Source organism: Nerophis ophidion, linkage group LG06 (genome assembly GCF_033978795.1).
Source record: "Nerophis ophidion isolate RoL-2023_Sa linkage group LG06, RoL_Noph_v1.0, whole genome shotgun sequence".
In the NCBI taxonomy this organism is placed as follows: domain Eukaryota; kingdom Metazoa; phylum Chordata; class Actinopteri; order Syngnathiformes; family Syngnathidae; genus Nerophis; species Nerophis ophidion.
In genome coordinates this window covers 23777373-23849461 of record NC_084616.1, presented here as the reverse complement: position 1 = coordinate 23849461, position 72089 = coordinate 23777373, and the positions used below count along the sequence as shown (strand labels likewise).

At 39.3% G+C, this 72089-nt stretch overlaps 1 protein-coding gene across 1 annotated transcript; it reads left to right on the top strand.

The window, feature by feature from the left end:
• The first annotated feature begins 14534 nt into the window (after positions 1-14534).
• Positions 14535-69226, top strand: si:ch211-251b21.1 (uncharacterized protein LOC571720 homolog). The gene is made up of 10 exons (XM_061903121.1): positions 14535-14667; positions 14733-14801; positions 37646-37677; positions 39972-40157; positions 43496-43719; positions 47568-47665; positions 61335-61552; positions 64147-64366; positions 64423-64673; positions 68674-69226. The coding sequence occupies exons 2-10, from the start codon at positions 14738-14740 to the stop codon at positions 68770-68772; spliced, it is 1392 nt and encodes a 463-aa protein (XP_061759105.1). The 5' UTR covers positions 14535-14667; positions 14733-14737; the 3' UTR covers positions 68773-69226.
• The last annotated feature ends 2863 nt before the right edge of the window (positions 69227-72089 follow it).

Here is a 72089-nt window from a genome sequence, read left to right as displayed (position 1 = left end):
ACCATTCGGATTGTTATAGGCGCAAAGTTCAAAAGCCAGTATCTGTGATGGCATTAATGCCCAAGCCATGGGTTACTTTCACATCTGTGAAGGCACCATTAATGCTGAAAGTTCTATACAAGTTTTGAAGCAACATATGTTGTCATCCAAGCAATGTTATCATGGCAAGACAATGCCAAGCCACGTGTTACAACAGCGTGGCTTCGTAAAAAAAGAGTGCGGGTACTTTCAAGGCCCACCTGCAGTCCAGACCCGTCTCCCATAGAAAATGTGTGGCGCATAATAAATCATCAAATACGACAGCGGAGACCCCGGACTGTTGAACGACTGAAGCTCTACATAAAACAAGAATGGGAAAGAATTCCACTTTCAAAGCTTCAACAATTAGTTTCCTCAGTTCCCAAACGTTTATTGAATGTTGTTAAAAGAAAAGGTGATGTAACACAGTGGAGAACATGCCCTTTCCCAACTATTTTGGCACGTGTTGCAGCCATGAAATTCTAAGTTAATTAGTATTTGCAAAAATAAATAAAGTTTATGAGTTAGAACATCAAATATCTTGTCTTTGTAGTGCATTCAATTGGATATGGGTTGAAAAGGATTTGCAAATCATTGTATTCCGTTTATAATTACATCTAACACAATTTCCAAACTCATATGGAATCGGGGTTTGTAGTTTAATAACTAACGTTGACTATTGTTAAACGTTTGATCGACCATAAAGACAACATGGCTGCAAACTGTTATAGAGATCTATCGGGGTTGACATTCTCTGATTTTCACCCGGGCAACATTATTGAGTGCGTGCCGTGATGACGATGCCTTTGTCGTCCTCTAAGTCATTGGTTCTCAACCTTTTTTCAGTGATGTACCCGTTGTGAAATTTTTTTTAATTCAAGTACCCCCTAATCAGAGCAAAGCATTTTTGGTTGAAAAAAAGAAATAAAGAAGTAAAATACAGCACTATGTCATCAGTTTCTGATTTATTAAATTGTATAACAGTGCAAAATATTGCTCATTTGTAGTGGTCTTTCTTGAACTATTTGGAAAAAAAGATATAAAAATAACTCAAAACTTTTTGAAAAATAAACGAGTGATTCAATTATAAATAAAGATTTCATCAACTTAAAGTGCCCTCTTTGGGGATTGTAATAAGAGATCCATCTGGATTCATGAACTTGATTCTGAACATTTCTTCACAAAAAAAGACATATTGTCCAGGCATCGAGTAATTGTCTCTGGCCCCCTGCCTGGGAGAGGCAATGATGAGAGATATAGCAGATTAGTCTCTCTTAACAGGTGGCTGGATAGCTTCTGCAGACAACAGGGATTTACGTTTATTGATAATTGGCCCTCTTTCTGGGGCAAACCAGGCTTGCTGAGGAGAGACGGCCTTCACCCTAACCAGGAAGGCGCTATCCTCTTGTCTCGGAACATAGACTTCGCATTGAGCCACATTTGACTAACTGCACTAGAGCAAGCCCGGTCACAGGCAATTACAGAGCCTGCTAGCCTGGGTATGGAGTCAGTTAAGTTAGAACTAGCCAGCGCCAGGCTGGATGATCCCTGTACACATAGCAATTGTCGTAGAATAATACACAACTCACAAAATGTTTTTTCTACTGTGTCTATGACTACGTCAGAGTTAGACATGCGTTCTACTGAGGTGGCAAATTATGATGCGTTCAGTTTATCGCAGCGCCAAGTAGACAATCTGAAAATTCCCGTCATATCAATTCCTAGATATGGTCGTAATTATTTTAAGTACACTGCGCATAATAAACGCAACATTATTAATATTGCTACTACGGATAATTTTATCAACAACTCCTTAAAACAGCCCACTACCTATAATATGGGCTTTCTAAACATCAGATCTTTGTCTCTCAAAACGTTATTAGTCAATGAGGTCATTAGAGACAACAACCTTAACGTCATCGGTCTTAGCGAAACCTGGCTTAAACCAGACGACTTTTTTGCGATAAATGAGGCATCCCCTCCTAACTATACGAATGCGCATATTGCCCGTCACCTCAAAAGGGGAGGGGGTGTCGCACTAATATACAACGAAAACTTTAACTTTAGTCCTAACTTAAATAATAAATATAAATCGTTTGAGGTGCTTTCTATGAAGTCTGCCACACCTCTGCCTCTGTGCCTGGCCGTTATCTACCGCCCCCCAGGGCCCTATTCGGACTTTATTAGTGAATTCTCAGAGTTTGTTGCTGATCTAGTGACGCACGCCGATAATATAATTATAATGGGGGACTTTAATATCCATATGAATACCCCATTGGACCCACCGTGCGTGGCGCTCCAGACTATAATTGATAGCTGTGGTCTTACACAAATAATAAATGAACCGACGCATCGCAGCGGTAATACGATAGACCTAGTGCTTGTCAGAGGTATCACCGTCTCCAAAGTTATGATACTCCCGTATACTAAAGTAATGTCCGATCATTACCTTATAAAATTCGAAGTTCAGACTCATGTTCGGCAAGCTAATAATAATAATAACTGCTATAGCAGCCGCAACATTAATGCTGCCACAACGACGACTCTTGCGGACCTACTGCCCTCGGTAATGGCACCGTTCCCAAAGTATGTGGGCTCTATTGATAACCTCACTAACAACTTTAACAACGCCCTGCGCGAAACCATTGATAGTATAGCACCGCTGAAGTTAAAAAAGGCTCCAAAAAGGCGTACGCCATGGTTTACTGAAGAAACTAGAGCTCAGAAATTATTATGTAGAAAGCTGGAACGCAAATGGCGCACGACTAAACTTGAGGTGCACCATCAAGCATGGAGTGATAGTTTAATAACTTATAAACGCATGCTTACCTTAGCTAAAACAAATTATTACTCAAATCTCATCCGCATTAATAAAAACGATCCAAAATTTTTGTTAAGTACAGTAGCATCGCTAACCCAACAAGGGACTCCTTCCAGTAGCTCCACCCATTCGGCAGATGACTTTATGAAGTTCTTTAATAAGAAAATTGAACTTATTAGAAAGGAGATTAAAGACAATGCGTCCCAGTTACAACAGGGTTATAGTAACACAGATACGATTGTATATACGGCGGATACTGCAAATATCCAAAATAGTTTCTCTCGTTTTGATGAAATAACATTAGAAGGATTGTTACAACGTGTAAATGGAATAAAACAAACAACATGTTTACTTGACCCACTTCCTGGGAAACTTATCAAGGAGCTTTTTGTATTATTAGGTCCATCAGTGCTAAATATTATAAACTTATCACTTTCCTCGGGCACTGTTCCCGTTGCATTCAAAAAAGCGGTTATTCATCCTCTCCTTAAAAGACCTAACCTCGATCCTGACCTCATGGTAAACTACCGACCGGTGTCTCACCTTCCCTTTATTTCGAAAATCCTCGAAAAAATTGTTGCAGAGCAGCTAAATGAGCACTTAGCGTTTAACAATCTATGTGAAACCTTTCAATCCGGTTTCAGGGCAAATCACTCGACTGAGACAGCCCTCGCAAAATTGACTAATGATCTATTGCTAACGATGGACTCTGATGCGTCATCTATGTTGCTGCTCCTCGATCTTAGCGCTGCTTTCGATACCGTCGATCATAATATTTTATTAGAGCGTATCAAAATACGAATTGGTATGTCAGACTCAGCCCTGTCATGGTTTAACTCTTATCTTACTGATAGGATGCAGTGCGTCTCCTATAACAGTGTGACCTCGGACTATGTTAAGGTAACGTGTGGAGTTCCTCAGGGTTCGGTCCTTGGCCCTGTACTCTCCAGCATCTACATGCTGCCGCTAGGTGACGTCATACGCAAATACGGTATTAGCTTTCACTGTTATGCTGATGACACCCAACTTTACATGCCCCTAAAGCTGACCAACACGCCGGACTGTAGTCAGTTGGAAGCGTGTCTTAATGAAATTAAACAATGGATGTCCGCTAACTTTTTGCAACTTAATGCCAAAAAAACGGAAATGCTGATTATCGGTCCTGCTAGACACCAACCTCTATTTAATAATACAACTTTAACATTTGACAACCAAATCATAAAACAAGGTGACTCTGTAAAAAATCTGGGTATTATCTTCGACCCAACTCTCTCCTTTGAGTCACACATTAAAAGCGTTACTAAAACGGCCTTCTTTCATCTCCGTAATATCGCTAAAATTCGCTCCATTCTGTCCACTAAAGACGCTGAGATCATTATCCATGCGTTTGTTACGTCTCGTCTCGATTACTGTAACGTATTATTTTCGGGTCTCCCCATGTCTAGCATTAAAAGATTACAGTTGGTACAAAATGCGGCTGCTAGACTTTTGACAAGAACAAGAAAGTTTGATCATATTACGCCTGTACTGGCTCACCTGCACTGGCTTCCTGTGCACTTAAGATTTGACTTTAAGGTTTTACTACTTACATATAAAATACTACACGGTCTAGCTCCAGCCTATCTTGCCGATTGTATTGTACCGTATGTCCCGGCAAGAAATCTGCGTTCAAAAGACTCCGGCTTATTAGTGATTCCTAGAGCTCAAAAAAAGTCTGCGGGCTATAGAGCGTTTTTCGTTCGGGCTCCAGTACTCTGGAATGCCCTCCCGGTAACAGTTCGAGATGCTACCTCAGTAGAAGCATTTAAGTCTCATCTTAAAACTCATCTGTATACTCTAGCCTTTAAATAGACCTCCTTTTTAGACCAGTTGATCTGCCGCTTCTTTTCTTTCTCCTATGTCCCCCCCTCCCTTGTGGAGGGGGTCCGGTCCGATGACCATGGATGAAGTACTGACTGTCCAGAGTCGAGACCCAGGATGGACCGCTCGCCTGTATCGGTTGGGGACATCTCTACGCTGCTGATCCGCTTGAGATGGTTTCCTGTGGACGGGACTCTCACTGCTGTCTTGGAGCCACTATGGATTGAACTTTCACAGTATCATGTTAGACCCGCTCGACATCCATTGCTTTCGGTCCCCTAGAGGGGGGGGGTTGCCCACATCTGAGGTCCTCTCCAAGGTTTCTCATAGTCAGCATTGTCACTGGCGTCCCACTGAATGTGAATTCTCCCTGCCCACTGGGTGTGAGTTTTCCTTGCCCTTTTGTGGGTTCTTCCGAGGATGTTGTAGTCGTAATGATTTGTGCAGTCCTTTGAGACATTTGTGATTTGGGGCTATATAAATAAACATTGATTGATTGATATTTAACATCAATATTTATGGAACATGTTCACAAAAAATCTTGCTGTCAACACTGAATATTGCATTGTTGCATTTCTTTTCACAGTTTATGAACTTATATGAATGAATTTCTAAAGGATGTTTTAATTGTTGCTATTTTTAGAATATTTTGAAAAAATCTCACGTACCACTCGGCATTCCAACATTTGAGAACCACTGTTCTAAGACACGTCGTCACGCCCGCTTTTACACTATGCTATCTGCGCGCTGGACAATTAAATGTAGCATGCAACAAAAAAAAAGTGACTGCAAGGCATACTTGTTCAACCACAGGTTACACTGAGGGTTTTGATACAAACAACTTTAAAACTCTTACTAATATGCGCCACACTTTGAACACACACCAAACAAGGATGACAATCATATTTTGGGAAAACATCCGCACTGTAACACAACATAAACACAACAGAACAAATACCCAGAATCATGCATGCCTAACTCCCGCTACCACCAACCCTGCCCACCTCAACCGATGCACGGAGAGAGTGGGCGGGGGGTGTATGATGTAGCCCGGAAGAGTTTGGGATACATGGGATTCTGGGTATTTGTTCTGTTGTGTTACGGTGCGGATGTTCTCCCGAAATGTGTTTGTCATTCTTGTTTGGTGAGGGTTTACAGTGTGGCACATATTAGTAACAGTGTTAAAGTTGTTTAAACGGGCACTCTCAGTGTGACCTGTATAACTGTTGAACAACTATGTCTTGCAGTCAAGTACGTGTCTCCAAATGCTGTCAGTACATGGTGACGAGGTCGCAAAATGCACTACCTTCATGTTACACCCTTATTAAAATAGTTTGGGTGAAAATCAGCAGAAGTTCGACAGAATAGTTGCTCTGATGTTAAGGGTGCTCCCGGAAATATTGGGAGAGTTGACAAGTGTGATGCTGTCAAGTGGCATTCATATAAGAGTCGCGGGTAGTACCAACATTAAATTTCACATTAAGGTGCAGGCCGCATGTCTGAGACCCCTGGTTTATACATACATAGCACAAAGCAAAAAAAAAAAACTCTGTTTGCAGTGTTTTTTCATTATAAATTTCAAAAGAGTTTTGTGGCTCCCATTGTTTTCTTTATTTTGGGAAACGGGTCAAAATGGCTCTTTGAGTGGTAAAGGTTGCCGACCCCTGTCTTGGACTGAATCCTACAAAGTATTGGTACTGTAAGTATTGTACTTATTACGCAACAGCTGTTTGATTTTGATGTGCATCTTAGTTGTTGAAATCGCCATGTAAAATCGCCAATGCTAATACCGTACGCCTGTCTATGGCAAATCCAATGTGAATTAGCATCAAACTAGCGCATTTTAGGTTACGTTTCAGCATTTTCTACCTAGCATACTTGCTTTGTTATGTTACAACCTTATTACAAAATGGATTGAATTAATTTGTGTCCTCAAAATTCTACAAAAAAATTCCCATAATGACAATATGAACCTTTTTTGTTAAATACATTTTGCAAAATGTATTAAAAATAAAAAGTAAGTATAGCTCGGTTGGTAGAGTGGCCGTGCCAGCAACTAGAGGGTTGCAGGTTCGATTCCCGCTTCCGCCATCCTAGTCACTGCCGCTGTGTCCTTGGGCAAGACGCTTTACCCACCTGCTCCCAGTGCCACCCACACTGGTTTAAATGTAACTTAGATATTGGGTTTCACTATGTAAAGCGCTTTGAGTCACTAGAGAAAAGCGCTATATAAATATAATTCACTTCACTTCACTTCACTTCACATCCTTTTTCAGTACTATGTAAATTCACCTTTGGCAGAAATTGCAGCATCAAGTCATGAATTCAATGCCACAGGTTGGCACACCTATCTTTGGGCAGTTTCGCCTTAAACTCCATCAGGTTGGATGGGAACCATTGGTGTTTGTCCAGGATGTCTCTGTACATTCACCTTTCCCGCTATCCTGACTAGTCTCGCAGTTCCTGCCGCTGAAAAGCATCCCCACATCATGATGCTGCCACAGTCTCGTCAGACCAGATAATTTTGGTTCTTTTACAAAGAAATGGTTTCCGTCTTCTGCCAAATGTGCATCAAGAAAGTAATGGGTCATATTATATATTTTTTAATTTTTAATACATTTGCTATTGTTTTTTTTAGAATGACCTGTTCACATTGTCATCACGGGGAATTGTGTGTAGAATTTTTAGGACAGAAATTAATGTATTCCATTTTGGAATGAGGCTGTGTATCACAATGCATAATCAGGATGTATATTTTACTTTGTATGGCACAGCACGACACAACGTCAACAACTTCATCCAGGCTTCTTTCACACACAAATTGTTAAAGCGTCTCCCAAATTGCAGACGAGCCAAAAAGGCGTTGAGTGGCTTCATGCCTTCTCGTCACACGGGTCTCCAAAGCGTGTTATTGTCCGCTCTTTGCAAAGCTGCCACATTCTGCAGGACCTCTCCTTGGCCTCTCGGAGACTTTGCGAAGCGCGACGCGCTCATTTCGGCGCCACAGGCGCCATTCTGTCCCGCGCAGGAGTACAAAAGAGAACTTCATTAAAATTCCAAGGAAGTCCCACGGACTCTTTCAAGGAGGCGTTTGTTTTTTCCGCACAATTGGAACTTCACGCCTAGCTCAGTGTTTGTTTCAGAGCCTCAAAGCACTTTTCCTCCTTCATGAAGTCGCTTCTTTGTTTCAGGATCAAGACCACTTTTTATTGATCACTGGAAATTGTACTTTTCATTCATTGACAAGGGGTGTCCAAACTTTTTCACTGAGGGCCGCACACTGAAAAATGAAAACAATACTATGTTTTATTTTTTTTATTTTATTTTTATTTTTTATTTTTTTGTCCTGTCCAGCTTCTCAGCCAAATCATATAGTTTATGTAGATGCCCATATAGGCTGTTCAGATTTACTTTACAAAAGAGGATTACTTCTCTTGTTGCCTTAATTTAATTTGACTTCATTAAATGTATTTATATTATCATTTGGTGCAGGAGGGGATAGAAAGAGAAAAAAAGGAAGACAGAGGGGGAAATTGTGGGGATAAGAGGGGGATTAGACAGAGAGACAAAAACAACAACAGCAAACACAACAATAGAACAACACCAGAACATACAATATGTACAAATATGATCGTAAAAGTGGTAGCAAATAAGCAGTTAGTGAAATAAATAATAATATAGAAATGACAACGAGCATTTTTACACCAAAACTGGAGCAATGCAAATACCAATAGAAAAAGCACTATTGATCATGAACAATACCAATAGTTTACCTCTATTTTCAACAATACAGTTGTTCAAATGCAACAATACGTATACATAATAATAGCTAGAGAGCCAATAAAAAAAAATGAAATAATTAAAATAAAAAAAGGAATACCGAAAGATGGAGGGGAAGAGAGAGAGGCAACCAATCTTAATCGTGTAGATTGTTATAGTAACATAGAGTTAAGCTTTGTCAATTATGCCATGTGTTACCAAGTTTACCCTAGGGCAACAACGTTTATATATGTTTGATGAAACGTGATTACGTGCATAAGTGTATGTATGTATATGTACTTGTATATGAACAATACTATATTTTCAACCATCTCAGTCATGAAAATGTTAAAAATAAAACTTTTTTTTTTTTTTTCTTACGTCAAGTCGATTTGGCTATATACATTTTTGTTTTATTCTCTTTTTGTTAAAGAAACCCCTGTTTTGTTACTGGAAAATGACAAAATATGCAAGATATTCCCCCCCAAAATATTTTGAGGGAAATTCTTGATCTAAAGTAGTTGGAGCCTTATGTCAATAATTCATAACATTGATTAATGAAATTAAACAATGGATGTCCGCTAACTTTTTGCAACTCAACGCCAAAAAAACGGAAATGCTGATTATCGGTCCTGCTAGACACCGACCTCTATTTAATGATACAACTCTTAACATTTGACAACCAAACAATTAAACAAGGCGACACGGTAAAGAATCTGGGTGTTATCTTCGACCCAACTCTCTCCTTTGAGTCACACATTAAAAGCGTTACTAAAACGGCCTTCTTTCATCTCCGTAATATCGCTAAAATTCACTCCATTCTGTCCACTAAAGACGCTGAGATCATTATCCATGCGTTTGTTACGTCTCGTCTCGATTACTGTAACGTATTATTTTCGGGTCTCCTCATGTCTAGCATTAAAAGATTACAGTTGGTACAAAATGCGGCTGCTAGACTTTTGACAAGAACAAGAAAGTTTGATCACATTACGCCTGTACTGGCTCACCTGCACTGGCTTCCTGTGCACTTAAGATGTGACTTTAAGGTTTTACTACTTACGTATAAAATACTACACGGTCTAGCTCCATCCTATCTTGCCGATTGTATTGTACCATATGTCCCGGCAAGGAATCTGCGTTCAAAGGAAACCGGCTTATTAGTGATTCCCAAAACCCAAAAAAAGTGTGTGGGCTATAGGGCGTTTTCATTTCGGGCTCCAGTACTCTGGAATGCCCTCCCGGTAAAAGTTCGAGATGCCACCTCAGTAGAAGCATTTAAGTCTCACCTTAAAACTCATTTTTATTCTCTAGCCTTTAAATAGACTCCCTTTTTAGACCAGTTGATCTGCCGTTTCTTTTCTTTTTCTCCTATGTCCCACTCTCCCTTGTGGAGGGGGTCCGGTCCGATCCGGTGGCCATGTACTGCTCGCCTGAGTATCGGCTGGGGACATCTCTGCGCTGCTGATCCGCCTCCGCTTGGGATGTTTTCCTGCTGGCTCCGCTGTGAACGGGACTCTCGCTGCTGTGTTGGATCCGCTTTGGACTGGACTCTCGCGACTGTGTTGGATCCATTATGGATTGAACTTTCACAGTATCATGTTAGACCCGCTCGACATCCATTGCTTTCATCCTCTCCAAGGTTCTCATAGTCATCATTGTCACCGACGTCCCACTGGGTGTGAGTTTTCCTTGCCCTTATGTGGGCCTACCGAGGATGTAGTAGGGGTTTGTGTTGTGGTTTGAGACACTAGTGATTTTGGGCTATATAAGTAAACATTGATTGATTTTGATTCATTACTACTTTTAAAGGCCTACTGAAACCCACTACTACCGACCTCACAGACTGATAGTTTATATATCAATGATGAAATCTTAACATTGCAACACAAGCCAATACGGCCGGTTTAGTTTACTAAATTGCAATTTTAAATTTCCCGCGGAGTTTCTTGTTGAAAACGTCGCGGAATGATGACGCGTGCGTGTGACGTCTCGGGTTGTAGCGGACATATTAGCCCAGCACCACACACGGCTAAAAGTTGTCCATTTTCATCGCATAATTACACAGTAATTTGGACATCTGTGTTGCTGAATCTTTTGCAATTTGTTCAATTAATAATGGAGACTATAAATAAGAATGCTGTTGGTGGAAAGTGGTGAATTGCAGCTGCCTTTAGCACCGAGACACAAAATCTTTCATCCTCGCTCAAATTAATGGGGAAATTGTCGCTTTCTCGGTCCGAATAGCTCTTGCTGCTGGAAGCTATGATTATAAACAATGTGAGGATGTGAGGAGCCCTACAACCCGTGAAGTCACGCGCACATTGTCTGCTACTTCCGGTAAAGGCAAGGCTTTTTTTACTAGTGACCAAAAGTTGAGAACTTTATCGTGGATGTTCTCTACTAAATCCTTTCAGCAAAAATATGGCAATATCGCGAAATGATTGAGTATGACACATAGAATGGACCTGCTATCCCCGTTTGAATAAGAAAATCTCATTTCAGTAGGCCTTTAAGCAATGACAGTTAAAACAAATCCCACTAAAAGTGTTAAAAATAAGTCATACAATATTTTTTGTTTATTTTCAACGCTAAAATCAAATCAACTTCAGATCCGTTGATTACAAGTTTTTATATTTTTTCTATATTTATTTTTTGTTTAATGCCCTTTGTCATAAAAAATAAAAAAAAACTTTGTTTCTTTATTAAATTGTATTCGTTTCATGCCCTTTTTGTTAAAGAAACCTTGTTTTGTTTTTTATTCCAAACACACAAAAAAAGCAATATTTTGCCCAAAAAGATTTTCAAAATGGAACATTTTAGGTGACTATTTGCAGGTCAATAATTCATAACATTATTGATTGATTCATTATTATTTTTAGGGCAATGGCTGTCATCAGCAAACAACACACCTGTTGCTGATGAGAGGATCTGCCTTCATAAGCCAGTGTGAACATGCATCCTGTGCCAGAACGTAGCAACCTGTCTTGTACAGTAAGATGGACCTAGCAGGCGCTATGCAGTCTTTTTCTTTCATTTGTCTCGTGTCCTCCTTGTTGCCTTCCAGCAGCGTACCTCCATTCCCGCATCACAAGCCGTTTGTCTCGTCTCACTGTATCCCCCCTGCTTCCTTGGCTTTCTCTTGGATCTCGACCTTCCGCCTGGACATGGACTTTGACGTCTCTCTCCTCGACCCTCCCTTCAACCTCACATCTGCTCACAGACCTCCGAGCCAGCTTTGCCCCTCTGGGACTTCCGCCTCTCGCTCAACACTACCGGTAACACTCATCAGATAATTGCTACACATATTGTAGTCACACACATACGTACGTAGTGATGGGTTGATGAGGCGTCATGAAGGGTTACGACACATAGCAAAACTGTATTGATACTCTGTCAATACTATGTTACTAAATACTGACATCTGCTGGACATTAAAAATCCCTACAGGCAACCTATGGACCGACTCAACTGAGACTGATTTTATGACCTAGTACAGGGGTCGGGAACATTTTTGGCTGAGAGAGCCATACAAGCCAAATATTTGTAAAAATATTTCCGTGAGAGTGATATAATTTATTTATTTTTTAAACACTGAATACAACTATGTGCGTGCATTTTTAAGGAAGACCAACATTTTTAGAGGATTATTCTTTTTAAAAACATTGCTATTCTGAGGCTAACCAAAAATAAATGAAATACTTCTTGCCATTAATGCGACTTATTGAACAGGTGAGGTAGAAACCGGATGGATGGATGAAAATGCATGAGAATCTTTTATATTTTGAACGTTATTTTTGACACTGTGATTACCAGCGGAATTATTCATTACTTATCGTGTTAAGCAATGTCAGCTAAGATTTATCTGAGAGCCAGGTGCAGTCATCAAAAGAGCCACATCTTGCTCTAGAACCGTAGGTTCCCTACCACTGACCTAGTATATACACTAATATAAACCAAGTCATTGTATTTCATTTAGGATTATTTAATATCTTAATTTAAATAAAAATATATTTTTATCTTTTTTAGATACAGTCAATAAATGCTGTGAACATGTATCATAACATGGAAATCTAAGAGAACGTGTTGTGAATGAGGATACTTGTCGACTGGGAATTTGTTTTTTGTTTTGTACATGCGCTCTGAATACGCACTGTTGATTGGTTGATTGAAACTTTTATTAGTAGATTGCACAGTTCAGTACATATTCCGTACAATTGACCACTAAATGGTAACACCCAAATAAGTTTTTCAACCTGTTAAGCAATTCATGGTAAAAATGTAATAAGTGATTTATCGAGCTGGATTTGAACCAGTACCCAAAGGAACTCAGCATGAGCAACTATAGCCCTCCCCTCTGCCAACTGAGCTATCAAAGGGATTAGCTATTGCTGCTTTTGAATATAATCAGATGGTTGTGTGTGTGGGACAATACTGGGTGCTGAGGCAGAAGAAGCAAAGCAGCTTGTTAAGACTTTAGCTTAGAAAAACCCCCGTACTGAAACGGTTCAATACAAATACACGTACCGTTACAGCCCTAGTAGAAACTTTGAGGGAACAGGATGAAACGACAAGGAAATGAACACAAATACTTTTTTTTCCGATACATGATCAAAATATTCCCACACAGCGGAAATGATCTCCGACGACAAAAATTGCAAATGACCAACGACAGAAGTACGGCGATTCTGTTGGCAGCAGTATCTCGTTGACAGATGCGCTTCTTTATAAACAAAGTTTGGCTCGCAGGCGTCAGTAAGACACAGTTCGCGTATCGGTCACATGACCGAAACAGCTCATGATCGGTCACGTGACTTTCGAAAAGCGGTTTTGCTCTATGAGCTTGACGCATGCTCCGATGCATCGGTGTTGCCGGACCCATCACTACTTTTATGTATAAAATGTGTCTTGTCTGTCATCTTCTTCCCCTCTATAACTGTAACAATGGCAGTTAAAAAAAAAAAATGTCAGGAATCCGAAAGTGTTAAAAATAAGTCAAATATATATATATTTTTTAGAATGAACTTCAAGATCTATCGGCCAATTACCGCTATGTTTTTACTATTTCTAATGTGTTTTTTTTTGTGTGTGTCTTTTATGCCCTTTCTGTCACAGAAAATTATGATTTTATGGCAAACACACCAATTTTTTTCCCCAAAAAATATTCATAAAAATGTATAATTTGACATGAGCAGTTGGAACTTTAAACAGGTCAATTATTCCTAACAACATTTATTTTGATTCATTGTTGATTTAAATTTGAATTTAATCAAACATTTTTTTTAAATAAGTCATACTTTTTTATTTGGAACTTTCAATGCTTAAATCTCAAATATTATAATCTCGAGTTACAATCTGTCGATTATAACTTTTTATTATTTTTAATGCTCTTTTTGTGTTTTATGCCCCTTTTTTCATAGCAAACCTTTGTTTTATGGCATACGCCCAAAATATGTAATTTTGTCCAAACGCCCAAAATATGTAATTTCACCAATTTTTTATTTTTTTATTTTTTTTTAATGGATTATTTGATATGAGCAGTTGGAGCTTTAAATAGATCAATAACTCATAGCAACATTAATTTTGATTTATTATTTTTGAGCAATGACAATAAAACAAAAATATCTAATTTATTATTAGGGTTGATTTACATCGGAATCCTCATTTTATAAATGTATTTGTTTTTAATCAGAATATTTATTTTTTTAAATGCGTTTAATGCAAACATCTTGCAACCAAAATGAGATCTTCTCACATGTAGCCTGTTTTGACAAAGTGTCATTATAATCATTACACCAAATACCAATCAACATTGCAACTTTTTCTCATTACAATTAATCTATTTGCTCTTTTATTTCACTTTTCTTTTTTTAATCATATTTCTAAAATGTTCCACAAATGGACCCAAGGCTGCACTTTGGATACCCCTGACTTAAGCAATACTTCATCACATTATTCCTGGTAGTTCAAGTACTTTCCAGTATTTTTAAAGGGGAAAAAAAACATGTGTCCTACTTGACACATGTGCCCTGAGACTTTTTGTCAACATCCTGTTGTGGTTTAGCCCCTCCCCCTCCTCATCGGCCCACATTTAAACCGTCCCACTTACTGCCTCCTTGCACACAGCATCCTTGCACACAGCATCGTTTATTGACAATTCCTTTATCTTCTCCCAACTTTCGTCTCTGATCCCCGCAGCTCCGAGATCAGAGGTGAGGACTCCAAATATTATTCCACCAAAAGGATGCATTAAATCCGTATTTGACATTATTTTCAGGCAGGATGAAAGTCTGCACAGTCTTCGTCCTCACCATTGCGGCCCTTCAGAGATGGGCGTTTGCGGCAGGTAAAAGTCTCACCTTTTCATCTCTTATTTATAACTCTCTTCAAAATCATAGAATTGGCTCCAAAAACAAGATTTTGTTGACTGCAGTTCACATCAGGCATGAAAAATTGCCTATAAAACACCCAGAGAGATGCGATTTATGGCTCTTTGGAGGGAGCCGGATCCGAACGAGTCGTTCCTTTCAAAGACTTGTTCAAAAGACTGGCTCGTAATTCAATTTTTTTTTTTTTTGATCAGATAATCAATCCCTTGTGTCAGATATACCCTAGGACAGGGGTTCTCAAATGGGGGTACGCGTACCCCTGGGGATACTTGAAGGTATGCCAAGGGGTACGTGAGATTTAAAAAAAAATATTCTATAAATAGCAACAATGTAAAAATCCTTTACAAATATATTTATTGAATAATACTAAGTTCATAAACTGTGAAAAGAAATGCAACAATGCAATATTCAGTTTTGACAGCTAGATTTTTTGTGGACATGTTCCATAAATATTGATGTTAAAGATTTCTTTTTTGTGAAGAAATGTTTAGAATTAAGTTCATGAATCCAGATGGATCTCTATTACAATCCCCAAAGAGGGCGCTTTAAGTTGATGATTACTTCTATGTGTAGAAATCTTTATTTATAATTGAATCACTAGTTTATTTTTCAACAAGTTTTTTGTTATTTTTATATCTTTTTTTTCCAAATAGTTCAAGAAAGACCACTACAAATGAGCAATATTTTGCACTGTTATATAAATTAATAAATCAGAAACTGATGACGTGGTGCTGTATTTTACTTCTTTATCTCTTTTTTACAACCAGAAATGCTTTGCTGTGATTAGGGGGTACTTGAATTAAAAAAATGTTCACAGGGGGTACATCACTGAAAAAAGGTTGAAAACCACTGCTCTAGGATGTGGTACACAAATACTACTGGGAATTATACTGAAATCTAGTTTTCATTTTAAACATTCCATAAGGCGATGACAACACCAGCTTAAATTGGCCCTCGCCTAAAAGATGTGTAGCATTTTAACAATATAGAAAAAAAAAAATACAGAAATACGTAAGAATAAAATGCAATAATGGATATAAAAAGTCTGTGATGAGGTGGCGACTTGTCCAGGGTGTACCCCGCCTTCCGCCCGATTGTAGCTGAGATAGGCACTAGCGCCCCCAGCGACCCCAAAGGGAATAAGCGGTAGTAAATGGATGGATGGATACAAAAAGCATAAATAAAACATGCATAATGATAAATCAACTAAATTAATATTACATATATTTCTTAACTAAACTGTAGATAAAATTAAAGTGCAAACGACAATACGGATTAATACATTGATCTCAACTCTGTACACTGCTGCCGGAATTTTAATTTTCCTGAAGGAACTCTCCTGAAGGAATCAATAAAGTACTATCTATTTATCTATCTATCTATCTATCTATCCATCTATCTATCTATCTATCTATCTATCTATCTATCTATCTATCTATCTATCTATCTATCTATCTATCTATCTATCTATCTATCTATCTATCTATCTATCTATCTATCTATCTATCTATCTATCTATCTATCTGTCTATTTATCTATCTATCTATCTAATAACTTTAGTCGTAATTCCTGCGCTTAAGAATGACTCTAGCGCCAGACTTCTTCTGTTCGCTTGACACTGTCATTACTGCCACAAGTGGTGGGAAAAGTGTATTACAACTGAGCACGGCCACAGATGAGAAACAAATATGTTTTGACGGCCCAGCAATGGGCCCTATGGTTAAGAAACACTGCTTCCGATTAATGAACCCATAGGGAATCCAAACAAAAATAAATCAATACAATAATAACAATACTTTTAAAAATAGGCTCCAGCACCCCCCGCCACCCCGAGAGGGACAAGCGTATTAACTCCGAGGCATCCTCTAGTCCAGTTGCCAATGAGGTGGAACATGCGTGCAATTGTTGACGCTAAATTGTTTTTGTTCTTGTTTTTTCTGTAATTTTGCAAATTCATTCATAAGTTAGTTTCTTTTTTAAATTAACTACCTGAACTTTGTTTGTATTTGAAGTATATTTTATTTTTATTTACAATAGGGGTGTCTTAACGTTTTCATTTTTTGAAAAATGCTACACAAACACACACACACACACACACACACACACACACACACACACACGTGTGAGCGTGTGTTTGTAATATTGACATTTATAACACAAAGCTGCTATGTTTACAATTTATTTTAAAACTGCCATTGCTCAAAAATAATAAAAAGATACAATCAACAAATAGATCTGAAGTTGATCTGGAGATTTTTTTAAATGTATGACTTATTTTTATCTTTTTTATGAGTGGGACCCTTTTAGATCCCTGAGAACTTTAATGGTATTTTTTTTTTTAACTGTCATTGCTTTAAAAAATAATTAAAATCAATGTTATGAATTATCAACCTCTTTAAGGCCCCAATTACTTCACAATATTATTATTATTATTATATTGCATATTTTGTGTATTTGCAAAAAACAAAAGCATTTACATTTTATTTCAGAAAATGTAAATGTTTTTACTTTATGTCAATTTGTACTTCTGAAGTTGATCTATAGATATTTAAGTCTTGAAAAAGTAAAAAAAAAAAAAAAAATGTGACTTACTTTAACATTTAATGACGGACTATTTTGGGTCCCTGGGACCTTTAGTGTATTTTATAAACTGTCATCGCTCAAAAAAAGAAGAATAAAAATCAATGTCATGAACTATCGACCTCTTTAAGGCCCCAATTACTTCACAATATTATTATTACTATTATATTGCATATTTTGTGTATTTGCAAAAAACAAAAACATTTACATTTTCTTTGATAAAATGTAAATGTTTTTACTTAATGTCAATTTGTAGTTCTGGAGTTGATCTATAGATATTTAACTCTTGAAAAAGTAAAAAAAAAAAAAAAAAAGGGACTTACTTTAACATTTAATGACAAACTATTTTGGGTCCCTGGGACCTTTTAGTGTATTTTATAAACTGTCATCGCTCAAAAAACGAATAAAAATCAATGTTAAGAATTATTGACCTATTTAAAAATGCTTTGGGAAAAGGGTATGTAGTGCACTGGTTTGGTCCCTACCTTTCTTTTCAGCTCAGCAGGCAAATCTGGTCATCAGCATGTGAGATGAGTGTGCTAGCTACCGAGCTAAAAGCCTGAGCTATCATTCTGATAGCCAGCGCTGCTCTTAAGGCGGTCAGGGAGTGAGGTTTAGTAAGGTGACATGAGGCAACTTGTTGGAGTATTCACTGTGTTTTGTCCTGAGACACTTTTATGGCCTTCATGCTCTCTTGGAGCTCGCAGGAGATGTTCTTCTCACTCCCTGACTTCACCAAAGATGCTTTGTTAGAAAATAACTCATTCATTTTCAGGTTTCTGATTGATGTTGTTAGAACCAACTTTTCATGTCTCATCCGAGCATTGGTGATTCCAATGACTTGACATCACATCAAATGTTGTCTTCATTCTCACCCTTCACCTTCTTTCACCACAACACCCCGCATCCTCACTTTACTCAACGCAAAAAGATTTTCAATACTTTTCTCTCTGTCTTTCTCTCACTCCCTCATTATTGCTCTCAAACTCTCTTTCACTCTTCTCTGTCTTTCGCTTGCTCTTTCTATCTTGCACACTCCCTCTCTAACTCACTCGCCCTCCCCACCCTTGGCCTCTCTAACTCCCTCTTGCACTCTTTCTTGCACTCCATAACTCCCTCTCTAGCTCTTTATTGCACTCTATAACGCCTTTTGCACTCTCTAACGCTTAACTTTCTCGAAACTCTCTCTCGCACCTTCATTCTTGCACTTTAACTCTTAACTTTCTCGAAACTCTCCCTTGCACCTTCTTTCTTGCACTCTTAACTTTCTCGAAACTCTCTCTCGCACCTTCATTCTTGCACTTTAACTTTCTTAACTTTCTCGAAACTCTCCCTTGCACCTTCTTTCTTGCACTCTTAACTTTCTCGAAACTCTCTCTCGCACCTTCATTCTTGCACTTTAACTTTCTTAACTTTCTCGAAACTCTCCCTTGCACCTTCTTTCTTGCACTCTCTAACGCTTAACTTTCTCGAAAACTCTCTCTCGCACCTTCATTCTTGCACTTTACCCCTCTTAACTTTCTCAAAACTCTCTCTCGCACCTTCATTCTTGCACTTTAACTTTCTTAACTTTCTCGAAACTCTCCCTTGCACCTTCATTCTTGCACTCTCTAACTCTAAACTTTCTCGAAACTCTCTCTCGCACCTTCATTCTTGCACTTTACCTCTCTTAACTTTCTCAAAACTCTCTCTCGCACCTTCATTCTTGCACTTTAACTTTCTTAACTTTCTCAAAACTCTCCCTTGCACCTTCTTTCTTGCACTCTCTAACTCTTAACTTTCTCGAAACTCTCTCTCGCACCTTCATTCTTGCACTTTACCTCTCTTAACTTTCTCAAAACTCTCTCTCGCACCTTCATTCTTGCACTTTACCTCTCTTAACTTTCTCAAAACTCTCTCTCGCACCTTCATTCTTGCACTTTAACTCTCTTAACTTTCTGGAAACTCTCCCTTGCACCTTCTTTCTTGCACTCTTAACTTTCTCGAAACTCTCTCTCGCACCTTCATTCTTGCACTGTAACTTTCTTAACTTTCTTGAAACTCTCCCTTGCACCTTCTTTCTTGCACTCTCTAACTCTTAACTTTCTCGAAACTCTCTCTCGCACCTTCATTCTTGCACTTTAACTTTCTTAACTTTCTCAAAACTCTCCCTTGCACCTTCTTTCTTGCACTCTCTAACTCTTAACTTTCTCGAAACTCTCTCTCGCACCTTCATTCTTGCACTTTACCTCTCTTAACTTTCTCAAAACTCTCTCTCGCACCTTCATTCTTGCACTTTACCTCTCTTAACTTTCTCAAAACTCTCTCTCGCACCTTCATTCTTGCACTTTAACTTTCTTAACTTTCTCAAAACTCTCCCTTGCACCTTCTTTCTTGCACTCTCTAACTCTTAACTTTCTCGAAACTCTCTCTCGCACCTTCATTCTTGCACTTTACCTCTCTTAACTTTCTCAAAACTCTCTCTCGCACCTTCATTCTTGCACTTTAACTTTCTTAACTTTCTCAAAACTCTCCCTTGCACCTTCATTCTTGCACTCTCTAACTCTAAACTTTCTCGAAACTCTCTTTCGCACCTTCATTCTTGCACTTTAACTCTCTTAACTTTCTCGAAACTCTCCCTTGCACCTTCTTTCTTGCACTCTCTAACTCTTAACTTTCTCGAAACTCTCTCTCGCACCTTCATTCTTGCACTTTACCTCTCTTAACTTTCTCAAAACTCTCTCTCGCACCTTCATTCTTGCACTTTAACTTTCTTAACTTTCTCAAAACTCTCCCTTGCACCTTCATTCTTGCACTCTCTAACTCTAAACTTTCTCGAAACTCTCTCTCGCACCTTCATTCTTGCACTTTAACTCTCTTAACTTTCTCGAAACTCTCCCTTGCACCTTCTTTCTTGCACTCTTAACTTTCTCGAAACTCTCTATCGCACCTTCATTCATGCACTTTAACTTTCTTAACTTTCTTGAAACTCTCCCTTGCACCTTCTTTCTTGCACTCTCTAACTCTTAACTTTCTCGAAACTCTCTCGCACCTTCATTCTTGCACTTTACCTCTCTTAACTTTCTCAAAACTCTCTCTCGCACCTTCATTCTTGCATTTTAACTTTCTTAACTTTCTCGAAACTCTCCCTTGCACCTTCTTTCTTGCACTCTCTAACTCTTAACTTTCTCGAAACTCTCTCTCGCACCTTCATTCTTGCACTTTACCTCTCTTAACTTTCTCGAAACTCTCTCTCGCACCTTCATTCTTGCACTCTTAACTTTCTTAACTTTCTCGAAACCCTCCCTTGCACCTTCATTCTTGCACTTTACCTCTCTTAACTTTCTAAAAACTCTCTCTCGCACCTTCATTCTTGCACTTTACCTCTCTTAACTTTCTCAAAACTCTCTCTCGCACCTTCATTCTTGCACTTTACCTCTCTTAACTTTCTCAAAACTTTCTCTCGCACCTTCATTCTTGCACTTTAACTTTCTTAACTTTCTCGAAACTCTCACTTGCACCTTCTTTCTTGCACTCTCTAACTCTAAACTTTCTCGAAACTCTCTCTCTTACCTTCATTCTTGCACTTTAACTCTCTTAACTTTCTCGAAACTCTCCCTTGCACCTTCTTTCTTGCACTCTTAACTTTCTCGAAACTCTCTCTCGCACCTTCATTCTTGCACTTTACCTCTCTTAACTTTCTCAAAACTCTCTCTCGCACCTTCATTCTTGCACTTTACCTCTCTTAACTTTCTCAAAACTCTCTCTCGCACCTTCATTCTTGCACTTTACCTCTCTTAACTTTCTCAAAACTCTCTCTCGCACCTTCATTCTTGCACTTTACCTCTCTTAACTTTCTCAAAACTCTCTCTCGCACCTTCATTCTTGCATTTTAACTTTCTTAACTTTCTCGAAACTCTCCCTTGCACCTTCTTTCTTGCACTCTTAACTTTCTCGAAACTCTCTCTCGCACCTTCAGTCTTGCACTTTAACTTTCTTAACTTTCTCGAAACTCTACCTTGCACCTTCTTTCTTGCACTCTTAACTTTCTCGAAACTCTCTCTCGCACCTTCATTCTTGCACTTTACCTCTCTTAACTTTCTCAAAACTCTCTCCCGCACCTTCATTCTTGCACTTTAACTTTCTTAACTTTCTCGAAACTCTCCCTTGCACCTTCTTTCTTGCACTCTTAACTTTCTCGAAACTCTCTCTCGCACCTTCATTCTTGCACTTTACCTCTCTTAACTTTCTCGAAACTCTCCCTTGCACCTTCTTTCTTGCACTCTTAACTTTCTCAAACTCTCTCTCGCACCTTCATTCTTGCACTTTACCCCTCTTAACTTTCTCGAAACTCTCCCTTGCACCTTCTTTCTTGCACTCTCTAACTCTTAACTTTCGCGAAACTCTCTCTCACACCTTCATTCTTGCACTTTAACTCTCTTAACTTTCTCGAAACTCTCTCTTGCACCTTCATTCATACACTTTAACTTTCTTAACTTTCTCGAAACTCTCCCTTGCACTTTCTTTCTTGCACTCTCTAACTCTTAACTTTCTCAAAACTCTCTCTCGCACCTTCATTCTTGCACTTTACCCCTCTTAACTTTCTCGAAACTCTCTCTCGCACCTTCATTCTTGCACTTTACCTCTCTTAACTTTCTCGAAACTCTCTCTCGCACCTTCATTCTTGCACTTTACGTCTCTTAACTTTCTCGAAACTCTCCCTTGCACCTTCTTTCTTGCACTCTTAACTTTCTCGAAACTCTCTCTCGCACCTTCATTCTTGCACTTTAACTTTCTTAACTTTCTCGAAACTCTCCCTTGCACCTTCTTTCTTGCACTCTTAACTTTCTCGAAACTCTCTCTCGCACCTTCATTCTTGCACTTTAACTTTCTTAACTTTCTCGAAACTCTCCCTTGCACCTTCTTTCTTGCACTCTTAACTTTCTCAAACTCTCTCTCGCACCTTCATTCTTGCACTTTACCCCTCTTAACTTTCTCGAAACTCTCCCTTGCACCTTCTTTCTTGCACTCTCTAACTCTTAACTTTCGCGAAACTCTCTCTCGCACCTTCATTCTTGCACTTTACCTCTCTTAACTTTCTCAAAACTCTCTCTCGCACCTTCATTCTTGCACTTTACCTCTCTTAACTTTCTCGAAACTCTCTCTTGCACCTTCATTCTTGCACTTTACCTTTCTTAACTTTCTCGAAACTCTCTCTCGCACCTTCATTCTTGCACTTTAACGCTCTTAACTTTCTCGAAACTCTCCCTTGCACCTTCTTTCTTGCACTCTCTAACTCTAACTTTTCGCGAAACTCTCTCGCACCTTCATTCTTGCACTTTACCTCTCTTAACTTTCTCGAAACTCTCTCGCACCTTCATTCTTGCACTTTACCTCTCTTAACTTTCTCAAAACTCTCTCTCGCACCTTCACTCTTGCACTTTACCTCTCTTAACTTTCTCGAAACTCTCTCTCGCACCTTCATTCTTGCACTTTACCTCTCTAAACTTTCTCGAAACTCTCTCTCGCACCTTCATTCTTGCACTTTACCTCTCTTAACTTTCTCGAAACTCTCTCTCGCACCTTCATTCTTGCACTTTACCTCTCTTAACTTTCTCAAAACTCTCTCTCGCACCTTCATTCTTGCACTTTACCTCTCTTAACTTTCTCAAAACTCTCTCTCGCACCTTCATTCTTGCACTTTAACTCTCTTAACTTTCTGGAAACTCTCCCTTGCACCTTCTTTCTTGCACTCTTAACTTTCTCGAAACTCTCTCTCGCACCTTCATTCTTGCACTGTAACTTTCTTAACTTTCTTGAAACTCTCCCTTGCACCTTCTTTCTTGCACTCTCTAACTCTTAACTTTCTCGAAACTCTCTCTCGCACCTTCATTCTTGCACTTTAACTTTCTTAACTTTCTCAAAACTCTCCCTTGCACCTTCTTTCTTGCACTCTCTAACTCTTAACTTTCTCGAAACTCTCTCTCGCACCTTCATTCTTGCACTTTACCTCTCTTAACTTTCTCAAAACTCTCTCTCGCACCTTCATTCTTGCACTTTAACTTTCTTAACTTTCTCAAAACTCTCCCTTGCACCTTCATTCTTGCACTCTCTAACTCTAAACTTTCTCGAAACTCTCTCTCGCACCTTCATTCTTGCACTTTAACTCTCTTAACTTTCTCAAAACTCTCCCTTGCACCTTCTTTCTTGCACTCTTAACTTTCTCGAAACTCTCTATCGCACCTTCATTCATGCACTTTAACTTTCTTAACTTTCTTGAAACTCTCCCTTGCACCTTCTTTCTTGCACTCTCTAACTCTTAACTTTCTCGAAACTCTCTCGCACCTTCATTCTTGCACTTTACCTCTCTTAACTTTCTCAAAACTCTCTCTCGGACCTTCATTCTTGCATTTTAACTTTCTTAACTTTCTCGAAACTCTCCCTTGCACCTTCTTTCTTGCACTCTCTAACTCTTAACTTTCTCGAAACTCTCTCTCGCACCTTCATTCTTGCACTTTACCTCTCTTAACTTTCTCGAAACTCTCTCTCGCACCTTCATTCTTGCACTCTTAACTTTCTTAACTTTCTCGAAACCCTCCCTTGCACCTTCATTCTTGCACTTTACCTCTCTTAACTTTCTAAAAACTCTCTCTCGCACCTTCATTCTTGCACTTTACCTCTCTTAACTTTCTCAAAACTTTCTCTCGCACCTTCATTCTTGCACTTTAACTTTCTTAACTTTCTCGAAACTCTCACTTGCACCTTCTTTCTTGCACTCTCTAACTCTAAACTTTCTCGAAACTCTCTCTCTTACCTTCATTCTTGCACTTTAACTCTCTTAACTTTCTCGAAACTCTCCCTTGCACCTTCTTTCTTGCACTCTTAACTTTCTCGAAACTCTCTCTCGCACCTTCATTCTTGCACTTTACCTCTCTTAACTTTCTCAAAACTCTCTCTCGCACCTTCATTCTTGCACTTTACCTCTCTTAACTTTCTCAAAACTCTCTCTCGCACCTTCATTCTTGCACTTTACCTCTCTTAACTTTCTCAAAACTCTCTCTCGCACCTTCATTCTTGCACTTTACCTCTCTTAACTTTCTCAAAACTCTCTCTCGCACCTTCATTCTTGCATTTTAACTTTCTTAACTTTCTCGAAACTCTCCCTTGCACCTTCTTTCTTGCACTCTTAACTTTCTCGAAACTCTCTCTCGCACCTTCAGTCTTGCACTTTAACTTTCTTAACTTTCTCGAAACTCTACCTTGCACCTTCTTTCTTGCACTCTTAACTTTCTCGAAACTCTCTCTCGCACCTTCATTCTTGCACTTTACCTCTCTTAACTTTCTCAAAACTCTCTCCCGCACCTTCATTCTTGCACTTTAACTTTCTTAACTTTCTCGAAACTCTCCCTTGCACCTTCTTTCTTGCACTCTTAACTTTCTCGAAACTCTCTCTCGCACCTTCATTCTTGCACTTTAACTTTCTTAACTTTCTCAAAACTCTCCCTTGCACCTTCATTCTTGCACTCTCTAACTCTAAACTTTCTCGAAACTCTCTCTCGCACCTTCATTCTTGCACTTTAACTCTCTTAACTTTCTCAAAACTCTCCCTTGCACCTTCTTTCTTGCACTCTTAACTTTCTCGAAACTCTCTATCGCACCTTCATTCATGCACTTTAACTTTCTTAACTTTCTTGAAACTCTCCCTTGCACCTTCTTTCTTGCACTCTCTAACTCTTAACTTTCTCGAAACTCTCTCGCACCTTCATTCTTGCACTTTACCTCTCTTAACTTTCTCAAAACTCTCTCTCGGACCTTCATTCTTGCATTTTAACTTTCTTAACTTTCTCGAAACTCTCCCTTGCACCTTCTTTCTTGCACTCTCTAACTCTTAACTTTCTCGAAACTCTCTCTCGCACCTTCATTCTTGCACTTTACCTCTCTTAACTTTCTCGAAACTCTCTCTCGCACCTTCATTCTTGCACTCTTAACTTTCTTAACTTTCTCGAAACCCTCCCTTGCACCTTCATTCTTGCACTTTACCTCTCTTAACTTTCTAAAAACTCTCTCTCGCACCTTCATTCTTGCACTTTACCTCTCTTAACTTTCTCAAAACTTTCTCTCGCACCTTCATTCTTGCACTTTAACTTTCTTAACTTTCTCGAAACTCTCACTTGCACCTTCTTTCTTGCACTCTCTAACTCTAAACTTTCTCGAAACTCTCTCTCTTACCTTCATTCTTGCACTTTAACTCTCTTAACTTTCTCGAAACTCTCCCTTGCACCTTCTTTCTTGCACTCTTAACTTTCTCGAAACTCTCTCTCGCACCTTCATTCTTGCACTTTACCTCTCTTAACTTTCTCAAAACTCTCTCTCGCACCTTCATTCTTGCACTTTACCTCTCTTAACTTTCTCAAAACTCTCTCTCGCACCTTCATTCTTGCACTTTACCTCTCTTAACTTTCTCAAAACTCTCTCTCGCACCTTCATTCTTGCACTTTACCTCTCTTAACTTTCTCAAAACTCTCTCTCGCACCTTCATTCTTGCATTTTAACTTTCTTAACTTTCTCGAAACTCTCCCTTGCACCTTCTTTCTTGCACTCTTAACTTTCTCGAAACTCTCTCTCGCACCTTCAGTCTTGCACTTTAACTTTCTTAACTTTCTCGAAACTCTACCTTGCACCTTCTTTCTTGCACTCTTAACTTTCTCGAAACTCTCTCTCGCACCTTCATTCTTGCACTTTACCTCTCTTAACTTTCTCAAAACTCTCTCCCGCACCTTCATTCTTGCACTTTAACTTTCTTAACTTTCTCGAAACTCTCCCTTGCACCTTCTTTCTTGCACTCTTAACTTTCTCGAAACTCTCTCTCGCACCTTCATTCTTGCACTTTACCTCTCTTAACTTTCTCGAAACTCTCCCTTGCACCTTCTTTCTTGCACTCTTAACTTTCTCAAACTCTCTCTCGCACCTTCATTCTTGCACTTTACCCCTCTTAACTTTCTCGAAACTCTCCCTTGCACCTTCTTTCTTGCACTCTCTAACTCTTAACTTTCGCGAAACTCTCTCTCACACCTTCATTCTTGCACTTTAACTCTCTTAACTTTCTCGAAACTCTCTCTTGCACCTTCATTCATACACTTTAACTTTCTTAACTTTCTCGAAACTCTCCCTTGCACTTTCTTTCTTGCACTCTCTAACTCTTAACTTTCTCAAAACTCTCTCTCGCACCTTCATTCTTGCACTTTACCCCTCTTAACTTTCTCGAAACTCTCTCTCGCACCTTCATTCTTGCACTTTACCTCTCTTAACTTTCTCGAAACTCTCTCTCGCACCTTCATTCTTGCACTTTACGTCTCTTAACTTTCTCGAAACTCTCCCTTGCACCTTCTTTCTTGCACTCTTAACTTTCTCGAAACTCTCTCTCGCACCTTCATTCTTGCACTTTAACTTTCTTAACTTTCTCGAAACTCTCCCTTGCACCTTCTTTCTTGCACTCTTAACTTTCTCGAAACTCTCTCTCGCACCTTCATTCTTGCACTTTAACTTTCTTAACTTTCTCGAAACTCTCCCTTGCACCTTCTTTCTTGCACTCTTAACTTTCTCAAACTCTCTCTCGCACCTTCATTCTTGCACTTTACCCCTCTTAACTTTCTCGAAACTCTCCCTTGCACCTTCTTTCTTGCACTCTCTAACTCTTAACTTTCGCGAAACTCTCTCTCGCACCTTCATTCTTGCACTTTACCTCTCTTAACTTTCTCAAAACTCTCTCTCGCACCTTCATTCTTGCACTTTACCTCTCTTAACTTTCTCGAAACTCTCTCTTGCACCTTCATTCTTGCACTTTACCTTTCTTAACTTTCTCGAAACTCTCTCTCGCACCTTCATTCTTGCACTTTAACGCTCTTAACTTTCTCGAAACTCTCCCTTGCACCTTCTTTCTTGCACTCTCTAACTCTAACTTTTCGCGAAACTCTCTCGCACCTTCATTCTTGCACTTTACCTCTCTTAACTTTCTCGAAACTCTCTCGCACCTTCATTCTTGCACTTTACCTCTCTTAACTTTCTCAAAACTCTCTCTCGCACCTTCACTCTTGCACTTTACCTCTCTTAACTTTCTCGAAACTCTCTCTCGCACCTTCATTCTTGCACTTTACCTCTCTAAACTTTCTCGAAACTCTCTCTCGCACCTTCATTCTTGCACTTTACCTCTCTTAACTTTCTCGAAACTCTCTCTCGCACCTTCATTCTTGCACTTTACCTCTCTTAACTTTCTCAAAACTCTCTCTCGCACCTTCATTCTTGCACTTTACCTCTCTTAACTTTCTCAAAACTCTCTCTCGCACCTTCATTCTTGCACTTTAACTCTCTTAACTTTCTGGAAACTCTCCCTTGCACCTTCTTTCTTGCACTCTTAACTTTCTCGAAACTCTCTCTCGCACCTTCATTCTTGCACTGTAACTTTCTTAACTTTCTTGAAACTCTCCCTTGCACCTTCTTTCTTGCACTCTCTAACTCTTAACTTTCTCGAAACTCTCTCTCGCACCTTCATTCTTGCACTTTAACTTTCTTAACTTTCTCAAAACTCTCCCTTGCACCTTCTTTCTTGCACTCTCTAACTCTTAACTTTCTCGAAACTCTCTCTCGCACCTTCATTCTTGCACTTTACCTCTCTTAACTTTCTCAAAACTCTCTCTCGCACCTTCATTCTTGCACTTTAACTTTCTTAACTTTCTCAAAACTCTCCCTTGCACCTTCATTCTTGCACTCTCTAACTCTAAACTTTCTCGAAACTCTCTCTCGCACCTTCATTCTTGCACTTTAACTCTCTTAACTTTCTCAAAACTCTCCCTTGCACCTTCTTTCTTGCACTCTTAACTTTCTCGAAACTCTCTATCGCACCTTCATTCATGCACTTTAACTTTCTTAACTTTCTTGAAACTCTCCCTTGCACCTTCTTTCTTGCACTCTCTAACTCTTAACTTTCTCGAAACTCTCTCGCACCTTCATTCTTGCACTTTACCTCTCTTAACTTTCTCAAAACTCTCTCTCGGACCTTCATTCTTGCATTTTAACTTTCTTAACTTTCTCGAAACTCTCCCTTGCACCTTCTTTCTTGCACTCTCTAACTCTTAACTTTCTCGAAACTCTCTCTCGCACCTTCATTCTTGCACTTTACCTCTCTTAACTTTCTCGAAACTCTCTCTCGCACCTTCATTCTTGCACTCTTAACTTTCTTAACTTTCTCGAAACCCTCCCTTGCACCTTCATTCTTGCACTTTACCTCTCTTAACTTTCTAAAAACTCTCTCTCGCACCTTCATTCTTGCACTTTACCTCTCTTAACTTTCTCAAAACTTTCTCTCGCACCTTCATTCTTGCACTTTAACTTTCTTAACTTTCTCGAAACTCTCACTTGCACCTTCTTTCTTGCACTCTCTAACTCTAAACTTTCTCGAAACTCTCTCTCTTACCTTCATTCTTGCACTTTAACTCTCTTAACTTTCTCGAAACTCTCCCTTGCACCTTCTTTCTTGCACTCTTAACTTTCTCGAAACTCTCTCTCGCACCTTCATTCTTGCACTTTACCTCTCTTAACTTTCTCAAAACTCTCTCTCGCACCTTCATTCTTGCACTTTACCTCTCTTAACTTTCTCAAAACTCTCTCTCGCACCTTCATTCTTGCACTTTACCTCTCTTAACTTTCTCAAAACTCTCTCTCGCACCTTCATTCTTGCACTTTACCTCTCTTAACTTTCTCAAAACTCTCTCTCGCACCTTCATTCTTGCATTTTAACTTTCTTAACTTTCTCGAAACTCTCCCTTGCACCTTCTTTCTTGCACTCTTAACTTTCTCGAAACTCTCTCTCGCACCTTCAGTCTTGCACTTTAACTTTCTTAACTTTCTCGAAACTCTACCTTGCACCTTCTTTCTTGCACTCTTAACTTTCTCGAAACTCTCTCTCGCACCTTCATTCTTGCACTTTACCTCTCTTAACTTTCTCAAAACTCTTTCCCGCACCTTCATTCTTGCACTTTAACTTTCTTAACTTTCTCGAAACTCTCCCTTGCACCTTCTTTCTTGCACTCTTAACTTTCTCGAAACTCTCTCTCGCACCTTCATTCTTGCACTTTACCTCTCTTAACTTTCTCGAAACTCTCCCTTGCACCTTCTTTCTTGCACTCTTAACTTTCTCAAACTCTCTCTCGCACCTTCATTCTTGCACTTTACCCCTCTTAACTTTCTCGAAACTCTCCCTTGCACCTTCTTTCTTGCACTCTCTAACTCTTAACTTTCGCGAAACTCTCTCTCACACCTTCATTCTTGCACTTTAACTCTCTTAACTTTCTCGAAACTCTCTCTTGCACCTTCATTCATACACTTTAACTTTCTTAACTTTCTCGAAACTCTCCCTTGCACTTTCTTTCTTGCACTCTCTAACTCTTAACTTTCTCAAAACTCTCTCTCGCACCTTCATTCTTGCACTTTACCCCTCTTAACTTTCTCGAAACTCTCTCTCGCACCTTCATTCTTGCACTTTACCTCTCTTAACTTTCTCGAAACTCTCTCTCGCACCTTCATTCTTGCACTTTACGTCTCTTAACTTTCTCGAAACTCTCCCTTGCACCTTCTTTCTTGCACTCTTAACTTTCTCGAAACTCTCTCTCGCACCTTCATTCTTGCACTTTAACTTTCTTAACTTTCTCGAAACTCTCCCTTGCACCTTCTTTCTTGCACTCTTAACTTTCTCGAAACTCTCTCTCGCACCTTCATTCTTGCACTTTAACTTTCTTAACTTTCTCGAAACTCTCCCTTGCACCTTCTTTCTTGCACTCTTAACTTTCTCAAACTCTCTCTCGCACCTTCATTCTTGCACTTTACCCCTCTTAACTTTCTCGAAACTCTCCCTTGCACCTTCTTTCTTGCACTCTCTAACTCTTAACTTTCGCGAAACTCTCTCTCGCACCTTCATTCTTGCACTTTACCTCTCTTAACTTTCTCAAAACTCTCTCTCGCACCTTCATTCTTGCACTTTACCTCTCTTAACTTTCTCGAAACTCTCTCTTGCACCTTCATTCTTGCACTTTACCTTTCTTAACTTTCTCGAAACTCTCTCTCGCACCTTCATTCTTGCACTTTAACGCTCTTAACTTTCTCGAAACTCTCCCTTGCACCTTCTTTCTTGCACTCTCTAACTCTAACTTTTCGCGAAACTCTCTCGCACCTTCATTCTTGCACTTTACCTCTCTTAACTTTCTCGAAACTCTCTCGCACCTTCATTCTTGCACTTTACCTCTCTTAACTTTCTCAAAACTCTCTCTCGCACCTTCACTCTTGCACTTTACCTCTCTTAACTTTCTCGAAACTCTCTCTCGCACCTTCATTCTTGCACTTTACCTCTCTAAACTTTCTCGAAACTCTCTCTCGCACCTTCATTCTTGCACTTTACCTCTCTTAACTTTCTCGAAACTCTCTCTCGCACCTTCATTCTTGCACTTTACCTCTCTTAACTTTCTCAAAACTCTCTCTCGCACCTTCATTCTTGCACTTTACCTCTCTTAACTTTCTCGAAACTCTCTCTCGCACCTTCATTCTTGCACTTTACCTCTCTTAACTTTCTCAAAACTCTCTCTCGCACCTTCATTCTTGCACTTTACCTCTCTTAACTTTCTCAAAACTCTCTCTCGCACCTTCAATCTTGCACTTTAACTTTCTTAACTTTCTCGAAACTCTCTCTCGCACCTTCATTCTTGCACTTTACCCCTCTTAACTTTCTCGAAACTCTCTCTTGCACCTTCATTCTTGCACTTTACCTTTCTTAACTTTCTCGAAACTCTCTCTCGCACCTTCATTCTTGCACTTTAACGCTCTTAACTTTCTCGAAACTCTCCCTTGCACCTTCTTTCTTGCACTCTCTAACTCTAACTTTTCTCGAAACTCTCTCGCACCTTCATTCTTGCACTTTACCTCTCTTAACTTTCTCAAAACTCTCTTTCGCACCTTCATTCTTGCACTTTACCTCTCTTAACTTTCTCGAAACTCTCTCTCGCACCTTCATTCTTGCACTTTACCTCTCTTAACTTTCTCGAAACTCTCTCTCGCACCTTCATTCTTGCACTTTACCTCTCTTAACTTTCTCGAAACTCTCTCGCACCTTCATTCTTGCACTTTACCTCTCTTAACTTTCTCGAAACTCTCTCTCGCACCTTCAATCTTGCACTTTAACTTTCTTAACTTTCTCAAAACTCTCTCTCGCACCTTCATTCTTGCACTTTAACTCTCTTAACGTTCTCGAAACTCTCCCTTGCACCTTCTTTCTTCCACTCTCTAACTCTTAACTTTCTCGAAACTCTCTTGCACCTTCATTCTTGCACTTTAACTCTCTTAACTTTCTCGAAACTCTCCTTTGCACCTTCTTTCTTGCACTCTCTAACTCTTAACTTTCTCGAAACTCTCTCTCGTAACTTCATTCTTGCACTTTACCTCTCTTAACTTTCTCGAAACTCTCCCTTGCACCTTCTTTGTTGCACTCTTAACTTTCTCGAAACTCTCTCTCGCACCTTCATTCTTGCACTTTACCTCTCTTAACTTTCTCAAAACTCTCTCTCGCACCTTCATTCTTGCACTTTACCTCTCTTAACTTTCTCAAAACTCTCTCTCGCACCTTCATTCTTGCACTTTACCTCCCTTAACTTTCTCGAAACTCTCGCACCTTCATTCTTGCACTTTAACCCTCTTAACTTTCTCGAAACTCTCTCTCGCACCTTCATTCTTGCACTTTACCTCTCTTAACTTTCTCAAAACTCTCTCTCGCACCTTCATTCTTGCACTTTACCTCTCTTAACTTTCTCGAAACTCTCTCTCGCACCTTCATTTTTGCACTTTAACCCTCTCAACTTTCTCAAAACTCTCTCTAACGTTTTCTTGCACTCTCCTTTGTCCTCTCTAACAGTCTAATTTCCTCTCTAACTTTCTCCTGCACTCTCAAACTCTTAACTTTCTCGAAACTCTCTCTCGCACCTTCTCTCTTGCTCTCTAACTCTCTTTCTTGCACTCTCTCCTTTGCCTCTCTGGCAGTCTTTAATTTCTAACTTTTTCTCGCACCTTCTCTCTTGCACTCTCTAACTCCCTCTCTAACTCTCTTTTTGACTCTCTCTAACTCTTTCTCTTTCAGTCGCTCTCCCACTGTCATTCTCTTTCTCTCCATTAATATCACTCTCTAACTTGCTCTCTTTTTCCAGTTCTTTCTGTCTAGCTCACTCACTCACTCTGTTTCTCTCTCTTTCACACGCTCCCAATCTACGACCCTCTCTCTCTCACACACACTATTTTTTCTCCCTCTCTGGCTCTTTCTCACTCTTACTAGCTCTCTATTTCTTTCACTGTCGTTTTTTGTTCTCACAGTTAATCTCACACTATCTTGCTCTCTCTTTCTGTGTCTAGCTCACTCTCTCACTACCTCCTTCGCTATTTTCTCTTGCGCGCTCTAACTCATTTTTTAACTCTCTCTTGCCCTCGCGAACTCCCTCTCTAATTCTATCTCTCTCTAACTCCCTTTCTAATTCTATCTCTCTATCGCCCTCTCTCTCTTGCACTCTCCAACTCCCTCTAATTCTCTTTCTCTCGCACCTTCTCTCTTGCGCTCTCGTACTCTCTCTCTTGCTCTCTGTAACACTCTCAAAACTTCCCCTCTAACTCTCTCTCGCTTTCTATGTCTTGCACTCTCTATCTCCCTCTAACTGTCTTTTTAACTCTCTCTAGCCCTCTCTCGCACTCTTTCCCTCTAATGCTCTCTCGCTTTCTCTCTCTTGCACTGTCTAACTCCCTCTGGCTTTCCTTTGCCCTCTCTCTCTTGCACTCCCTCCTTTGCCCTCTCTGGCAGTCTCTAACTCCCTCACTAATTTCCTCTAACTTTCTCTTGCATTCCAACTTTCTCAAAACGCTCTCTTGCACTCTCTAACTTTCTCTCGTACCTTCTCTCTTGCACTCTAACTCTCTCTCTCGCACGCATTGTCTTGCGCTCTCTAATTCCCTCACTAACTCTCTCTCACGCTCTCTCTCTTTAACTCTTAACTTTCTCTCACACCTTCTCTCGTGCACCCTCTAACTTTTTCTCTGTCCATCACACTTCCTCTCACTGTCATTTTCTTTCTCTACATTAATCTCACTCTCTATCTTGCTCTTTCTTTCCAGTTCTTTCTCTGCGTCTAGCTCACTCAATCACTCAGTGTCTTTCACGCGCTCCCTTTCTACCTCCCTCGCTATTTCTCTTTCTCGCTCTCTCTCTCTCACACATTTTTTTTTCTCTCTCTGGCTCCTTCTCACTCTTGCTAGCTCCCTTTCTTTCACTGTCGTTTTCGTTCTCACAATTAATCTCACTCTCTTTCTCGCACTGTCTCTTTTGCACTCTCTACCTCTCTCTAACTCCCTGTCTTTTTAACTCTCTCTCTAACTCCCTCTCTCTTGCGCTCTCTAACTCCCTCTCTAACTTTCTCGAAACTCTCTCTCGCACTTTCTCTCCAACTCTCTCTTGCACTCTCTAACTTCCTCAACTCTCTAACTCCCCCAAATCTCTCACACTCTCTAACTCTCTCTCGCACTGTCTCTAAGTCGCTCTCGCACTCAATTCAATTTCAAATCAAAGGGGCTTTATTGACATGGGAAACATGTTCACATTGCCAAAGCCAGCATTAAATCACAATCGAAACAATTACAATGTATCAAACTTGATAAACTAAAAGTATTACTTTTCAATATAGATGCATTATTTGTATACATGAAAGATATCAATATATTACAAATAGCACAGGAATATGGTGGTTGTATTCCATTGGATGTCCTTTTCTTGTCACAACAGCTCACACATTTTGCTGCTGTGTTTGCACATTGCTTTACTTCCCCCAGCAGGTATCGGAGTTTTTTGTATAATTGTCATGTTTTCAAACTCTCTTTGTGTATTTGCAATTTGTGGGAAGTATGTCTGTCTTGGTACAGTGGGCAGGTTGGAAGAAAGTCCAGCTCAGTTTCTACCTCACCTTGTGAGGCACTCTCTAACTCTGTCTCACACTCTCTCTCTCTCTAGCTCCCTCTCTAACTTTCTTTTTCGTTCTTTCTAAATCTCTCGCAACCTCTCCCTTCCCCTCTCTAACTATTTTTCACACTCTCTCTCTAGCTCGCTCTCTCTAACTCCCCAGTTTTGTTCTCTCTCTTTCTAACTCCCCACTTTTGTTCTCTCCCCCTAACTCCCCACTTTTGTTCTCTCTCTCTCTAACTCCCCACTTTTGTTCTCTCTCTCTCTAACTCCCCACTTTTGTTCCCCCTCTCTCTGACTCACCACTTTTGATCTCTCTCTTTCTAACTCCTCACTTTTGTTCCCCCTCTCTCTCTAGCTCCCTACTTTTGTTCTCTCTCTCTCTTTAACTGCCCACTTTTTTTCCCTCTCTCTAACTGCCCACTTTTGTTCTCTCTCTCTCTCTCTCTTTCTCTCTCTCTCTCTCTCTCTCTGTCTCTCTCTTTCTCTCTCTTTCTAACTCCCCACTGTTGTTCTCCCTCTCTCTAACTCCCCGCTTTTGTTCTCTCTCTCTCTAACTCCCCACTTTTGTTCCCTCTCCCTCTCTCTAACTCCCCACTTTTGTTCTCTCTCTCTCTAACTCCCCACTTTTGTTCTCTATCTCTCTCTAACTGCCCACTTTTGTTCTCTCTCTCTCTGACTCCCCACTTTTGTTCTCTCTCTCTCTCTGACTCCCCACTTTTGTTCTCTCTCTCTCTCTACCTCCCCACTTTTGTTTTCTCTCTCTCTAACTGCCCACTTTTGTTCTCTCTCTCTCTCTCTCTAATTCCCCACATTTGTTCTCTCTGTCTCTCTCTCTCCCTTTCTCTCTCTCTCTCTAACTCCCCACTTTTGTTCTCTCTCTCTCTGACTCCCCACTTTTGTTCTCTCTCTGTCTCTCTAACTGTCCACTTTTGTTTTCTCTCTCTCTCTCTAATTCCCCACATTTGTTTTCTCTCTCTCTCTCTTTCTCTCCCTCTCTCCCCCCCTCTCTCTCTCTAACTCCCCACTTTTGTTCTCTCTCTCTCTGACTCCCCACTTTTGTTCTCTCTCTGTCTCTCTAACTGCCCACTTTTGTTCTCTGTCTCTCTAACTCCCCACTTTTGTTCTCTCTCTCACTCTCTCTCTAACGCCCCACTTTTTTTTGCTGCTGTGTTTGCACATTGCTTTACTTCCCCCAGCAGGTATCGGAGTTTTTTGTATAATTGTCATGTTTTCAAACTCTCTTTGTGTATTTGCAATTTGTAGGAAGTATGTCTGTCTTGGTACAGTGGGCAGGTTGGAAGAAAGTCCAGCTCAGTTTTGAGGCACTCTTTAACTCTGTCTCACACTCTCTCTCTAGCATTCTCTTACTCTGTCTCTAACTTTCTTTCTAATTCTTTCTAACTCTCTCGCCCCCTCTCCCTTGCCCTCTCTGACTATTTCTCACACTCTCTCTCTAGCTTGCTCTCACTCTAACTCCCCGTTTTTGTTCTCTCTCTCTCTAACTCCCCACTTTTGTTCTCTCTCTCTCTGACTCCCCACTTTTGTTCTCTCTCTCTTCCTCCCCACATTTGTTTTCTCTCTCTCTAACTGCCCACTTGTGTTCTCTCTCTCTCTCTCTAATTCCCCACATTTGTTCTCTTTCTCTCTCTGTCTCTCTTTCCCTCTCTCTCTCTCTCTCTCTCTATCTCTCTCTCTATCTATCTCTCTCTAAATCCCCACTGTTGTTCTCCCTCTCTCTAACTGCCCACGTTTGTTCTCTCTCTCTCTAACTTGCCACTTTTGTTCTCTGTCTCTCTAACTGCCCACTTTTGTTCTCTGTCTCTCTAACTCTGCACTTTTGCGCTCTCTCTCTCTCTCTCTCTCTTTGTCTCTCTCTCTCTCTTTCGCTCTCTCTATCTCTCTCTAACCCCCACTTTTGTTCCCTCTCTCTCCCTCTCTCTCTAACTCCCCACTTTTGTTCTCTCTCTCTCTCTCTCTAACTGCCCACTTTTGTTCTCTCGCCAGCATCTCTGTCCAGCTCACTCACTCTCTCCCTCTCGCTCTTTCACGCGCTCGCAATTTTCTCTCAACTCTCTCTCTAGCTCTTTCTCACGCTTGCTAGCTCTCTCTCTCCTTAACTCCTGTCTCTAACTTTTTCTCTTTCTCTCTCTAGCTCTCACTCTTCCTCTCTTTGTCTCATTCTCTTGATTAATCTCACTCTCTATCCAGCTCTCTCTCGGTCTAGCTCACTTACTCACTCATTCCCTCTCTCACTCTCGAGCTCTCTCTCTCTTGTTTTCTCTCTCCTTTGCTTACTCTTTCTTTCTTTCCTTCTTTCCTTCTTTCTTTCTTTCTTTCTCTATTTCTTTCTTTCTTTCTTTCTTTCTTTCTTTCTTTCTTTCTTTCTTTCTTTCTTTCTCTCTCTTTCTCTCTTTCTTTTTTTCATTCTAGCTTCTTCTCCTTTCCTTCTTGCTTCTTCTCCTTTCCTTCTTTATTTATTTTTGTAGCACTAAACTTGAGATCCCAAATAAATACTTCAGGGTCTCTAACGTTTTGTCGGCTTGACAGAAAATAATTGAGACCCTTTCGAGTCGCGGGCCCTAAAACATGCACCAAAACAGAGAAGAGCTCTAATGGTTGTGAGTGAAAAAAGTCCAAATGGCCCCCGCCTGTTTAGATTTTTAGTTTTGTGCCAACATCTCAATACCGCTGACATCAGACTCTGGCTGACCTTCCCAAAGAGGTCCAGCTCCAAAACCGCTTTTTTAGAATGTGGTTTTGCCGCCAGCTGCGAAGGCATAATGGACACGGGCGGCTTCCTGTTTCTCAGCTGTGGGAGGGGCTGAGGACGTGCTGAGTGTTAGAAAGCTCCGTGATCAATCAATTAGCCAGCAGACATCTTGTCTGACAGGGTGTCATTGGCCTCGTACGACAAGCTTTTGTCCACCAGGAACTTGCACCCCCAGCACCTCCTGACCCCCACCGACACTTGGCGGCCATGTTAGGTCCTGCAGACATGTACTGACATCACTGCTAGTGGATGTTGTGGCGGCGGAATCCTTGGTCTTGCTTAGTGTCGTTCAGCGTAGTCTAAAGCCGTCCTTTGTCCTCCTGTGCTGCTCAGCGTTTTTACTGCAGCCGGGGACAAAAGGCAAAAATGTCCAAAGTAACTTTTGGCACACTAGGTGACTTCTTTCAAAGACTGATGTGTTGTTTTTTTGTCCATTCCAGGCCCCAAAGAGTTATCCATCACGACAATCAAGGTACAGCACTTCTTTTCTTCCTTACAGTCGCAAACCCATAAGAACTTTATTTATTTTAATAACAAATTAGAGCCTTGAGTATTGGCTGATACGGACATTGACCCAACACAATTTCAGCATTGACCCAATACGATATCAACAGAAATGATTCATACTTGTGTGCGGACTGTCAGAAGGTTTGATCAAGTGAAATGAGTCAACACAAACAACAATGGTAGGTTTGAAAAACCAGAATCTATTTATTATTAAACGTCTGGAATGGGCTTCTGCTGTCTTTACGTTGTAATGGAGTGGTAATTGTTTTAGTGCAGGCACCCAGTGGTCACAATAATTCATTTCGTTAAGGTCAAGATGCAGAAAGTTGAATAATGTGGACACGTTTGTTACTGGATACTTTCTAATACGTTTCTTATTTGTAAGTAATATGCCACTAGAATTATTTGATACTTGTTTATAATGACAAATGTGCTGTTTTACACTGCAATATTGTTCGATTATTATTTGTCTAGCTTGGGTGCTACTGTGTGAGGAGCTGTTGTGTAGCTGCTAGCTCCTAGTAGTCTATAGTGAAGTGAAGTGAAGTGAATTATATTTATATAGCGCATTTTCTTTAGTGACTCAAAGCGCTTTACATAGTGAAACCCAATATCTAAGTTACATTTAAACCAGTGTGGGTGGCACTGGGAGCAGGTGGGTAGAGTGTCTTGCCCAAGGACACAACGGCAGTGACTAGGTTGGCAGAGGCGGGAATTGAACCTGCAACCCTCAAGTTGCTGGCACGGCCACTCTACCACCCGAGCTACACCGCCCCTACCATGTTTACCTTTTGTAAATGTCTTTAGTAATATAGAAGAAATTGTCTGCTTATTGGAGGAGATTAAGATGTTAACTTTGCACTCTACAGGACTGCTTGTGTCGCACATGATATCACACAAAAACACTGCAGGACTGCTTGTATTGCACATGAAATCCCACACAAGTAGACCACTTCCCCCATTTTTAAGTTTATCGCACGTGATATCACACACAAGTAAACACACTGCAGGACTGCTTATATGGCGCATGGTATCACATACAAGTAAACACGCTGCAGGACTGCTTGTATCACACATGATATCACACACAAGTAAAAACACTGCAAAACTGCTTGTATCACACATATTACACACACGTTAACAAAATATACGGCTGCTTGTATCGCATGTGATAACCAACACAAGTAAACATGTCGCAGGACTGCTTGTATCGCACAAGATATCACATACAAGTAAACACCTTGCAGGACTAATTGTATCCCACATGTTATCACACACAGGTAAACACGTATCAGCCCTGTTCGCATCTTGCTAATTATATCACACAAAAGTAAAAACGCTGCAGGACTACTCGTATCGCACATCATATCACACAAAAGTTGACGCGATGTATGACTGCTTGTACAGCACATGATATCACACACAAGTAAACATGCTGCAGGACTGCTTGTATCGCACATGAAATCCCACACAAGTTAACACGATGTACAACTGCTTGTATCGCACGTGATATCACACACAAGTAAACACACTGCAAGACTGCTTGTATCGCACATGATTTTACAAGTTAACACGATGGACGACTGCTTGTATCGCATGTAATACCCCACACAAGTAAACATGTTGCAGGACTGCTTATATCGCACATGATATCACATACACGTAAACACCCTGCGGGACTGCTTGTATCGGACATGTTATCACACACAGGTAAACACGCTGCAGGACTGCTCATATATTGTTAATAATATCACACAAAAGCAAAAACGCTGCAGGACTGCTTGTTTCCCACATGATATCACATACAAGTTGACATGATGTATGACTGCTTGAATCGCACATTTTACATGCAAGATAATACCATCCCAGGCTTTTTATTTTGCTGATAACAAACTGATACAGATATCAGATCGGGACACCCCTACTTTACAACTTGGATGCATTTTGAGTCGCGGTTGTCTAATGAACATTTTTAATAAGATTAATCAAGTTTCGTGGATTAATTCCAATTAATCATAATTAAATTGAATACATTTTTATTACATTATGTTTCATTTTGCATCAGGAAAGACCAACTTTTCAGGAATTCTGCCTCATTCTACACCGCAGTTGGATTAGTATTTTAATCCAATTAATTCATCAATTAATCTGCATTAATTCTGAGAAATATTTTTCCTGATCTACTGACGTGGTTAGAATCGATCTTTAGGGTGTGGGCTTCGACGAGCTGCTTTTGAAAGAAGTGATGTTGTTTTCCAGCAAGAACCGTTCACCATGACCAAGGGGTCTGAAGGAGAGCTAGAAGGTTTTTGCATCGACTTGATCTCTGAGCTCAGCCAAAAGCTTGGTTTCACTTACAAGCTGCACCTGGTGAAGGACAACCGCTACGGAGTTATGGACGCCAGCGGTAACTGGAACGGCATGATCGGTGAAGTCATACGAGGGGTGAGTCGCTGGAACACAGGGTAGTTTTGATAACAACCACCATATTTGCAGACCTGAGAGCGACCCGAAGCTAATTTATTTATCAACAGCACGCAGCACAATCATTAGCATTCCACTATTAGCATGTAAGCTTTTTATTTATTAATTTTTTTTTTTTGGGCAAATTTTGCAGGTATATAACTCAGTGTCAAATTATTGGGTATTTGACTAATGCTAACAGTTAGCATGCTATTGATATGGTCGCTTTTTAAAAAAATCGTATTTTGTAAGTATTCACCTTGACAAATGATAGCTAGCGTTAGTATGCTAGCTTTTTCTTTTAACCAAATGTGTAGGTTTCACCTGATTGATTGATTGATTGAAACTTTTATTATTCCGTACACTTGACCACTAAATGGTAACACCCAAATTACGTTTCAATTTGTTTAAGTCGGAGTCCACGTTAATCAATTCGTGGTATTTCAGGGGTGTCAAACTCATTTTTGTCAGGGGTTTTTGTTGACGAACCCCATGATACAGAGAAGGAGGCAGGCATGGAATGTGAAAACATGATTTAATTAAATACTAAGACAAAAAATACCCAAAAGGGTACGAACACAAAGCGCGCATGAGGCGGATAATCAAACAAAAGGAGCTAGCCTGGGAGCTAGAAAATAACGAACAGGAGCTTAGCGTGGAAGCTAGCGGGTAGCGAACAGGCAAACAGAAGTCGTACTTGTATAATGAAAAATAAAACGGAAGCAGGGAACAAAAAACAGTAAGCTACAAACATAAACTGAATATAGCTTACTGCTACGCTGCAAAGACAAGGTACGACACGACAGGAGCGATAACACATCACAAGAGCGACTAGACGTGACATCGACAAGGCAATATAAATGACAATACAATGATCCAGCAACTGCCACAAGACAAAGGAGGTACGAATAGGAGCCGGCTGATTGGCAACAGGTGTGGCCAGATGCCAATCAGCCGCAGCTGAGGGGGAACACAGCACTCAGGAAACAAGACAGGAAGCTGACAAAATAAGAGCACTAGACAGGAAATACTAAACACACTGAGGAGGAACACAGCACTCAGGGAACAAGACAGGAAGCTGACAAATTAAGAGCACTTGACAGGAACTAAAAGACAGGAAATACTAAACACAGGAAACAGACAAATGCGGAGGAAAAAACTAAAACATAGACAAACTGTCAGGGGAAACCCTGACAATTTTAGATCGGGGACCGCATGGAGAAAAATCTACTCCCAAGTAGGCCGGACTGGTAAAATCCCTGCACGATAACTTAAAAATAAAGACACCTTCAGATTGTTTTCTGTGTTTAAAAATAGAAGAAGCACATTCTGAAAATGTACAAATCATGTTTTTTTTTCTATACTTACATATTGCGGTTAATAGTATTCTATCTTTATTTGTCGTTATTTATATTTTCTGAATGAATGATGTGATAATGTTCATCAGTCAACTCAATAGTGTTCATTTTCAATCAATCAAGATAAAAAAATATCAAAATCAAATTACAGAATGCCATGTATGTAGTATGATAATTTTCCTCAATTGATGTACTAACATCACTGTGGTTTATTTTGTACATATGTACCATCATCTACAGCAGGGGTCGGCAACCTTTACCACTCAAAGAGCCATTTTGACCCATTTCATAAAATTAGGAAAACTATGGGAGCCACAAGACTCTTTTGAAATTTAAAATGAAATAACACAGCGTACAAAGTTTTTTATTTTTGCTTTGTGCAAAACACATTGTTAACCAGGGGTCTCAGACACACGGCCTGCACCTTAGTGTGAAAATGTAATATTAGTGCGGCCCGCGAGTTTCATTTGAATGCCGCTTGACAACATCACATTTGCCAACCATCTCAATTTTTCCGGGAGTCTACCGAGTTTCAGAACAACCGTTCTCTTGACTGTCTGCTGGTTTTCACTCAAACAACAATAATAAGGGCGTGCTATGATGACAATGCGTTTAGCGCCCTCTACAACTGTGACAAATAGCTTACCAGCCTATTCTCATGTTGTACAAGGCTTCTGCAGACACACATGAGCGACTGCAAGGCTTACTTGCTCAACAGCCATGCAGGTTACACTGACGGTTGTGATATGAACAACTTTAGCACTCTAACTAATATGCGCCACACTGTGAAACTGTCAGTTAGTTTGTGATGAACCCCAAGATGCAGAGAAGGAGACAGGCATTTTGCAGGTAAAAATAAATTAATATAACTAAAACAAAACAAAAAGGTACTAATAAAAAGCGCGCACGAGGCGGATAACAAAGTGGGCTATGAACATACAAAACTGGAAGCAGTGAACAAAAGACAGTAAGCTACAAACAGCTACCGAAGATAGCTTACCACAACGCTGCATTAACACGACAGGTAGCAAGGACAATAATCCAGACTGGATGGGAAGACAGGTCTAAATAGGAGTAGGCTTATTAACACCAGGTGTGGCCATCTGCCAATTAGCCGCAGGTGAGGGGAAACAGCGCCCAGGGAGAAACACAGGAAACAGACAAAATAAGAGCGCTGACAGGAAATACTACACGCACAGAGGAAACAAAGACAAATGCAGAGGAAAAAACCTAAAACATAACCAAACTGTCAGGGACAAACCTGACAGAAACCACACCAAACAAGAATGACAAACACATTTCGGGAAAGCATCTGCACTGTAACACAACATAAACACAACAGAACAAATACTCAGAATCCCATGTATCCCGAACTCTTCCGGGCTACATTCCCCCCCCCCCCGCTACCGCCAAACCCCACCTCAACCAAAGGACTGAGTCATATTTTGGTACGCATGTTTAATGTTAGCAGACTAGCATCTTTTTTTATTACACATCTCGGAGTCATATATTTTGGTACTTGACGCAAGTTACACTTAGCATTTTAGCACACTAACATTAACATGCTATCTTTTTTAGCTAATATAGTTGGTATACATCTCAATGTCATTTATTTTGGTATTTCGCGAATGCTAATTCTAAGCATGCTATTGTTAATATGCTAACTTTTTATTTATTTATTTTTTAGGTAATTTTGTTGGTATTTACCTCAGTCATATTTTGGTAAAAAAAAAACAAGTGTATTAACTGTTAGTGTTTCAGTTAGGCTTTGGCACTTCAGCATTCACATGAACTTTCTACTTAAATTTCATTTTGTAGTTCTTTAAAAAGTAAAATCTACTGTATATATTGTACTGGTTTTGAAAGTGTAAACTGCCAAAATGGCCCCTGCTTCCTTCGGTTGTCAGCCTGTGGCCCTTAGTGGAAAAGGTTTGGGTACCACTGATGAGTTCCCTCCATCAGGATGCTGACCTGGCTGTGGCGCCGCTGACACTCACTGCCATCCGGGAGCAATACGTGGACATGACCACGCCCTTCATGCACACTGGAATCGGTTTCATCCTCCACAAAGGTGTGGCCAACGGTGACGAAACGTTCAGCCTCCTGGCGCCTTTCTCCACGCAGATGTGGGTGGGCGTCCTCCTCGCATTCCTGCTAACTGGCGTCTGCGTGTTCCTGATGGGCAGGTGTGTTGAAAACCAGGCTAACGTAAGGCTATGATATGCAATGTAGACCATAAACTTTAATTTCTCACTTTAAACGCCTACTGTCTGGAGATGTGACATTCGCGAACGGGTCTTTTGAATGACTCTTTAAAGTGAATCATGAGAGAAAATTCCCAGTTGTGAGTCTCTGCAAATTTAGCGTCTGCAATTTTTCCGGTACTAACAAACTAAAAACGGTGCTATACCGCTCCTGAAAAATACCTGTACTTTTTTATTTTATCTTTTTTAATCGGACATGACATCACTGGTAAAACGAGCAGAGGCGCATGTTAGGGAACAAACACATAGAGTACTTGCAAGCAGTAACTGTGTGGAGATATATTTTTAAAAAAAAGAATAAACAAACAATACAGTTGAAGATATAAATCCAATCCAATCCAATCCACTTTATTTATGTAGCACATTTAAACAACAATAACGTTTCCAAAGTGCTGCACAGCCATGTTAAAAACAATTGTAAAAAAAATAAATAAATAAATAAAATAAAATGTTTAAAAAAGTATATACATATATATATATATATATATATATATATATTTTTTATATATATATATATATATATATATATATATATATATATATATATATATATATATTATGCTCCACCAATGACTGAATAAAAACAAAAAAATAAAAATATATATATAAAACCAATAAAAACAATATAAAAACAAATATGATTAAAAACTATTTTAAAGGGTAAAATCAATTAAAACAGTAAAATAGAAATCAAAGTGTATAAAAAACACAGAGGACAACAGAGGACAGAGGACAACACAACTCACGTAGTGTTAAAAGCCAAAGAATAAAAGTGGGTCTTAAGACGAGACTTAAAACACTCCACTGTGGAAGCAGTTTGAACATGGAGGGGCAGAGTGTTCCAGAGCTTAGGGCCGACCACAGAGAAGGCCCTGTCTCCCCTGGTCTTAAGTCTGGTCTTGGGCACCACGAGCTGGAGCTGGCTCTCGGACCTCAGAGCGCGCGCAGGAATGTAAATTTGGATGAGGTCCGAGATATATTGAGGTGCCAGTCCATGTAAAGATTTAAAAACAAACAGCAATGTTTTAAAATCAATTCTAAAATGAACAGGGAGCCAGTGCAAACTCTGAAGAATTGGGGTTATATGCTGGTGTTTCCTGGTCCCTGTTAAAAGTCGTGCTGCCGCGTTCTGGACTAACTGCAACCAGGAGAGAGCTTTTTGGCTAATGCCAGCATAAAGTGCATCGCAGTAGTCCAGGCGACTTGAAATAAAAGCATGCACGACTTGTTCAAAAAGGTTAAAAGATAAAAAGGGTTTAACCTTTACTAAAAGACGAAGGTGATAAAAACACGATTTTAAAACGCCATTGCAAGAGGTGCTTAGCTCTTGGTCTTGTTAGCCGTTACCTAGCTAGCGGCTAACGCTCATTCGCAGTCGGTAGTGTTTTAGCCACTTCTAAATCACTAATCCTCACCTCCATGGCAATAAATAAACTAAGTTTCTTACAAGTATCATGGAATAGGTGAACATGCGTCACTACACGCTGCAGGAGGATACAATAGCTAACCGCTAACAGCAGGCTAGCACTCCTGAATAAATGCTGTGGGTGGATCTACACAGTCCACGACTGTGTATACTACAAAACCCAAAACCAGGGAAGTTGGCACGTTTAGGGTTCATTATTTTATTGATAACAACTTCATGTCCACCCCAAAGAAAAAAAAATAAAAATAACTAAAGAAGATATGTTCAAATGTACACACAGAAAATATGGTACAATTCAAACCATATTTGTCTCGTGACTCCAAACTTGACACCTCATTGGCTGCTTCTGAGACAAGATCGTAGCTTAAGTCTTAATTTACCGGAAGCGAGTCTTGCTTTTTGAAGCACTAAATTTTTCGACACCAAATTTTTTTAAACACAATTTTTTTTAAACTGATTCTTACACTGCATCTTTATGCAGTGCATAAAAATATACTGAATTTTTATACACTTAATTTTTTTTACTCACATTTTTTACACTCAATTTTTGACCCTGAATCTTTTTTACACTGAATTTTTTTTGCATTTAATTTTTATACACTGAAATTTTAGACACGCAATTTATTTACATTGAATTTTAATACACTGCATGTTTTACACTGCATCTTTATACACAAATTTTTTTAGACAACATTTTATATACTGAATTTTTTTCATATTTTTTTTTCCACACTGAATTTTTAGACACTGAATCTTTTTTACAATTACATTCTTTACGCTGAATTTTTCAGCTCAGAATTTTTCGAAACTGCATCTTTATACACTGAAATTATGACACCAATTTTTTTTAATTGAAATTTTTTTACACTTAATATTTTTGCATGTAATTGCTTTGCATTTAATTTTTATACACTGAAATTGTTTTTACACCAAATGTATTTACATTTAATTTTATCCACCCATTTTTTTGCATTGACTTTTTTTACAATTAATTTGTATACACCGCATATTTATACACTGAATATTTAAAAAAAATTTTTTTTTTTGCATTTAATTGTTTTACTTTGAATTTTTATATGCTGAGTTTTTAAAAACTGATTTTTTTTACAACAAATGTATTTACATTGAATGTTTATACACTGAATGTTTCACACTGCACCTTTATTAACAGATTTTTTAGACAAATTTTTATACACTTAATTTTTTACACTTTTTTTTCAGACTGAATTTTTAGACTCTGAATCTTTTTTTTTACACTTAATCTTTAACACTATTTTTTTACATTTAATTTTTTTAAACTTAGTTTTTTTGCATGTTATTAATTGCTTTGCATTGATCTTTTTTGCACCAAATGTATTTACATTTAATTTTTATCCACCCATTTTTTGACACAAAGTTTATTACACAGATTTTTTTTTTAACATTGATTTTTTTTGCATTTCATTTTTATACACTGCATCTTTATACACTGAATATTTTTACATTTAATTTTTTTTGCACTGATTTTTTTTGTATTTAATTTTTTGCATTGAATTTTTAGACACTGAATTTTTTTTACACCAAATTTATTTACATTTAATTTTGATACACTGAATGTTTTACACTGTATCTTTATACACATTTTTTAGACAACATTTTATACACTTAATTTCTTTACACTTTTTTTCAGACTGAATTTTTAGACACTGAATCATTTTTACAATAACATTTTTTACGCTGAATTTTTTAGCTTAGAATTTTTCGACACTGCATCTTTATACACTGAATCTATGACACAGATTTTTTTTTTTACATTTAATTTTTTTTACACCAAATGTATTTACATTTAATTTTTATCAACCCATTTTTTTACACAAATTTTATACACACATTTTTTACATTGACTTTTTACATTTAATTTTTATACACCACATCTTTATACACTGAATATTTTTGCATTTAACTTTTTTACACAGTTTTTTTGTCACTGAATTTTGATACACATTTTGCTAACCGGGTTTTTAAATTGAAAATGTTAGCATAATTTTGATGTCAAAAAATTCAGTTCACAAAATCCAAACAAAAAATTCAGTTATGTAAATTCAGTGTGAACAAAAGCTTTCGTAATAAAGACACACATTAACCTCCGTAGTAATAACAATTATTTTTTAGTCAGCAACAAAGTCTTTGTCTGGGGGCTGTGACTAGTTGGTTATGTTCGATGTTTGGCCGTACGATAATTTCAATGACTTACGAAAACCCAACTGAAAGAGAGGCTCTGCGTCCAAACACAGCAGAATTGTCCTGGACTAAAGAAAACCTCAAGGTCAACCTTGTCCGTGTTTTTGCTCCCTGCCCTGTACAGGATCAGTCCGACTGAGTGGGCCAAGCCTGAGACGGACGAGCACACATTTACTCTGCTGCACAGCTACTGGTACATCATTGGAGCGCTCACCCTTCAAGGTAACCTAGCAACCAGCTTGACTCACACACAAACACACAGGCACGCACACACTAAGACACACAATTACTTCTTTTGCTCTTTGGGAACAACGTCAGCATTCTTAAAGCCACAGTCCCGCTGCTTCCAGGTAACAGCTTCCAAATGACATCCCAATGTGGTCACTGCGCCTTGAAGGACGCGGAAATGGAAAAATGTCGTCCACAAACGGTTTGCACTCAGCATACAGTTATCAAACATATCTTTATGACATGAAAAATTAAGATTAGCTCGAAAACCAGGCGTGAAATCGTATTGGTTCGATATCAGTATCAGCCATTACTCAAGGCTCCAATATCGGTGTGGTGTCGGAAGTGAAAGAGTTGAGGATTTAACAATATGTTTGTGATTATCAATACCTACATGTTAATGATTATCATTGGCAACATGGTCATATTTATCGTTATTGATGTTAATGTTTATCATTAGCGTTATCATAGTTATCATTACCAGTGTGTTTATTTTAGTCACCAACATCTTCATGATTATCACTAACTATGTCCACAATTATCATTACCAGTGTTAATGATTATCATTATCAACATGTTCGTCATGATCATTATTGGATATTAATGATTATCATTATCAATGTTTTCATAGTTATTATCATTACCAGTGTGTTTATTTTAGTGACTAACATGTTCATGATTATCACCAGAGGTGGGACCAAGTCATTGTTTTGCAAGTCATAAGTAAGTCTCAATTCCCGAGTCAAGACAGGCAAATCCCGAGTCAAGTACAAAGTCAGGACTGGAAAGTCTCAAGTCAAGTCCCAAGTCCTGCATTTTGAGTTTCAAGTCCTTTTAATTACATACTAATATATTTACACATATTGTGTATGCTTTTAAAACGCTGTATTTACTAAAACAAATGCATTTGAAATTGCAGGAATAAAAATAGTGCAGACATTGCACTTCGAATAATAGCACAATTAACCAGTAATTTTAAACATTTAACTCATTCACTTACAGAAAAAACACATTTGAAAAAACAAGTACAACTGTTCTTATTTGCACAAAAGTTTTAACATTGTATTTCCATGGCATAATGCATAATGTAACTGGTTCCACAGCAGTTTCTATCCTGTTCTTACCTTATCCAATTGACCTCATCTTGTACTGTGTGTGTTGATGTGTGTGTATACATGAAAAACATAACACATACTGTACATGAACATAACAATCAAAAGAGTTGTACTTTAGATGTCAGGGCCCTATGCAATATGTACACATTCTTAATATAGTATACATTTTAACTGACCTTTATTTGACTGTCTTTTTGTTGGTGGCTAAAATACACAGTGCTGCTGACAGCCGTCTAACGTTACGTTCCTGTGTGTGTGATACATTGACAAACGTAACGTTATGTGTAGGTACCTCATGCAACCCTGCTTAAAAAAAAATCACCTGACAAAAATTGCGAATAAGGTAGCGAACTGCAGTGGAAGCAACAGATTGCCATGTCTGCAATGACGTTATAACCATAGACATCTTATGAGTAGACGCAGCATTGGCTGCTGTGACAAGAGAAATTTGGCCACCATCTTGAAGTGGTGATGAGGAGCAGGATTTTTCCTGCTCAAATGAGCAGACTGTTGAAAAAAGGAATCGGGGGATTACTTTTCACAAGTAAGATTTTGTAAAAGGAATATTACCACAGAGTTAAGAAGGAGCAAAGATCTTCGATATTTGTGTGTGAAAATCACAAAAAAATCTTCTGGGTGAGGACAAAACCCCCTTCAGGGCTTTGGTTTACAAACTTTCAGCCCCACCTAAAACAAATTCCTCCAGCCGCCACTGATTAAGATGCATTCTCATTTTAGGCAAAGTATAAGACAATACTTTCTTAACAGCATAATTGTTACCAGAAATAAGTCCTGAAGTAACAATATTTAAATAAAGATTGTAAAACCATTTGGTTTTATTCTGAATCCAGTGAAACAGATTGGTGGTTTTAGCTGATATAAAGACTTTCAGATGTTTATGTTGAAGTATTTGGCAGACGCTTTTATCCAAAGCGAAATACATAAAAAAAATATACAAAACAATCACTTTAAACATTATAATTTAAGGCAGTGGTTCCCAAAGTGGGCGGTACCGCCCCCCTGGGGGCGTTGGAAAGATCTGGGGGGGCGGTGAGGAAGAAGGGGGCGGTAGGGGGGCGGCAGTCCGAAGTCGAAGTCAGAAGTTCGAACGTTTGTTTGACGATTTGTACACAACACGTGCAGCAGGACGAGTCAGTGGACGACGCATCAGGGTCCGGTTACCACACGCCAACATCATATTTAGTAGAACGGGGCTTCAGTGCAGTCGCCTTGCTTCTTTCCAAGCAAAGAAACCGACTGAAAATTACTGACCGCGGGGATCTACGACTTCTTCTTAGTGAGTTCCAGCCTGATGTTGAGAAGCTTATGTCCCTGCACCAAGCACATCCATCCCATTAATATTAAGTGTGAGACAATGAAGGTTACTGGTGGAATGTTTATTTACCATTCTATGTTGCTGAAACAGTTAAAACTGCTAAAAAATAAATTGGTTTACTAAATTGGGTTTTATTTGTGAAATACACATTTGTGTTTAACCTTTCTCTTTTCAAATTGCAGCATACCAAATATCAAGAAAGAGGTGTTTGTTTCCATATATGTCTGTGGGGGGGGGGGGGGACCATTGATTTAAGGGATGAATGTAATACAAAATATCAGTACAAAGTGTCAAGACAGAATAAACTCTGCTGCTGCAGCAACAGAGATAAAGTCACTGAGATATATAGATATTGTGGCACCTGATTCTCACCAAGACACAGGATTGGTTTTGCAGCAAGCCAATACATCTTTTTAGGAAGGGCGGGGTGTGGAAGAATCAAACTTAAAGTGACCAAACATACATATCTCCCTTCCGGCGCTCTCAGTCCTTCACAGAGCACACTTCTTTAAATGTCATAGGTAATTGCCTATAAAACAATAGAAGCACAACATAAGTAAAACATTTCACTAGTAATGTCTTTAGTGGTAAAAATAGTGGATGTCTCAACTTACCGCCTGATGCACCTGCCTTGACACAGAGGAGAGCCAGACCTGAATGAGGCAGAGTTAAGAAAGGTTTGCTGGACCCCACCTGGCCGCAAAGCTGGTGCCACTTCAGGCTGATTGAGAAGGTACAGGGGAATGTACCACCCCTCGATTATGCGGCCAAAGCTGGGGCGTTGTCCTCTGTGTTCCACTCTGCTTCCATTCCCTGGCTCCTCCCCTGTGAGGTGCTTACCTGTCAGGCGGTGCTTGAGTGAGACACCACATACCCCCCCCCCCCCCTAAGCTCGCTGGTCGGTCTGGGAGCTTCTTTGTACTCTTCATAGAGCCGGGACATGGCGTCTGCATGTAGGATCGCCTTCCCAGGCCGATATTCCACGTTGAACTCAGAATTTTGGAGTTCCAGGAACCAGCGTGTGTTTCGGTCCTTACTTGTGGACATCCACTTCAAGGGGGCGTGGTCTGTCACCAAGGTGAAGGTCCTACCCCATAGGTAGTAGCGGAGGTGGTGTATGGCCCACTTGACTGTTAAGCACTCCTTTTCTACTGTGGCATAATTTCGCTCATGGGTCTGGAGCTTCCTACTAATAAATGTCACTGGGTGCTCTTCTCCGTCCACGAGCTGGGCGAGCACGGCTCCAATGCCCGTGCCTGAGGCGTCGGTGTGGAGGATGAACTATGAAGTTGGGGGCTTTCAACACCAGTTCTTCACACAGGGCTTTCTTCAACATCTGGAAGGAAGTCTCGGCCTCAGCCGTCCAGGTGACATGCTGGGGCTGTTTGTTCCTTGTCAGTTCATACAGCGGTGTTGCAATCGTAGAGAAATTTTTTATAAACTTTTGATAATGTGACACCAGGCCAATAAATGATTTCACTTGCTAGGTCGTTCCTTGATACGCTCCACTTTGCAGGCCTGGGGTTTTACGCAGCCTCTTCCTATTGTCTGGCCGAGGTAATCCATCTCAGTCAGACCCACTCGGCACTTCTTAGCCTTGACAGTCAGTCCTGCACATCAAAGGGCTCCTAGGACCGCGTCGAGATGCTGGAGATGGAAAGGCCAGCTGGTGCTATGAATCACAATGTCATCCAGGTAAACGGCTGCGTATTCTTGGTGGGGCCTTAGAATTATGTCCATCTTCTTCTGGAATGTTACCAGGAATCCTGAATGGCAAGACGGTATATTGGAATAGCCCATCGGGTGTGTAGAAGGCCGTTTTAGGTTTCGCCCTTTCCGTCAAAGGCACCTGCCAGTAACCTTTGGTCAGGTCCATGGTGCTGACGAAGTGAGCAGGGCCGAGTCGCTCTATAAGCTCATCTACTCTGGGCATGGGATAAGCATCACACAGTGATATCTCATTCAATTTACTTAAGTCATTACAGAATCTTAGGGACCCATCTGGTTTAAGAACAATGACAATTTGGCTTGACCATGGCCTATGGGATTGCTTTATTACTCAAAGGTCCAACATTTTCTTTACCTCCTCTTATAGCCGCCCACCTGGTTTCTGGAATTCGGTAGGCCTTTGTCGTACCACTATTCCTGTTTTGGTCTCAATGTATATCTTGGTCCTTTCTGGCAGTTCAAAGAGGCGGTTTTGGTTCCATCCCAGAAGTTCCTTCACCTCTTGCTTTTGTGATGGGGAGAGGTCCTCTCCTATAGGTACCGGGGGAGTGGTCTGGGGAGAGGGTGCAGTTAAAAAAGCAGCAGATTGTAGCGATTTTTTCAAAATATTTACATGGTAAACTTGGTGACCTTTCCGCCGGCCTGTCTGGTTTACCTTGTAGTTGGCGGGCCTCTTTCTCTCTATTATCTCGTATGGCCCCTACCATCTGGCCAAGAACATACATTTGCTGGACGGTACTAATACTAGCACTTTTTACCCCACCTGGAACTCTCGGAGTGTGATATCTCAGTTGTACGTTCTTGCCTGTTCTCTTTGGGCTTTTTCCATATGCTCTCTTACCTTGGGCCAGATTTTGCGAGCCTGGGTTTGTAGTTGGGCGATATGGTCGATCACACTGTGGTGGGGTGAGATGTGGTTCTCCCAGGTTTCTTTTGCAATGTCCATCTCTGATGGCAAAGAGGACATATGGAATGAGGTAATCCCAGTCTTTCCCGTCTTTGTCGGCTACTTTTTTAGCATTTTTTTTAACGTATAGTTGAAACATTCCACCAGGCCATCTTTCTGAGGATGATATACAGAGGTTCGTATGCGTTTTACTTTTAACCATTTGTAGAGCATGGTTATCCCTTCTGACATAAAACATGTGCCCTGGTCCGTTAAAATCTCATCTGCAAGTCCCACTCGGCTAAACATCATAAACAGTTTATGTGCGATGGCTTTGGCTGAGGCTGTGCGTAATGGTACAGCTTTAGGATATCGGGTGGCATACTCTAGTATTACCAGTATGTAGCGATTTCTTCTTGCTGATTTTGGGAGTGGTCCAACGATGTCCATTGCCATACGTGACAACGGGGTGCCGATGTTGGGGAGCGGTACCAAGAGGTTTCGATAGGTGGGTGTAGGTGCATTCTTTTGGCATTCGGGACAGCCCTTGCAAAAGTCTTCTATGGCTCGTTTCACACCAGGCCAATAGAAGCGGGTTAATGTGCGGTCATACATCTTTAGTACACCTAGATGAGTTCCCAACTGATCAGTATGGGCAAGATAAAGCACTCGGGAGATATGAGACTTAGGCACCAGCAGTTGCTCAATTATGTCCCCGCCCTTAGTTAGCACCCCTTTATACAGAAGGCCGTTTTTAATCAGAAAATATGGTGCAGTAAGTGTACTCACCCCTTCCCATTTCTGTTCGTCAATTTCTACGATTTGCTGTTGGGCCCAGCTGAGGTTCTGATCATTCCACTGGGAGGTGGCAAACTCGCCCGTTTTTGGGTTGACGCGCTCTTCTGATACGGGGCACTCCACAAAGGGGTCCCCTTCCTCTTCTGCCTTCTACTCCAACCTGCTCTCCTGTCGCTCCTCTTCAGCCAAGCTGTCACTTCGTGGGGCCTCTGACGAGGGCCTAAATGCGGGGCAGGCTTTAAGCGGTCTCATACTTTTGACTCTATTGTTGCGGGGGTGACGCTGCCGTGGAATGGCACCTGGGATGAAGCCCAGGGTCCAGTATCTGCCAAAAAGTACATAGTCGGACCTGATGAGTATTGGAACAGGTAGGTTTGGTACCATTCCAGCTGGTACCAGTGCATCACCTCGGGGTGTCTGAATGTGTATGTGGCTTACCGGATACTGGTGGACATCTCCATGTACACACGTCACTGGGACAGTGTCCTTGCTGAGGGGTCTGGCCAAGTAAGCGTGTACCAGGGTCACAGCACTCCCACTGTCCAGCAATGCGTGTGCATCGGTCCCCCCAATCCTTACCGGAAGGTTGGCATGTTGTCGTCGTTCACTGCCAGTGTGGAGGCGTGGTTTGCCTGCATCTGAGCTGGGTGCCGTGGCCATGGAGACATCGTGGTTACGTTACAGGCACGCCTAAGACATGTGGTCCGGGTGTCCACACACATAACATTTCTGCTGTGGGGGCCGACCGGGCCTCTCGGGGGAATACCCCAAGGTCGGGGTCAGGACGGTGCTGATGGTGGCGTTCCTCAGCAGTCGCGGCCTAGCCTCTCTTCCGCGGAATTTCTGGCCTTTTCCATCCGGGTGGCTCTCAGCATTTCCATGCTCACTTGGTGGTTCTCTAATAAGGCCACCAACTGCTCCACAGTTGGAGGGCTTACCTGTGCGGCATATTTTCGGGCATCAGGCGGCAAGGCTCGGATACAGCGGTCTATCACCAGTCGGTCTATGGAGGGGGAGTTGCCTTTGCTCGTTAGCGAGCTGTGTTATGCGGAGCAGTGAGGCTACCTGCGGACGTGGCGGCTGGGTGGGCTGGAAGGTCCAGTTGTGATATTGTTGTGCCCTGGCAGGCAGACTGCATCCTTGGCTGCTGAGAATGGCTTTCTTTAGTCTCCTGAAGTCTCGAGCATCCGCCAATGCCAGGTCTCTGCACACACGTTGGGCTTCTCCAGTGAGAAAAGGTGCTAGTATGGATCCCCATTCTTCTACTGGCCACTTCTCCCGGGCCGCAGTGCGCTCAAACAACTCCAAGTAGGCTTCCACATCATCTCCTCCCGGTTAATTTAGTTAGGACCTCAGTGGGTGCCCGTGTAATAGCCACATCTTTAGCACTTTTTTTTTTACTAACTCTTGTACTGCACCTCGAAATTCAGCTTGGCTTTTTAACAAAGCACTTAGGGGCTTCTGTGTGTGACATTATCAGAGGTTGACCTGAATCAGATTGCCCGCATTCCCCACCATATGTGGCACCTGATTCCCTCCAAGACACAGGACTGGTTTTGCAGCAAGCAAAACAGGGCTTTTATTATACAAGTCTTTTTAGGAAGGGCAGGGTGTGGAAGAATCAAACTTAAAGTGACCAAACATAAATATCTCCCGTCCGGGGCTCTCAGTACTTCACACAGCACACTTCTTTAAATGTCATTGGTAATTGCCTATACAATAATAGAAATACAACATAAGTAAAACATTTCACTAATAATGTCTTTAGTGGTGAAAATAGTGGATGTCTCAACTTACCACCTGATGCACCTGCCTTGGCACAGAGGAGAGCCAGACCTGAATGAGGCAGAGTTAAGAAAGGTTTGCTGGACCCCACCTGGCCGCACGGCTGGTGGCACTTCAGACTGATTGAACAGGTAGATGATGTGGACAAGGCTGGGGCGTTGTCCTCTGGGTTCCACTGCGCCTCCATTTTCTGGTTCCCCCCCTGTGAGGTGCTTTCCTGTCAGGCAGTGCTTGAGTGAGACACCACAATATCTAATGTATTTATACATTGTTTATGTATAAATACACACGTGTGTGTGTGTGTGTGTATATATATATATATATATATATATATATATATATATATATATATATATATATATATATATATATATATATATATATATATATATATATATAACCTAATTATATTGTTTCTTGAATTTTAAAATAGCTGACTGTTTTTTTCCCCCTTCTCTGGGATTATATTCCCAGTTTTGATCTCGGACATCTGGTCACTTATAGCATATGAGAATATTCTATTTCTGTTAAGCAAACTTTGAATAATCAAACACTCCGAAACATGTGTCCTTTATCATAGCTACATGTATGACTAAAAAAACGCTTGAAAATCAGTGGTATTCAGTGAGGTAAGAGGAATTAAATGCTCTGGTAGTTCTTTGCTCCGACCACTCCAAGATGGCGGGCCCGCGTCTCGTTAGCGCCAGTAGGCAGTAGCCGTCGATTCTGCGTGTACTTATAAGATTTTTATGGTTATAACGGTAGCAGTGAGTTTACAGCCTCACTGATTTAACTAAACAGCAAATAAAAGTTACGTTAATTAGACAATAAACGTTATCTTACATTCAAAACTTACCCTTCTTTGTGCAACTTCAAATGTCATACGAAGTTGGAAGTTGTTGCGTCTCTGACTGTAATCTTCAAACCGCATGTTTTGCATTCTGCAATTCCTTTTTTGTTGACCAACTTGTATTCTAATACCCGAACGAAACTATTTTTGGCATAATTTTTCCTTACTGGCGCGTTGTTTGACATTTCTTCTTTGTCGGTTGTCCTGCAATTTAATTATTGCAGGACGTTTACATTTACATTACTACCACAATGTATATAGTTATCATTACCAAAATGTTAATGATTATCATGACCAATTTGTTAATTATTTTTATTTCCAATATGTTCATGATTATTAAGATAATGTTAGGCCTGGTGTTATGTTCATGACTGTCATTATCAACATGTTAATGATTTTTGTTCATTAATAATAATGATTATCATTACCAATATGTTAATGATTAGCATGATCAACATGTTGTTATCATTACCGATCTGTTAATTATTGTCATTACCAACATATTCTTTATTATCATTACCAATATGTTCACAGTTATCAATTATTACATTATGTTAATTGTTATCATTACCAATGATAATAATTTAATATTACCAATATTTGGTAATATTTATATTACCAATATGTTCATGATTATCATTACTATCATGTTCACAGCTATGATTAGTTATTGAAATGTCAATGATTATTATTACAAAGGTAATGATTAACATTACCTTTGTTAATCATTATAATTTCCAATATAAATTATTATCATTCCCAATATATTAATTAGTATCATTACCAATATAGTCAATATTACCAATACAGTTATCATTCATTACCACTGTTGATTATGATTACCGATATGTTCATTATTTTTATTACCAATATGTGTCACGCCTGTAAGTTTCTGGTTTGGTTTTGGTCAGGTTATGTTTAGTTTTTTGGACATTTAAGTTCTGTCTTGGCATTTCCTGGTTTGTTTTCGTCTCCATACCAACTCATTACTTTTCACCTGTCATGTCAAGTCCCTGTTCTTAGCCTCACCTGTTTTCACTAATCATCACAGCTACTTAAGTCACTCTTTTTCTTGTTTTCGTCCTGGGATCTTCACACTCGCACGCACCCTACCCATGCTGCACCTTCTTCACGACCTTGTTTATCTGCTTCATGCCTTGCTACGCTGTTCATTTTGTCCAAGTAAGTCTTTGTTTATAGTTCATAGCCAATTGTTTTTGTGCAAAGTCCTTTAGTTTATGTCCATCATTTCATGCCATCGAGCAGGTGTTTTTGTTTCACTTTTGAACTGTGTAGCCAAGTTTTGTACCTCCATTGTGAGCACTTTTTGTTGTTTGTTTGTTTATTAAATACATGTCATGTACTCACGTCCACGCCTCACTCGTGCTGATCCTCATCTGCATCGAGGAAACAATCCATGTCCAAGCCGAGTTGCGACAATATGTTCATGATTATCATTACCATCATGTTCACAGCTATTATTGATTATTGAAATGTCAATATGTTAATGATTTGCATTATCCAAATGTAAATGATTTTCATTATGATTATTATTGATTAGCATTAATTAGTATGTTAATTATATATATATATATTTTTTTCTCATTTATTTATTTATTCAAGGCAATGACAATGACAATCATTTCAAATATAATAATGATCATCATTATCAAAATATGATCATCATTTAAAAATGTTAATGATGATCATTAGTATGTTAATTTTTGTTTTTACAAATATGTTAATGATAATCAGTAACAAAATGTAGGTGATCATCATTATCAAAATGTTGGATTATCAACATCCATCCATCCATTTCCTACCGCTTATTCCTTTTTTGGGGTCGCAGGGGGGGCTGGCACCTATCTCAGCTACAATCGGGCGGAAGGCGGGGTACACCCTGGACAAGTCGCCACCTCATCGCAGGGCCAACACAGATAGACAGACACTCACATTCACACACTAGGGCCAATTTAGTGTTGCCAATCAACCTATCCCCAGGTGCATGTCTTTGGAGGTGGGAGGAAGCCGGAGTACCCGGAGGGAACCCACGCATTCACGGGGAGAACATGCAAACTCCACACAGAAAGTTCCCGAGCCTGGATTTGAACCCAGGACTGCAGGAACTTCGTATTGTGAGGCAGATGCACTAACCCCTTGTCCACCGTGAAGCCCGGATTATCAACATGTTAACCATAATTACAAATATGTTAATGATCATTGTGGAGAGGGGCGTGGCCTACGCGTTCCCTGCCGGCGGGTCATGTGCAGGAGCCGGTCATGAAGCAGCAGACAGGTGAGCAGATACCTCAGCTGCGACGAGTTATCTAATCACCTGTTCCTTTATCAGCAGCGTTGGAGATCATGACGTGGTTGGCAGCAGGAGGGAGAAACTGACGGTCGGAGGAGGGAAAAACCCAAACACATTGTGAACTGTATGATTGAGCTGAAAAGCCAAAGACATTGTGAACTGTACTCAGTGGCCTAGTGGTTAGAGTGTCCGCCCTGAGATCGGTAGGTCGTGAGTTCAAATCCCAGCCGAATCTTACCAAAGACTATAAAAATGGAACCCATTACCTCCCTGCTTGGCACTCAGCATTAAGGGTTGGAATTGGGGGTTAAATCATCATAATTGACTCCCGGGCGTGGCACCGCTGCTGCCCACTGTTCCCCTCACCTCCCAGGAGGTGATCAAGGGTAATGGGTCAAATGCAGAGTGATGTGGGTTATGAGGTTCGGCGCTCGGACCGACGGGGGGACACGCAGTTATACCACACCAACTTACTGAAGGCTTGGAGGCTGGCGGAGCCTGTTTCCATGGCGACAGTAGTAAAGGAGGAAGAGGAGTTGGGGCCAAAGGTCCCGCACTCTCCGCTTTCCTGTGACGACCAGCTCACATTGGCCCAGCGAGCGGTGGTGCTGAGTTACAGCGGCGCTATGCTGACGTGTTCTCATCACGGCCCGGCTGCACGAATCTCATCTGGCACCATATTGACACTGGCCCGGGGTTACGGTGCGGTCTTAGGTTAGGCTTCCCGAACACAAGCGTAAAATTGTACGGGAGGAATTAAAAACCATGCTTGAGATGGGGGGGGTGATAGAAAAATCTCACAGCGCATGGTGTAGTCCCATTGTTTTGGTGGGGAAGAAGGACGGGACCATGCAATTCTGTGTAGATTACAGCAGGGGGAATGAACAGTCATGTTTTGACGCATACCCAATGACCTGGGTCGACGAGCTCCTGGACCGGCTAGGCCAGGGGTGGATTACGTCGATCGCGATCGACTGGTCGATCTCGGAGGGTGTGTCAGTCGATCTCAAGCCAGGCATTAAAAAATAGACATAAAAATGAGCAATCATCAATCATACCAAGACTTCACTTTCGTCAGTTGTTTGACATTCTCGGCACCCGAGGATCTTGTGAGAAGACGCTGGCTGCTGCGAGCTCATATTTAAGAAAAAAATCACTAACAGGGCGGACGCAGAGAAACACATTTTATTTCTAGAGACTCCGTACCTACTGTCAAAACTCTAAAGACCGACTGCACAGTTCCTGTCTTCACCATAAAAGACCTGTTTCATCCTGCCTGTGCTAACAAAATAAGAGTCTCAAAAAGCTAGCGTGCACAAGCTAGCAAGCTACGGAGTTTGATGCCAATGTATTTCTCCCCCGCCCTCAGCGACCGCTTTCTCACTTGCTTGCCCACCCGCACACTCACTGACGTCACTCACCTGCTGCCAGACATTAAAGGGCCACACACATATGCTACTCTCATAACAAAGTGTTTAAAAACGAGTATGCAAGTTGGACAAATGAGATGCCAAATCCAACCACTTTCATGTGGTATTGGACAGAAAGGAGGACTTTTTTTTTCCCTCCATTTGAAAATGCGGACGTTATCAGCACCACTGTCTAATTCCAATCAATGCAAGTCATCAGAATCAAATACACCAACTCATATTCTTGTCTTCATGAAAGAAAGGAATCTATGTGTGTTAAACATGATTGTATTATCATTAAACACCATTAACTTGTTAACAAAAATGTCTCTTTCATAAATAAATGAATATAAATTATAAATAGGAATGAGGTAGATCTCCTCGACTTGGTCAATTGAAAAGTAGCTCACCTGCAGAAAAAGTGTGAGCGCCCCTGGGCTAGGCACTGCTAATTTTTTCACCACACTGGATTTACCCAAGGGCTACTGGTAGATTCCCTTGTCTCCAGAGACCCGAGAAAAACTGACTTTCTTCACTCCGGACAGGTTGTACCAATTTGTGACACTTCTGTTTGGCTTGTTCGGTGCGCCCGCCACGTTCTAGCATCTCATGGACCGCGTACTGCGGCAGGAGGTCGAGTCTGATGGACGGAGGAGGGAAAAACCCAAATACATTGTGAACTGTATGATTGAGCTGAAAAGCCAAAGACATTGTGAACTGTACGAGTGTGGTAACATTAAACAAAGTGTAACCACTGCGCCAGAGTGTGGTGTGTCCGTGACGCAGAAAGAGGATCTGGGTCGGAGACCTTCCACAATCATCAATATCAAAATGTTATTGATTTTCATTACCAATGTTAGTGAATATCATTACCATCATGTTCACAGCTATCATTGATTATTGAAATGTCAATGATTATTATTAAAAATATTAATGATTTGCATTATTAAAATGTTAATGATAATCATCACAAGATGTAATTAGTATTTTAATTATAATAATTTCAAATATAATAATGATCATCATTATCAAACTGTTAGTGGTCATCATTACAACAGCGTTAAGGGTTGTCAATAATATGTTAAACGTTATCCGTACAAATATGTTTGATCAATATCAAAATGTTAGTGATCATAACATTTTTAATGATTATCATTAACATGTTAATTGTTATTATTCCAAATATGTTACTGATCATCATTATCAACATGTTAATGTTTATTCATAGTAATGTTTATTGCAATTACAAATATGTTAATGATCATTATTATCAAAATGGTATTGATTATCATTACCAATATGTTAATGATTATTAATAATTATTAATGTTGATAATTATCATTACAAATATGTTGATGATCATCATTAACAATATGCTAGTGATTATCATTACCCAGATGTTGATGATAATCCTAATAGTGTTTATGAATGTGCTACTTTGTCAGGGGCTGGTCCTCATCCTAAAGCAGTTGGTGGAAAGGTGGTGAGCGCCATCTGGTGGATGTTTGTGGTGGTGGTGCTGGCCTGCTACTTTGCCAACTTAAAGTCCTCCATGCACGCCACCAATAAGCACATGTCCATCAAGACCTTCGAGGACTTGGTCGACCAGGACTTGATTGAATATGGAACAGTCGATGGCGGCTCCACAATGCTCTTCTTTAAGGTGGGTTCATAATTCATAGTCACAGACCAAGGGTGTCCAAAGTGGGGCCCGTGGGCCTTTCGTGGCATGCAGCTCATTTTTTAACAGTCCGTTTGAAAAATAATATTACAAACAAAACATCACAAGTACAATAAAAGAGCTAAAAGACAAAGACAAAGTTGCAATGTTGATGCTACTAACATTAAGCTTCCATTCAGACTTTAAAACGGTCATTACTCAAAAATAATAATATATAAAAATCAGTCCTGTTAGAAAAATAATAACCAATTTAAGGCTCCAAGTAATTCGCGTCAAACATTCGGGAAAATATTGCAAATTTTATCTGTTTGCCATAAAATAAAGTTTTTCTGTAACAAAAATGGCATTAAACAAACAAAAAAAAAAACATCAGCGATGAGGTGGCGACTTGTCCAGGGTGGACACCGCCTTCCGCCGGAATGCCGCTAAGATAGGTTCCAGCACCAACCCCGCAACCCCAAAAAATGGATGGATGGAAAAAAAAAAGGTGAACAAATTATAAAAACTTTAAATTGACCGACCGAAGTTGATCTAGAGATTTCTGGTTGAAAGTAAAAAAAAAAAAAAAAATAAATGTATGACTTCTTTTTAACACTTTTAGGAGTGGCACCCTTTTGGATCTCAAAGGGTTTTGGTGGGATTTTTTTTTAAACTGTCATTGCTAAAAGAAATAATGATGAATCAAAAAAAAAGGTTAAATGATAAATGGGTTGTACTTGCATAGCGCTTTTCTACCGTCAGGGTACTCAAAGCGCTTTGAGACTACTTCCACATTCACCCATCCACTCACACATTCACACACTGATGGAGGGAGCTGCCATGCAAGGCGCTAACCAGCACCCATCAGGAGAAAGGGTGGAGTGTCTTGCTCAGGACACAACGGATGTGACGAGGTTGGTACGAAGTGGGGATTGAACCAGGGACCCTCGGGTTGCGCATGGCCACTGTACCACTGCGCCACGCAGTCCCATGTTGTGAATCATTGACCTATTTAAGGCTCCAGTTACTTCACTTCAATTTTTCTACATTGAAAACATTTAAAGGAAAATATTGCATTTTTTTTGCCATTAAAATTATATTTTTCTTAGACAAAAAGGACATAAAAGAAAAATATGCGACATAAAAATTATGAATAATAATCGAGGGATAGATCTGAAGTTGATTTTAATTGAAAGTAAAAAGTAAAACAAATATATTACTACTATTCAAAACTTTTATGAGTGGAATCCTTTTGGATCCCTAAGATTTTTAATGGATTTTTTTTTTCTTTAATTGTCATTTCTCAAAAAAAGAATAATGAATCAAAATGAATGTTATGAATTATTGACGAGTTGAAGGTTCCAATTAAATCAAATCAATAATTTGGGAAAATATTGCAAATGTTGTGTGTTTGCTGTAACAAAAAGGGCCTCAAACAAACATACAAAACATCATGAAAAAATTATAAAAACTTAAAATCGTCAAACCAAAGTTGATCTACAGTTTTACGGGTTGAAAGTAAAAATAATAATAATTAAAAAAATAAAAAAATATGTATGACACATTTTTAACCCTTTTGGATCCCCAATATTTTTAGTGGGATTTTTTTCAAACTGTCGTTGCTCGAAACATAATAATGAATCAAAATAAATGTTATGAATTACTGACCAATTTAAATTACTTTACATTATTTATTCCACTTTGAACATGTTTAGGGGTAAACTTTTTGCATATTTTGTGGTTTTGTCAACAAAAAAAAATTCTTGAACAAAAAAGGGCAGACAATGTGAAAAAAATATATACTATACATGTGTGTGTGTGTCTTTGTGTGTGTATGTATGTATATTAATATGTGTGTGTGTGTATGTATGTATGTACACACACACACATATATATATATATATATATATATATATATATATAAATAAATACGTTTGTATATATATATCTATATATCTATACATATATTTAGATAGATGGATAGATGGATAGATAGATAGATAGATAGATAGATAGATAGATAGATAGATAGATAGATAGACAGATAGACAGATGGATAGATAGATATGTGTGTGTGTATATATGTATGTATATATATATATATATATATATATATATGTGTGTATGTATATATATATATATATATATATATATATATATATATATATATATATGTGTATGTATATATATTTATTTTTTTTTTTACAAAATTGATGGATCTAAAGTTGATCTAAAATTTAAAGCATTGAAGAAAAAAAGAATTATTTCGAACATTGTTATGACTGAGACCCTTCTGGGTCCCTAAAGGTAAAAAACTAAATCCACAACTTGTATTGGATTTGAAAATGAAAAATATCATATTTATTTTATCATTTTTGTGGGTTACTTGTTGAGCGTTCGACATATATTTCTGGACTGTACATGTCAAAAATCCAATACACAAAAGTTAAAAAACAAAAAGCTGCTTTAAATTCCATCTAATCTCAAAAAAAAACAACAACAACATTAAGGCTTTGTTTTGTCATCCCTGGGTGGAAGAAGTCTGGAGCTGGCCGCCATGGCCATGTTTCAAAGAAAAAAGTGCTTTGTTGTTGCAGAACTCCAACAACGCCGTTTACCGCCGCATTTATCAGCACATGGAGCGCTTGAAGAGCAAGGTGGCCAACATGGAGGATGGCGTTCGCCGCGCTCAGGAGGGAAACTTCGCCTTCATCGGCGAGGCGGCCTCCTTGCGCCTCGCTGTGGCTCGCGACTGCAACCTGAGGCACTCGCAGGAGGTGGTCGCCATGAGGGCCTACAGCATCGCCGCACGCCAGGGTGAGTGCTCTACCGGGCCCTTCTGCCAGAAGCTCCAGATCTCTTTCCTTGTGCAGGTTCCCCCATGGTGAGGAACCTCAGCATGGCCATCCTGCAGCTCAGCGAGTCTGGCGAGCTGACCTTCCTGCATGACAAGTGGTGGGCCAGCAGCTGCGTGGGCGAAGACGGGGCCCCTGACTCGGACAGCCTTCACCCTCACGACCTGCGGGGCCTTTTCCTGCTTCTGGGCCTGGGGTTGGGCGTCGGCCTCCTCCTCGCTCTGCTGGAGCTTCTGTTTGAGGCTCGCAGACAGGCCACGGACGAGAAGGTGAGAATGGAAAGATCGCATCTGGAACCTGTAAAGCAGTTATTCTCAAATTGGGGAACCATGAGTGGCACGCTATAGAATCACTAAATTAAATATTCCCACACAGTGTTACTGTTCAAACTGTGTGTAATGTTATAGTGGCCACAATCTGGAAATATACTTAAAACTCTGCCTTGGTTTCAATGAATACTCAGGCCTACTACGCTACTGTGTTCTACTGACTGATTGATTGTTTAAAATTTTTATTAGTAGATTGCACAGTACAGTACATATTCTGTATAATTGACCACTAAATGGTAACACCCGAATAAGTTTTTCAACTTCTTTAAGTCGGGGCCCAAGTTACTGTTGGTTATTATGGTAGTACTTGGTGAAAAATGTTAATAAATACTCAGGCCTACTAGGCTACTGTGTTTTGTACTGTTTGTTATTATGGTGAAGCTTGGTGAAAACATGTAAGAAACACTGGGGCAGCACACGAAAACATTAAAACATGCAGGGGCCATTTTGATAGATTACATTTTAAAACCAGTACACTTTTTTTTAAACTTCAGGGCTCCCCTAAATTTTGTCCGGAAAGCTCTCAGTCATAAAAATGTTCAAAATAATTCATATTACATTTTTGTTGTTGTAATTTTTTAACGCTTAAATCTCGAGATTAACTTTGAGTGTGTGTGTGTGTGTGTGTCTTTGTGTGTGTGTGTGTGTGTGTATGTGTGTAATCAAAAGTTTACATACACTTGTAAAGAACAAAATGTCATGGCTGTCTTGCGTTTCCAATAATTTCTACAACTATATTTTTTTGTAATGGAGTGATTGGAGCGCAAGGAAAAACTCACACCCAGTGGGACGTCGGTGACAGTGACAATGGCGACTATGAGAAACCCCAGGGGACCGAAAGCAATGGATGTCGAGCGGGTCTAACATGATATTGTGAAAGTCCAATCTGTAGTGGATCTAACAGATCCAATATAATAGCTAGAGTCCCGTCCATAGTGGAGCCAGCAGGAAACCATCCCAAGCGGAAGCGGATCAGCAGCGCAGAGATGTCCCCAACCGATACACAGGCGAGCGGTCCATCCTGGGTCCCGACTTTGGACGAGCAGTCCATCCTGGGTCCCGACTCTGGACGAGCAGTCCATCCTGGGTCCCAACTCTGGACAGCCAGTACTTCATCCATGGCCACCGGATCTGTGTCCCCACCCGCCCAACCCCTCCACAAGGGAGAGGGGGGCAGAGAAGAAAAAGAAAAGAAAAGAAACGGCAGATCAACTGGTCTAAAAAGGGGGTCAATTTAAAGGCTAGAGTATACAAATGAGTTTTAAGATGAGACTTAAATGCTTCTACTGAGGTAGCATCTTGAACTATTATCGGGAGGGCATTCCAGAGTACTGGAGCCCGAATGGAAAACGCTCTTATAGCCCGCAGACTTTATTTGGGCTCTGGGAATCACTAATAAGCCGGAGTCCTTTGAACGCAGAATTTTTGCCGGGACATATGGTACAATACAATTGGCAAGATAGGCTTGAGCTAGACCATGTAGTATTTTATACGTAAGTAGTAAAACCTTAAAGTCACATCTTAAGTGCGCAGGGCAGCCAGTATAGGCGTAATATGATCAAACTTTTTTGTTCTTGTCAAAAGTCTAGCAGCCGCATTTTGTACCAACTGTAATCTTTTAATGCTAGACATGGGGAGACCCGAAAGTAATGCGTTGCAGTGATCTAGACGAGACGTAACAAACGCATGGATAATGATCTCAGCGTCTTTAGTAGACAGAATGGAGTGAATTTTAGCGATATTACGGAGACGAAAGAAGGCCGTTTCAGTAACGCTTTTAATGTGTGATTCAAACGAGAGAGTTGGGTTGAAGATAATACCCAGATTCTTTACCCAATCGCCTTGTTAATTGTTTGGTTGTCAATTGTTAAAGTTGTATTATTAAATAGAGGTCCGTGTCTAGCAGGACCGATAATCAGCATTTCCGTTTTCTTGGCATTGAGTTGCAAAAAGTTAGCGGACATCCATTGTTTAATTTTATTAAGACACGCCTCCAGCTGACTACAATCCGGCGTGTTGGTCAGCTTTAGGGGCATGTAGAGTTGGGTGTCATCAGCATAACAGTGAAAGCTAATACCGTATTTGCGTACTATGTCACCTATTGGCAGCATGTAGATGCTGAAGAGTGCAGGGCCAAGGACCGAACCCTGAGGAACTCCACATGTTACTTTAACATAGTCCGAGGTCACATTGTTATTGGAAACGCACTGCATCCTGTGAGTAAGATAAGAGTTAAACCAAGACAAGGCTAAGTCTGACATACAATTCGTGTTTTGATATGCTCTAATAAAATATTATGATCAACGGTATCGAAAGCAGTGCTAAGATCGAGGAGCAGCAGCATAGATGACGCATCAGAATCCATCGTTAGCAAAAGATCATAAGTCAGTTTTGCAAGGGCTGTCTCAGTAGAGTGATTTGCCCTGAAACCGGATTGAAAGGTTTCACATAGATTGTTAGACGCTAAGTGTTAGACTGCTCTGCAACAATATTTTCGAGGATTTTCAAAATAAGGGGTAGGTGAGACACCGGTCGGTAGTTTACCATGAGGTTAGGTTCGAGGTTAGGTCTTTTAAGGAGAGGATGAATAACCGCTTTTTTGAATGTTAGGGAAACAGTGCCAGAGGAAAGTGATACGTTTATAATATTTAGCACTGATGGACCTAATAATACAAAGAGCTCCTTAATAAGTTTCCCAGGAAGTGGGTCAAGCAAACATGTTGTTGTTTTTTTTCCATTTACACGTTGTAGCAATTCTTCTAATGTTATTTAGATTGTCTTTAATCTCCACAATGGCCACAATACCCAGCAATATGTTTGGAGGAGAAAAGATGAGGCCTTTAATCCCAGGAACACCATACAGTCAAGCATTTTGCTGCCAATGGAACTGGTGCTTCACAGAGAGGAAATGGGACAAAAAGGAGGATTTCCTCCAAATTCTTCAGGACAACCTAAAATCATCAGCCTGGAGGTTATGTCTGTGTGCAGTTGGCTGTTCCAACAGGACAATGGCCCCAAACACACATCAAAAGTGGTAAAGGGATGGCTAAATCAGTCGATATATATATATATATATATATATATATATATATATATATATATATATATATATATATACATATATATAAGTTAATAATTCATAACATCATTTATTCATCATTTTTTGAGCAATGACCATTAAAAAAAATCCCACTAAAATGATTGGTGATCCAAAAGGACCCCCTCATGAACGTGTTAAAAATAGGTCATACAATTGTTTTCTTTTTATTTATTTATTGATAACACTTAAGTCTCAAGATCCAATTCAGATCTATCCATCAACAATAAATGTTTATTGTATTTTTACAAAATATTTTATGCCCTTTTAGTTTTTTTGGGCTAATACACAAAATATGCAATATTTTCTCAAATATATTTCATTGATTTTGATGTATTATTTTTGAGCAATGACAGCTTTTAACAAAAAAAAAAAAACAGTTTTTCTCATTACATTTCACCTGTTTGCTCTTGTATTCCACTTTTTTGTTTGTGTTTTTATATGGGTTTTTTTAAATAGTGTTATTTTTTATTTGTTGTTCCCCGATAAAAAATGTTTTTTTTTTGGACACCCCTGTGGTAGTGATTGATGTTCATAGATTTATTGCAGTAAAAAAAAAGTGTCTTACTGAGTGGATTAGATACCTCCAAATTGAGGTAGAATAAGCTTTAGGTTTGTACAAAGTGCTAACTCGTTGACACACACTGATGATTTAATAATTAATCATGATCAGCTTCTCAATAGCATTGCATGTAAGAAAGTGGAAAAAAGATGTTTGTCCACCAAGGGGCGTGATTTTAAAAGATGAAGACCACTTATTTGGTGGTTATTGTTGTACCTTTTTTTCATAAGCATCACTTCTTAAAGAAATAATATAAATGTGATTATTTCTCTTTCCTCCAGAAGTCCTGCTGCTCGGTGTTGACATCGGAGCTGAATCAGCGCTTTGGCGGCGGAGGCGAGGTCACAGAGCAAGACACCGCCGACAAAAGCAAAGCCTAATAACAAATCCCAGCTTTCATACGACAAAACTGCAACTCTGTGCCGCTGCATTCAAACTGTCTCACTCGTTTCCATAGCAACCGTTTGTGGTTTAGTGTGTTTCATATCTTTCCGACAAATCTGAGCAAACCCACGGAAAACAAGGAAAATCAGCGACAGGTTGTCAAAATAAAAGGTCAGAACCGCTAACCCTTACTTATTATGCTAACAAGTGTAGTTATGCAAAAATATTACATGAACTTTCAAAGAGTTGTCACGGCAAGGCTAACCAGGAAGAGTTCATCATGAATATCCATTTGATGTTCAACAAGTGTTGAGTAAGACAGTGTTATTTTGTATGTTTTTATACTCGGAAAGTTTTACAGACTTTGCCTTTAGCATATTGCTAGGATTGTTTAGCGTAGTTTGCTGACATCCACTGTAAACAACAAATAAAAATACTTTTCAAAGAAAAGTGTCTTCTTTGTCCTCTTTAGTCATCCGTAAAACACACTGTTAACATATGTAAACTGTCCTTCAAAAGAGTATTACAATTAAGTTGCATTAGATTGATTCACATCCGATTCGCGATTCGTGTTAATCCCGTTTCTAAATCTTCCAAAATTTTTCTAAAATCGTAAAAAGAAATAAAAAGTTTTTATTAATATAAAAACATTTTGAACGATGTTTTTAGTCTGGATGCATAAAATAATGAGTTCACCTCAGAATTACAATTCTTGTTTATCCCCCATTCTAAATATTTCCAAATTTTAAAAAATTGCAAAAATAAAACAAATAAAAAAACAATTCTTAAAATCAATTTTTTTGAAGGCCGTTTTTATTCTGGATGCATAAAACGATTCACATCAGAATTGCAATTCTTGTTCATCCTGATTCTATATATTTCAAAATTTAAAAAAATCGTAAAATAAAATAAAAAATAAAAAAAAAACATGTTTATTTTTTATTTTTATTAAAGTATATTTTCTTATAGGACGTTTTTAGTCTGGTTACATCAAAAAAATCGATTCACATCTGAATCACGATTGTTGTTCATCCCGATTCTAAATGTTTGATAATTTTCAAATATCGTAAAAACCCAAAAAAAAAAAAAAAAAGTTTTTTTTTTTATTAGAATCTATTTTTTAAAATGACATTTTTTGTCTGGATGCAGAAAACATTGATTCACTTCCGAATTGCAATCCTTGTTCCTCCTGGTTCTAAATATTTCATAATTATTAAAACATTGTTAAAAAAAATAACTAAACATTTAAATTTTTTTATTAAAATGCATACAACCGCGATTCTTGTTCATTTTGATTCTAAATATTTCATAATTTCCAAAAATCGTAAAAAATAAAAAATAAAAAAAACTTTTTTCATTCAGTTTTTTTTAAAGAACGTTTTTAGTCTGGATGCATTAAAAAAATCGATTCACATCTGAATTGCAATTATTGTTCATCCCGATTTTACATATTTCATAATTTTTTTAAAAATCGTAAAAAAACTAACAAAAATGTATTTTTATAAAAAAATATATTTTTAAAGGAAATTTTTAGTCTGGATGCATAACAAAATTGATTCACATCTGAATTGTGATTCTTGCTCATCCCAATTCTAAATATTTTATAATTTTCAGGAATCGTAAAAAAAATTGAAAATATTTTCTTTTTTATTATTAAAATAACTTTTTTTAAAGGACATTTTTAGTCTGAATGTATAAAAAAATAAAAAGATTCACATCCAAATCACGATTTATGTTCATCCCGATTCTAACTATTTTGTCATTTTCAAAAATCGTAAAAGAAAACAAAAAAATAAATTTTTAGTAGAGGTGCATAAAACATCAATTCACATTCCAACTATTGTTCATCCTAATTCTAAATATTTCATAATTTTCAATAATTGTCAAAATAATAATAATAATAAATTATATCAATACATTTTTAAAAAGACATTTTAGTAAGGGTGCTTCTAAAAAATTGATTCACATCCAAAATGCGATTCTGGCTTATCCCAATTTTGAATCTTTCATAATTTTCAATAACTGTACAAATAAAAAAATTAAAAAAAAATTCTTAAAGAAATTTATTTTTGAAAATGAAAAATTTAGTAGAAGTACATTAAAAAATGATTCAAATCCGAATCACAATTAATGTACATCCCAATTCAAAATATTTTGTGATTTTCAAAAATCGAAAAAAATATTGTATTTTTGAGAATATATTTTTTAAAAAGACATTTTAAGAAGTGGTGCATAAAAAAATAATTCACACCTGAATCACAATTGTTGTTCATCATGATTCTAAATTTTTCATCATTTTACAAATATTTGTGTGTGTGTGTATACATATATATATATATATATATATATATATATATATATATATATATATATATATATATATATATATATATATACAGTATATATAGATATATAAATATAAATATATATATATATATATATATATATATATATATATATATCCATCCATCCATTTTTTCTACCGCTTATTCCTTTTCGGGGTCACAGGGGGCGCTGGCGCCTATCTCAGCTACAATCGGGGTACACCCTGGACAAGTCGCCACCTCATCGCAGGGCCAACACAGATAGACGGACAACACTCACACTCACATTCACACACTAAGGCCAATTTAGTGTTGCCAATCAACCTATCCCCAGGTGCATGTCTTTGGAAGTGGGAGGAGGCCGGAGTACCCGGAGGGAACCCACGCATTCACGGGGAGAACATGCAAACTCCACACAGAAAGATCCTCAGCCTGGAATTGAACCCAGGACTGCAGGACCTTCGTATTATGAGGCAGACGCACTAACCCCTCTGCCACCGTGAAGCATATATATATATAAATACATATATATATATATATATATATATATATATATATATATTTAATAATATAATTTTATGTAACATTTAACAGTGAGCTATTAACTCTGCTGTCCAGTTATTTATATATATATATATATACTTTTTTTCTTGTAAGAATCCATTTTTAAAGAGATGTTTTTAGCAGGGGTGTATAAAAAAAAAAAATCGATTCGCATCCAAATCACGATTCTTGTTTATACCAATTCTAAATCTTTCACAATTTTCAAAACTTGTTAAAAAAAAAATATATATATACATATATACACATATATATATATATATATATATATATATATATATATATATATATATATATATGTATATATATATATATATATATCCCGGGTCCGTCTAGTCCTCGGTCTCCCTATAAAGTCTCTGCTTTGTGTGTTGTATTTTTGTGTGCGTGGGAAGACGAAGAGAAAAACCAGGCAAGGAAGCATAGGA

What these genes read in the sequence shown, in the direction of transcription:
- si:ch211-251b21.1 (XM_061903121.1), top strand. Translation starts at nt 14,738, where the DNA reads ATGAAAGTCTGCACAGTCTTCGTCCTCACCATTGCGGCCCTTCAGAGA. An exon ending in TATCCATCACGACAATCAAG is followed by an intron (nt 37,678 to 39,971) that starts GTACAGCACTTC and finishes GTTGTTTTCCAG; the next exon opens with CAAGAACCGTTCACCATGAC. An exon ending in TGCGTGTTCCTGATGGGCAG is followed by an intron (nt 43,720 to 47,567) that starts GTGTGTTGAAAA and finishes TGCCCTGTACAG; the next exon opens with GATCAGTCCGACTGAGTGGG.